The sequence below is a fragment of the Acartia tonsa genome, chromosome 13 (assembly GCF_053477335.1).
Source record: "Acartia tonsa isolate MP-2025a chromosome 13, ASM5347733v1, whole genome shotgun sequence".
Classification (NCBI taxonomy): Eukaryota; Metazoa; Arthropoda; class Copepoda; order Calanoida; family Acartiidae; genus Acartia; species Acartia tonsa.
The window spans coordinates 2015677-2087765 of record NC_137272.1 but is presented as its reverse complement, the minus strand read 5'-3'; the positions used below and the strand labels follow the sequence as shown (position 1 = coordinate 2087765).

The 72089-nt window shown below is 34.2% G+C and overlaps 3 protein-coding genes and 1 long non-coding RNA gene across 16 annotated transcripts; 1 reads left to right on the top strand and 3 right to left on the bottom strand.

Annotated features, from left to right (window-relative positions):
• Window positions 1-1930: 1930 nt before the first annotated feature.
• Window positions 1931-9893, top strand: LOC145304383 (uncharacterized). The gene is made up of 9 exons (XM_080146260.1): window positions 1931-1994; window positions 4781-4839; window positions 6223-6295; window positions 6483-6544; window positions 6692-6750; window positions 7025-7075; window positions 7824-8009; window positions 8295-8368; window positions 9228-9893. Exons 8-9 carry the CDS (start codon window positions 8297-8299, stop codon window positions 9891-9893), a joined length of 738 nt encoding a protein of 245 aa, XP_080002386.1. The 5' UTR covers window positions 1931-1994; window positions 4781-4839; window positions 6223-6295; window positions 6483-6544; window positions 6692-6750; window positions 7025-7075; window positions 7824-8009; window positions 8295-8296.
• An 11966-nt stretch (window positions 9894-21859) lies between these two features.
• LOC145304519 (cell growth regulator with RING finger domain protein 1-like) lies at window positions 21860-35351 on the bottom strand. Of its 6 annotated transcripts, none has more exons than XM_080146405.1 (16): window positions 35287-35351; window positions 34344-34392; window positions 33763-33829; window positions 33266-33323; window positions 32648-32713; window positions 32287-32368; window positions 32027-32089; window positions 31549-31645; window positions 30654-30763; window positions 29529-29616; window positions 28859-28900; window positions 28240-28363; window positions 25206-25281; window positions 24581-24661; window positions 23851-23949; window positions 21860-23465 (listed from the first exon to the last, which is right to left on the bottom strand). In XM_080146405.1, the coding sequence occupies exons 2-15, from the start codon at window positions 34371-34373 to the stop codon at window positions 23881-23883; spliced, it is 1053 nt and encodes a 350-aa protein (XP_080002531.1). In that variant the 5' UTR covers window positions 34374-34392; window positions 35287-35351; the 3' UTR covers window positions 21860-23465; window positions 23851-23880. The 6 variants fall into 6 exon arrangements, with proteins under 6 accessions (XP_080002531.1, XP_080002532.1, XP_080002533.1 ...); XM_080146406.1 differs by adding an exon at window positions 27748-27778 and having other exon boundaries at window positions 21860-23949; window positions 28271-28363; XM_080146407.1 differs by adding an exon at window positions 27912-27949 and having other exon boundaries at window positions 21860-23949; window positions 28278-28363.
• On the bottom strand, window positions 35346-52688 carry PRL-1 (protein-tyrosine phosphatase 4A family member PRL-1). 8 transcript variants are annotated; one of them, XM_080146411.1, is made up of 14 exons: window positions 52614-52688; window positions 51871-52042; window positions 51323-51417; window positions 49980-50038; window positions 47787-47825; window positions 47267-47348; window positions 46484-46528; window positions 45749-45809; window positions 44710-44811; window positions 43504-43604; window positions 42821-42919; window positions 37060-42238; window positions 36326-36505; window positions 35346-35485 (listed from the first exon to the last, which is right to left on the bottom strand). In XM_080146411.1, the coding sequence occupies exons 6-12, from the start codon at window positions 47345-47347 to the stop codon at window positions 42212-42214; spliced, it is 516 nt and encodes a 171-aa protein (XP_080002537.1). In that variant the 5' UTR covers window position 47348; window positions 47787-47825; window positions 49980-50038; window positions 51323-51417; window positions 51871-52042; window positions 52614-52688; the 3' UTR covers window positions 35346-35485; window positions 36326-36505; window positions 37060-42211. The 8 variants fall into 8 exon arrangements, with proteins under 8 accessions (XP_080002537.1, XP_080002538.1, XP_080002539.1 ...); XM_080146412.1 differs by having other exon boundaries at window positions 35346-36505; window positions 37060-37412; window positions 41706-42238; XM_080146413.1 differs by having other exon boundaries at window positions 35346-36505; window positions 37060-37412; window positions 41710-42238.
• Window positions 52689-53231: 543 nt separating this feature from the next.
• LOC145304522 (uncharacterized) lies at window positions 53232-69860 on the bottom strand. The gene is made up of 3 exons (XR_013874105.1): window positions 69779-69860; window positions 54348-54385; window positions 53232-53332 (listed from the first exon to the last, which is right to left on the bottom strand). It is a non-coding gene; the product is annotated as an uncharacterized LOC145304522 (long non-coding RNA).
• Between the last annotated feature and the right edge of the window lie 2229 nt (window positions 69861-72089).

Sequence of the window (72089 nt, the reverse complement as noted above, 5' to 3'; positions counted from 1 at the left end):
TCTAGGGGCATGTAAAATATTTTCTTTTCAATCTGTGTTAAGATAAGATGTTTACCAAAAATATTTTTCGCCGCTAGAAAGGGTTAGTTAATTTTAGTAGCGAAGCTACTATATAATTTGAAATGTCTCCTTTTCAAGCTAGACGTCTTAAATTTTCAGGGATTATATAAGCTTCCATTCTTCATATTTTCCATCCTAGATTTTTAAGTGTTCATGATTTCTTCAACTGCTATTCAATATAGAATAAAATTTTCAGGGATTAAACAAGTTCAAATTATAATACTTCTATAAAGTTTCAATGAGATTTGCTTATTGATTGGGGTGCTAGATCGATTCCTAGTTTTTTTTTAAGTGTTCAAGGTTTTATTCAACTGGTAGTCCAGATAGACGACTGAAATTTTTAGGGATTAAATAAATTCACATTTTACATATTTACACAAAGTTTCTTTAAGATTTACCTATTTGTTGTGGTGCTAGTTCGATTCCTAGATTTTCACATTATAAATTATAAAAGGTTTCGTGATCTATTTTGATTGATTTATTTTTAATGTTTAATTTGTATTACACTGCTTTATAGTTCATTTTTTTCCGTATGTCCATCCATAATTTTTAAGCCTCGCAACTTATGGATGTTGTCATCCTTGTTTTGTTTATTTTGCAATTTCTCTTGGGAGGGTGGTGGTACCCTCCCTCAAAATAGATATAAACCTTCTTACCAAGACCTATGAGAAACTATACAGTAAAGGAGAACAATATCGGTTCGGCGGTTGACAAGAGCCTTTGGTATTGACAGACAGACAAACATCCTGTTTCTTTATTAAAAGAATTATTTACTTCTCTCAAAATTTACATTGGACTTTTTAATTTTGAAATTTAAATACAAAAACAAAAAAAATAACAAGAATGACAACATCCATAAGTAGCGAAGCTCAAAAATTATGGATGGATATTCGAAAAAAATGAACTATATAGAGCAGTTTCATAAAAAAACATTAATCTAAAAAATCACGAAACCTTGTAAGATTTATAATGTAAAAATCTAGGAATCCATCTAGCACCCCAACCAATAAACAAATCTTAATGAAAGTTTGTGGGGATATTTTAATTATGAACTTATTTAATACTTAAAAATATCAGCTGTCTATCTTGAATAGGAGTAAAGAAAATCATTAAATCTTAAAAATCTAGGAATCGATCTGGCACCCCAATCAATTGACGAATCTTAATGAACTTGGTGAGTATAGAAAGAATGTTAACATATTTAATCATTGAATACCTTCTATCTTTTATAGGAGCCGAAAAAAATCACATTTCCCCCTTTCTGTCTCTGACGGTCAGATGGACGTACGGACATTTCGAATTATAGATTAGCTTTGCTACTAAAAACAGAAGAAGTTATGATGAAATTTAAAGATTTTATTAATTTTTACTTTTTCTTTATAGAGATGCTTTGCTAATAAGTAGAACTTGACCTTATCATTTATTATTTGTTGTGCTTAGATAATTGTTAATATTATATATTTTCATAAGTAGCGCAGCTACTCGTTAACCAGGTTATGTTTGTACTTTCCTCTTAATTCATCACTCCCTCCCCCCCAAAAAAAAAGGTTTGTTGGCATCCTGTGCCCGCCAGGATGGAGATAGTAAAAAAAATCTAACTCTCAGTTATTTGTCATACCCATTTTTAAAAACTCACGCAGTTTGGGCTCTTTATCTTTCACACACAGAAAATGAGATAGAAAAAACCGGAGGGGGGGGGGGGGCGTTCAACGCTTCCCCCCCCCCCCCCCGACCGTTAAGGGTTAATTTCTAAAACTGACAATAAATAATATTGAAGAAGTCATAAGTCATAACCAAAGCTCATACAAAAAACAAACAAATAAGATTAGGTACTTAAGATGTAATTATTGATAGACGTATCTTTTGTTTAGTTATAGAGAAGCCTTGCTCCTTAGAACAACTCTGGCCTAGGTGTTATCTTCTGAGTTGTTAAGGTAAGAATAGTTATTTCTTTCATCGTATTATAAACGGCTTTCCGCGGATATAGAATGTACAATTATAAGATTAAAACCAGTTTTTTAGCCCCGAGGTGCCAAAGGCACGGGCTAAAAAAAGGTTTTAATCTTATGATTGTACATTTTTATATTCGTTTATATTACGATGCTAGACATAGTTTTTTCGTATGGATGAGAACCGGTTCCTATCCACCGGATTCGAATGAATACGAGAAATAAAATTATATAGCTCAGCTACTCTATAAGTCATGTACGTCATGGATTATAACCGGTTTTTAGCCATACTGAAAAATCATATATACCATCGTCTAACAAACAAACCAGGCCTTTGGTCGTTCATGGCCAACAAAACTGGTTTTCATCTTTCATTTTAATATCCGGGGAAAGCTGTTTATAATACGATGGGGTAAATCACTAATATTTAAAATATTTTAAAAGTATATGGGTGCTTTCATATAAAATGCAATTTTAGCACATATAACCCCCCACCTCCATTGTTTAAATAAATTAAAAATGAAAAGCCCCACCCATGTGAGGCTGAAAAGTACTCAATATAACCCAACCTAACCTAAGCTGACCTAAAGTAATTAACAAACAAATACAGCTTATACCAGCAACAAAATTAATTTGAAAAAAAACTTGAAGCCTATGCGTTAACACTTAGTATAGCCAGAATATTTATTAATAACTTGGCCTTGGTCTTATCTTCTGCAAGGTGAATGTAAGTTTTAATAATTCATAATCATTAGTGGCGCAGCTACTCTGGGGTGCTGCCACTTTTACCACTAGCAAAAGTACAGCCACTGTGTTTTTGACAAATATTGGGTGTGTTTTTGTCAATTTCGTTTTTAGCTGTATTTTTGGCAATATTTTTTTATCCACTGTCAAAATTACACCTTTCCGCTGTTATAAACACAGTTTTACTGTCAAGTTCACACCCATGAAATTCAAGTATGCTGTCAAATTCACAGTTTTTATGACAAAAATACACCTACTTTTAAATTAATATTAATTATAAATATTTTGACCAAGTTGTTAAAACTTATAACTATTAATAATAGTTAAATCAATCTACTAATTGTTTAGAACAAAGCCATGTTTAAATGAAAGATTAAATAGGTGAACAACAGGATCTATAATACTTGGCATAATTTCTTTTAAAAGTTTAGTAGAAATATTGTCAGGTCCACAACTTAGTTTAGGTTTTAGTTTATTGAGAGTAGAAAAAATTATTTGAGGGGTGATTTTTTGAAAGACAAAATTTCATTGACTGGAACCCCAAGGTAGTCATTAAAATCATTTTCACAAAATGGAATTTCATCTGCTAGACTGGGACCAACATTAATAAAAAATTGTTAAAACTTTCACAAATATCTTGAAAGTTTTCATAAGATCTGTTATCATCAGTAAAAAGATTTGGGATAAAATGCGTTTTTTTATTCTTGTTTGATTAATTGTAGACCAAGTTTTTTTCATGTTAGACGAAAATTCATTGAATTTAGAAAAATAGTACTCTTTTATGGCTTTCCTAACTGCAGATTTATAAATATGATTTGCAATGACAAATTTTCTAAAGCTATCAACGGTTTTATCTTTAAATTTTTGTCTAAATAACATTTCTTTTTTCTTTCTTAGGTTTAGTAAAGCTGGTGACATCCAGGGATTTTGGGGGATAACTCTTTTGTTGGGTTTTAAAGTTTTAAAAGGGAAAATTTTTCAAAGTTTTCATTGATAACATTAGAAAAGTTTTCAAACGCACTCTCTGGATTACTTGAAATTAATTCTATATCATCATCAAAGACCTATAATAACAGATAAGTTTAAATTAATTGTATAAGTTATACTACTTAACCCCAAAATAATAAACTTGTTTTAATCTTTAAATTTAGTTTTAGGCAGTTAGCTTTCGATATCACTTATGGTGTAAGTAAACGAATTTTCACTTTTAGGATAATAATGTATCTATATGTAATAGATGTATTAATATTATGGATAAATAAGTAGGTATAAATTTAATAGATGTATATTTGTCAATGTGTAGGTGTATAATTGACAAATTATAAATTTAATAGATGTATTTTTGTCAATATGTAGGTGTATAATTGACAGCAAAACTGTGAATATGCCAGTGCAATAACTGTATTTTTGTCATACCCCCTAAAAATGCAGGTGTGAATTTGACAGTAAAACTGTGTTTATGACAGCAAATCACTGTGTTTATGACAGTAATATCACTGTATTTTTGCTAGTGGTAAATCTGCCATGTACCCGCTACTCTATATCTAATATATATCTGTCAATTACATTTTCTATATTCTCTTTAAAGGCGAACTTTAAAGGCGAACCTTTTCTATAATTAGGGCACGTCCATCCATAGGTCAGTCCATAAGGGTTAGCTCTTTTTGTTCATTTAGGCATGTTATAATTCTAAACTTTGCATGATGATTCATTTAAGGGTTAGGTACGATTTAGGAATCGTTACCAGAAAGTCAGTACATTCATTTAAAAAATGTTACATTTAAACCTTTTTCACAACAATTTTTATACTTATCCTATTCATCTAATTTTTCGAATAACTTTTGCAAAAAAATAAATACTATTTTGTTTTACTCATTTATATATACTGTTTATTCAACAAGTGTTTATGTTTATTAGACCTAATGTTCCTGAGATTCACTTTTATGGATGTTATCATCCTTGTTCTAGTATCCTCTATATAAATTTGAGAATATTAGAGATATTACTGGACATATTTATTATTTTAGTTATAGAGAAGCTTTGCTCCCAAGGAATAACTTGGCCTTAGTATTATCTCTGTGTTTAGGTAAGTGTTAAAATTAATCATTTTTATAAGTAGCGCAGCTACTCTAATCTAACTATGTAATGTCTGACCGTTCCTCTAAGTAACCTTTTCTCTCTTTTCTGCAGATACTAAACCCAGAACCACTTCATTATGCAATCTACATTTTCCTGGATATTTTGTCTACGGTAGTCCATAAGTGTACAGCTTTACAGTACATTGTTTCTGTTTGTTAAAGCAACACGTGTGATACAAGAAAAAGATTCTGTTTAAAGTAAAATGCTTATATTTCAATCAAAATCTATATTTTTGTATTTTTTACCGATCCACTTCATTATGCAAATCAAAAGAAAATCAATGGGAAAACGTTTGTTTTGCCCTTTTCTCCACTTTTGAAAATTAATTCTGATAAAATAACAATTTTTAAAGGGATTTATGCATTAATTATAATGAAAAACAGTTTAAGGTAGATTTTAATGATTTTTCTAAATAAGAAATAGTTGAAAAAAAGAAATTCTATCCCTATCACTTTACAGGACAGCTGCCGACCCCCAGTCTTATGGATGAAGCAAAATACATGTTAAAATAAAAATTAGCCTGAAAAGTATACAAAAATGATTTTTGATGTGTTAAAAAAAATCCATTTTAAAATCTTGATTTTGAGGATGGTGGCCTTTACGATGTTCTTACTGGTGGTGATGGTGAGCTAAATGTTATCAAAGTGCATACCCATGATGAAAACTTATAAATTGTACTATGGTCCAATTTTTGTAGTAATAGCAGCCTCCAGCCAAGCAATATTAAAAAAGAAAAAAAATGCAATTTTAATTACTAAAATTCATAAAGTAAATAATGTAGTTTTTAGATAATGGTTAATTTCATGTCGAGAGGCTCCACTGGAGGCTGCTATGACTACAAAAAATGGTACATAGGTTAATAGACAAGTTCTTGTAATGGTTATGTACTTAGATAACATTTAGCTCACCTTCACCACCAGTAAGAGCATCTAATAATGTTTTATCAGAATCATTTTTAAAAGTGCAAAACAAATGTTTTCCAAAGGATTTTCTTTTGATTTGCATAATGAAGTGGATCGGTAAAATATACAAAAATATAGATTTTGATTGAAATATAAGCATTTTACTTAAAAAGAATCTTTTTCTTTTATCATACGTGTTGCTTTAACAAATAGAAACAATGTACTGTCAAGCTGTACACTTATGGACTACCGTAGACATAATATCCAGGAAAATGTTGATTACATAATGAAGTGGTTCTGGGTTTAATATACATTGACAACTTGCTGATTTTAAAACTTAAATTGAAATTAAAATCAACATAAATGATATATTGTTTAATTCTACACATATACAAGGTAGAAATTTTAATGTACATATTTTATTTTAGTTATTTTTATGTAGTAAGAGAAACTTTGCTCCTAAAGAAAAACTCTGGCCTTGGTGTTATTTTTAGTGCTTAGGTAATGATTCAAATTATATGTATCTTTACTCTTTAACTAGGGTATATTAAATAAATATTTTTTCCTACTTTTCTTAGAATGTTAGCATACCTACTATATATACATATAATTAGTAGCTAAGAGACTCTAAACTTTTAATTTTATCTATATAAATAAATTGCAGATAATTATTAAAGGTTATATTTAGAAAATTAAGAATAGCTTTGCTCCTAAGAATAACTTGGCCTTGGTCTTATCTTTTGTGCTTAGGTAAGCAGTGAAATTTCATATTTAGCGCAGCTACTATTTAAATAGGCTATCTTTAAAGTATATTTTTCACAGCTTTTCCTATATAATATTTTTTTCTGATTTTCAAACTTAAATTGTTTTTTTACTTAATTTACATTTTTATTTTAGTTATAGAGAAGCTTTGCTCCTCAGAATAAATTGGCCTTGGTGTTATCTTCTGTTGTTAGGTAAGTTGTAAAAGTATACATTTTTGTAATAGTGCAGCTTCTTAAATAATATCCCTTCCTATCCCATTTCATTTGCTTACTACCATTAGAAAATTATTATATGCAAATAAAAATTATTTTTCTAAGTAAAAATTTAAGTATATTTGAGCAAGGCTACCTAGTACCCAATATACCCTAACCCAACCTGACTTGAAGTAAAAAACAAACATACAAGAAACAACTATACAGCGTTTAGAGCTAGATATATTTTTTGATAGAAATATTTATTGTTTAGGTTCAGAGAGGCTTTGCTTGTTGGTCTTGGAGTTATCTGTATAAGTAAGAGGTAAAATAAAATTATTAGTAGCCCAACTATTCTATAAATGATATATATCTGTTTCCTTTCTCTATGAACTTGAAGCAATGCCCCAAGAGGCCTCTAGGGACACTTGAGGGAAGTTTATCCTCCTCTTACAATTTTAGTACTAAATTTTTGGGGCAATTTGTTTCTATGCTCAATTTAAATTGGAAAGGTTAACTGAGGTACCCAAACTAGATTTAAACTTTCCCTGGACCTATAAGAAGCGTAGATGTAAGGAAGACCCATATTTCTTCAGCGGGTAGCAAGATCCTTTGCAATAGACAGACAGACACACAGATATCCTTCTACTTTTAAAACAGAAGGGGTAGTTTTGTGTATCATCATTGATGATGTACATCAATTTTTTTATCATTGCCTTTTCTTGTTAGATCCCCTCTGTAAATTTTTATCTTGAAGTTAATGAGTAGCTTTGCTCCTAACAATTACTTTATCCTTTGTGTATCATTATATTTTCTAATTTGTTTTATCATGAAGTATAAACCCTGATCATAATATAAAACACAAATACTTTTCATAGACATCAAGACAAGAACAACTACTTTCCATAATTGGATGAAATATTGTAGTACTTGAAATAAATATTAATAAAGTGTAGCTTCACTATCAGTATTTAGCATGAAACAGGGGTAGTACTCAACTTAAGAATTTCTAATAGGAAATATCACTGAACTTTATTTTGATTTAGATTTTACTAAACTTCTCTTAATTTTAGGGAGTTCTATTGACAAGAGAGTGGTGTTGAAAAGAAACTGGTTACAGAACAACAAATATAAATAAAAACTGGCAGATCTTATATCCTCTTGACTCAGTGGCTGCTACAACGAAAGCTGGGAGCGCTGTTGCTGCTCCTGCAAAGAATAAACTTCTTTTCAATGAGATAGCTGAATATTTAGTTGAGGTAAGTCTTGCTCAAGTGTTAAAATTATATACACTTGGTGAAATTATCAAATTCTCTCTGTAGAAAAAGATCTTAATAATAGCTGCAATTTTATTTCTACTTTACAGTAAAGCTTCAAATGACTGAAACAATTATTAAAAATGTAAATTAAAAATTATTTTTGACGTTATTGTGTTAATTAAAATTGATATTTGATAACAATAAAAATTGCTTATTTCTACTGGATAGAAGAGCTCCGAAATTACTTGTGCATTTAGTTACATAATCTTAAATTTTATTATTTAGAAATGGAGGAATTAGGCAGTGGAACTGAAATGAATGAAAACACAGGTTGTGCAGGTCCTGGTAGTGATATGAAGGTATGTAATCTGTGTTTGATCATGAACTTATTAAAAAGATATATTATGACTTCAAAAAAAACATTAAAAATTCATAGGCCACTATAATATTCCAAATTGTTACGGATATAATGAAGTATAAGTATCTATCAATTAACAACCCCATTAAGAAACATTTAAATTTAGTGAAAATCTTTTGCCATTTTCTGCTGCTTTCTGGCAAAAGCCTAAAACCTCTTTATTAACATCTACATAGAAAATAATGAACTAAATTTTACCTCAATATCTTTTAACCCAGTTTTTAAAAATGAGTTAGTTATTGGTTTTTTTTGAAAAAAAAAAGAACTAAAATTAAAGAATGCTAAATAAAGGGATTAAGTGTACATGTATCTATTAAAGCCAGAAACTCTTGAAATTCTCTCCACTTCCCCTCCCCTTGAGAAATTAAGATTTGGAAAGGTACCTTAATGTTAAGGGAAGCCTGCAAGAAATACCACGCTTTTAACTGCTGAAAGACTGCCACAAGTAGACCCAATACCCCAAATTTGAAGCCTTCAGCTTCAATAACAAAAGACTTCTAGGCATTTCAAAATAGCATTTTATGTACAATGAAATTTTTGAAAGATTTCCAATGCTTATAAAAGAAAAAACAATATTAAATTACGTCGCATAGACAGAAAATTATAACCTTATCTTTGTCAGAAACTTAGATTGCAGGTAGCTGATTACATTTTTACAATAAAAACACCACATTTCATAGTCAAAATCTATGAAAAAAATTCGAATTAAATTACATTTGTAAACGAAAATCATAGCGGAAACAAAGGGGGAAACTAATACAAGCAGGCATCCTTTAATTGTTGATGCAGAATATATTTAGAATGAAGTTGAGATGGAGTCTACAATACCTTCTACCAAGTGTACTTGTGGGTTTCAATTTGGAGTTTTCCCTTTATCATCACAACATCCTCAATCTTTAACATCAGAAGATTCTCAGTTATCAAATTTAGCTGAAGAAATCAGTAAAATGAGTATAAACTTTCATGGCGCTGCAGGGGAAGAACAAAGAATTAAAGTTAAAGATAAGATTGAAGAGATAAAACAGAAAGTAGCTGATTATTATTATGATCCAGAGTGTAAGTTAATAGCTATTCCAAATCATTTTGTAACACCCAAGAAACCAACTGTGTTAGGAAAAGTAGGCAAGGAAAAGCAAGATGCTCAGATTTTGGATAAATATCTTGAAGAATGTTTACATCATGAGCTTGTCAATGCAGCAAGAAAATCAAATATGGAAGCATTAATAATCAACAGCTTTCAATCAGGCGATTGTATCCAACAATTGGCTAATAAAGGGAAAGATACCAGAGGCAAGGATAATTATGCAGATTTTAATCAGTATGAAAACCAATTGAAGAATATACTTGGCATTGAAGATGTTGAAGAGGAGAAACTAAATTCTTGTATTGAGGAACATAAGAAGTGGAGGAAATATCCAATGGAATTTCAAGGCCCTGATAACTGGTTGTTTAAAAAGGAATGTTAATATTTCATATGATAAACTTTATATTTTTCCTTTAAACTTTATATTCTTTTAATATTTTAAGGCACAATCATTTATATTTTGATTAATTAAATAAGCTTAATTTGAGATATCTATAACATACTTTTTGTAAAACTTACAAAAAAATCTTTTTTGACTTTCCATCATTGTTCTTTTTTATACAATCATAATGGGTATTAGTTATTATTTCAACAAATTAAAATTTTAAAAAATATGAAATATTAGCTACATTTATGTTAGGTGTTAAAAAGTCAGGTAGACAGAAAACGTTTCAATCATGAATCAAAGCAACAAGAAATAGTTGTTGAGAACAATCAATCTGATTTCCAGAATATTATCACTGACAGCTCTATCCAAGATCATTGTTCTTCTAATCCAAGTCCTAAAAGAAAAAAGTTGTCGACTAAAATTGAAAATACATTCCTATACAAGATCCCTGATGATAAGTTAAGAAACTTTTACAAATATCAGTTTTACAATTTTAGCCTGCAAGAAAAAAAGACTGAATGGGACACCATCATGATAATTCCTAAGCATAATGCTATTATCAATATAGAGGTTAAACTTGGACCTAAAGATCAAGGAGATAAACTCAAACTGCTTAAAGAGGCTTCAGATCAAACAAAACAGCACTTTTCTTTTATGCAGAAATTAATTGGTGAAATGCTTTCCAAAGATTGGGTGTTTGTCAAGGCCGCATGTGTTCCACATTTGACTGTAAATGAAGAAACTACAAATCCCTGTGTCAACTGTCAGCAATTTATTCTACAAGATGTTGGTGATGTAACAACTTGGTTGAAGCAGATATCTGAACACAAACTTGTTATATCTGATAATCATGATCAGACAGAATATGAAAATCTTGTTGCTGAACTCATATATCACATTTCAATAAAGAATAAATTTGATATATCAGATCCATTGACAAAGAGCAGAGAAACTGAGAAAGCATTAACAGAAAAGAATGATGGAATATCACTAGATAATAATGTTCCTGTTTACATGCTCAACAATGAACAACTGCAAGCAGTACACTCAACAGCTAAGTTCCTTATCATAGATGGTAACTTTGGTACAGGAAAGACATATGTTTTAAAAGAAAGAGCAAAAAAGTGTGCTTCTGATAATCTCAAAGATCAAATATTTTACATTGATTTAACAACAATAACAACTGACCATCTGGGACACTGTATTACATCCCAAACATCTGTTATGGATGAAATGGCCAAGGTAGAGTTCAAATCTTATCCTAATGTAAGAGTTATTACAATTAAAGATCTAAATGATAAATTTAGATATTCCCTTCCTTTTAAAACGCGTGAAGAATTTATGAATTCAATAAATCATTTCCTTAGAAACAATCTTTGTGATCATCTATTCATTGATGAAATAATTATTGAAAGTTGTGAATTTCCTGACTCTGTGAAAACAATTTGCATGACAATAAAAGTAAATGATGAATGCTCTGTAAAAGAGAAGAAAGAATGGTTAGAAAATATGAAAAAGAATCACAATGCTCTACATTTTAATCTTACCAAGAACATGCGAAACAGTTACTTATTATATAGGTTTTCTGAAGCTTTCAATTCACAAATGTCTACTAAACCTCCTGACAATAATATCATTGGTGGACATAATTATTACTATCTTAATATTCATGATATTTCATTTGGTTTGTTAGCCATTGCTGCAGTAAAAAAATATTTCTCTCATGAACCTCAAGAAGGTGTAGTTGTTTTAATCACCACCAATCCCGCCAATCTATTAGACAGTTCTATATTTAGTATGCTAAACAAAGAATTTTCCTCAACTAGATCAGTTGTGTCAGACTTCAAAGCATATATGAACAAACCTGAAGGAATATTAGTAACAAATTTATGGTCATTCCAGGGTGCTCAAGCTAGAAACATTATCATAATTAATGATGGAATAATTAATGATTGCAGCTTCCACATAAGAAATATGATACTTAGAGCAATGTCATTTGCAATTGTTATTTCAAGAGAGAACATTCCTACAGGAAACAAATTTGGAGTAATTAAAGATGACACTTTACATGAATATATAAATCCTGATAGAATAGCTATAGATTGTCATCAGTATCACAACAAAGATAAACATGATATTAGTGCCATTACTATGGCAATATTAGACAAGTACAATATATTGGATGAGGGCATTGTGATTGTAACTTACAAAAGAATTTCTAAGAATATTATGAAAGATGCAAATACAAAGGAGTTTTTTAGTTTAACTAGAGAAGAAAGAGAGAAACAAGTTGGGGAGAAAATTGAAAACAAAGAGCTTTATGAAGAATTGAAGAGAAATATTTCTAGAAAATATGATGAAATATCTTGGAGCTACTATGATAAGTATGAAATTAAAGATCTAGTAAACAAGCCAAGACATATCAATTTTATCAATATCAATGAGATATCAGAATTTCATTTCAATCAAGCAACAAATATTATTATATTTGCTGATGAAAATGTTGATCATAAACATGAATTTGCAGCGTGGGGAAATAAGTGTGCTTTATTTACAAGCATAGATGTTAATTATAGTAAAGAAAACAGAAATAGATGTGAAGCACATAGCAGAGATGTAATCTGGAAAATACAACCAAAGTTTGCAATAGTTGTTCATGATGGTAAAATAGATACATTTAGTCAACCTAAAGAAGCTCTCAATCTAATAAGGGATGATAACCTACATGAATTCATACCTGTAGAGTACACAAGCCTTTTGACTGAGAAAGAACCTAAAACCCTTGATGTGGAAAAAACTTTGGAAGATCGAGTAAAGGAGAATAACTCCCTCCTGTCAGATTTAAGGGCTGATTTTGAAAAACTGTCTGAAACTGTGAGCAAAGAGATAAGTGCTCAGTCAAAGTTAAGAGCTGACACTGAAAGCTCCCTGAAATTACTGACTGAAAGGGTACAATTGCTGGAGACTGATGCTGCTGAAAATGTCATCATCCTTAATCAGCAGAAAAACAAGATTTCTGAACTAGAGGATAAAGTAGACTATTTTGAGCAAACTAAAGAAGTAGAACAAGTCAACAACCCTCCAAATTTAAGAAAACGCAAAAACTGAATTATTCTTTAATACCAACTATATATATTATATATATTCCAGAAAAATTTGTATACACTGCACTGTAATTTTTTAATGTATTATATAATATGTAAATTAGAGAAAAATAAGAGTTTTAAAAATATTTTTTCTTCATCTATATTTATGACTTCCACTACTCTATAATTTATTTTGTTTGTAAGATTTAGGGTATTATAGTTCTATTAATTGTTTTCATTTAATGGCTTTTAATTCTACACTTTATAACATTAATTTCATATTTGGTGGGTTAGAAGTTGTGTGATTTAAATTAAAGGTTGAGCGTATTTTTTACATGCATATTCACAAAAAATATTTTTACCGCCGACAGATGGTGTTAGTTATGTTTTTAGCCAATTGCAAAAAATGTCCGGACTCCGCTGGTGGGGGGGTTTTTCTTATTTTTGTCGATTTCTCTGGGGAGAGTGGTGGTACCCTCCCCCAAAAATAGTTATAAATCTTCCCGGGACCTAGGAGAAGCTACCATGTAAAGGAGAACCCGATTGGTTAAGCGTTAGTGAGATCTTTTGGTACAAACAAACAGACAGACAGACAGACATCATTCTAATTTGTATTATAGAAGTTAAAAAAAAACAATTTTTTTATTAGGTAATTAGTAGGAATTAGGTTACATAATAGTTAAAAACAAGTTTTATATAAGCAGAATTTAAATCTACGTTCGGCGGGAAAATGGCGGTAAATACTAAAAAGGTCATGTCTAAAGACGTGTAGTATTGTGAGGTGCGTCTCAGTAACGGACGAAATCGCTATCTGCTGGTTTTGTAGGGAAGCTTCGCTTAGACCAATAACAACTTAGTGGTTTATTTAATCAAGATAAAATCTACAGTTGCAGTATAAATGTATGTACAGACAACTGCCTCCCTTTCTTTTTCAATGACCTTTTTCGTCTGCTTCTAAATTATTTTCTGCTACTTGGCTGTGTTAATATAAGCTACACCATTGGTTGATTTTCATTGACCCAATAAAAAGGTTGCAGAAGGTTGATGCGATGGGGATATACAGTTATTTTGTGGTATTCGGCAACCGTGAGCCATGTCTATGGCACCCCTGATCTGGGGTTCGGTGGAGGGTCAATGGCCCTCCCCCGAGTCCTGGGGAAGGGGTCTAGTGACCCCCTCCCTACGCTTAGAATTAATGATTGAATCTGTCATGTTTATTATGGTTAACTGTACTCTTAATTCTCCCCCACCCTTTCCAGGGATGGGGGAATCATTATTGCCCAAACTGACCATTGTATATGTATTATTTATGCTTTTATGTTATGATTATTTATTCCTATCCATGTAATTATTGTTTGTTGTATATAACTTCAGTATCTCTTAACCCTTCAATAAAGTGACAACTGAAAATAGATGTTGATCATTATCTAGTGAAAGCTAGAGAAGCGTAGCTTCTCTATAGTAAGGTGTCCACGTCTGTCACACTGCCGTAATCTAATTGAACTCCGGTGTCTGCCATTTATCCTCGGCGGATACCACAACTTTGGTGACAGCTGTGTGAGATTACGGCGAACCACAAGTGTAGAGCAGACGCGCATCTGAGGCTAAGGTACTCCCAGCAGTGAATCTGGCAAAACTGACGCAAGCAACCTGAATTACCCACCCTGGACAGCAAAGTTTAACTCTGCATCCGGCAGTTGTGGACGCGAGACAGCGAAATCTGACGAATAACCGCGAGCAGCGCTGATATCTAACGGAGAATTGAGCGCCAAAAGGGCTGAAACAGGCCTGCGGACCGGCTGAAACAAGCCAAATAAGTGTAAACGGCTGGAAATAGGCCAACTTTACTGCAAGAAATAGCAGGATCCGAACCAGTGGCGCTAGCAGGACGGGACATTCCCTGCCGCCATCAGCCGGATTTGGATCAGCGGCGCTAGCAGGACGGGACATTCCCTGCCGCCGATAGGCTGAAACATGCCACATAGCTGCAAGCTGCGAGCTAACATACGAGTTTAGTGCACCAGAACAGAGAAAAACTACGTCAACCCCGAGTATCCTGAGAAGCTACAACGCAGCCACCCATCTAGAAAACAGATATTATATCACATTTGCAGGGATTACCACCCTAGTGTGATGGCCAAACAATAGATTTATGAGCAAAGCTTGGCAAACAAATTGTTGTGTTGTGATAAATCTAAGAATAGAACAGGCTTGGATTACTGTGTATTGTGATAACAGCTAAAAATAGAACAGAGTTGGTAAACAAATCTGTTATGCAATTGTGATAAGGACAAAAATAGAAGCTAGATGTAATATAATCAAAACAATCTCAAGCCCACAGCACAACAACAATACACCCCTTATTCCAAGGGAAAGGGAGGGGCCCCTCTCCATTGAAGGCAAATACAATCAGGGTGATATAATAGATAAGCCTAAGATTAAGAAGAAAAGGCCCTATTACACCAGCACACAGTTACCCCCCTCCCTCACAGGGGGAACGGACGGAGTTACCCCCGTCCCCTCACGCGCTTCCCCCTTCCTACCCACACTAGACTAAGTCCGTCTGTAGTGTGGAGCTAGCGATCGGATACACAGAGCGCCATTCACGGGTAGCGCAACAGAGTGCGGAAAATATCATAAATCCAACGGACGAAGCGGACCAATGAGAGAGCGAGTTGAGGGGTGAGAGCGCGTTTTCCCCGTGTGCGTGGATTTGACGGCGCGAACACGCGTTACAAGGACAGGAGATTCCACGCACACACACACACACACACACACACACACTCACACCAGAGCGGAGCTACTCCATAGCATTTAACAGGGGTATTTTTAGCAAATAAAGAATTGCAAGTTTCTTTCCTTCTAGCTCTAGTGTGATAAGGGAAAACCCAATCAGTTCCTGACAGCAGTTCAGACCCTCAACATCTATCTACCTCTACCAGCCTACCCTACAACCTCAACACCTAACTAGTGATAAGTACAGCTAAGTTATATCTTTGTAACTAAACGCCCAACCTAGTGATACAAACAGTGTTGGCTGTTAGGCTAGGAAGCCTCAAGTGACAAACCATTCAATTTTAGTACTGTATAACTTTGTGCCCGCCGTTTCACCGTTGACCCAATGGACCAGCATCAAGCCCCAGGAGGTGACCAAGCCCCAGGATGGCTCCAGGATGACCCTCAGCCGGCCCCAGCCGAGTACCGCAAGCTGATGCTGAGCAATCTGCCGGAGTTTAGAGGGCCGCCCAAGCAATCCTGGTCGGCACATATCCGCAGACTTGAGATGTCATGGGCGGCTTACCGCGTACCACCTCATGATTCCCTCAACCGCCGCAACGCCCTACTACTGGTAGGGCAAGCGGCGGAAATGGCGTCCCATCTGTTTGGCGAGGCAGGCCAAGCCTTGACCTACGAACAGGTCAAGACCGAGTGTGAGTTGCTATTTCGCCCTGCTTTTGAATCCCAAACGCTTAAACAAGCGTTTAGGGATTACAAGCAACACTCGACAGAACCTATACAAGCGTACATATCAACTAAGTGCGCCTTGTATAGGGACGCCTACAACCATGAGGATCTTGAGTTGTTGGTGGACGAATTAAATCGTGGAATTCGTAACGCCAACGTAAAATGCCTCATGATGAACCATGAAATTACGAGTGTACCTGAGTACACTCGTAAGGCCATGTTCACCGTGACCATGGTTACTAAGCAGCTGAAGGAAGGTGTGTGCTTAGTGGACTCGACCGACGGGCTGACTGGATCTGCCTGCATCCAGTTGCCCCAATATGACGAGTCGGAGCCAATGGAGATTGGCTCCTTGGCTCCGGGTCTCCACCAGATGGGGAAGGTCGCTCCAGATGACAAGGTTCCAGGCCGCTGCTACCGCTGCCAGGGGAGAGGCCACCGAGCTCGAGACTGCCCAACGCCTGTGGAAGTTAGCCTAGAGGAGAGACGCACCCAGCCACGCCGTGACCGTTCTGCCAAGTGTGAGCGTTGCCACTATGACGGTCACACGGCGGCCGATTGTAGAGCCGACTGGGCCCAGGTAGCCAGCCGCAGGCGCACCGCCGACAAGGGTGCCCCTCCAGGGAAGCCCAGCAGAGTGGCCCATATGGAAGGGAGCGCGCCCCCAGCACCACCACAGCAAGCAGCCGCCCCCAGAGCTGCGGACCGAGCCGATGGGATGCCGCAGTTTGGGACTGTCCCAGCTAGGATCAACGTACTGGGCGGCGCGGCTGAACCCAACCGGGTCGGCCTAGGCTTCAGTCTTAACCATCTGGGGCCAGAGCTGATACAGCCCAACAACATAGCCGAGCCAGAGGTGCTGAGGCCCCAGCCTTTTAGCCTCAACATGATGGAACCTGCCCGACTGAGCCTACCCAGCAAGAGTGGAGGGGCGCTGCCCAGCGTCCCTGAGACGGTGTATGGGGAGGCCCTGGCAGCCGCTGAACGAGAGAGGCAGGAGGTGCTAGCCAGCACCTCTGCATCGATGTATGGGACGCCACCCGGCGTCGCCACCTGGGATGATGGGGGGGTGCTATCCAGCGCCTCCCACCTGGTGCCTGGGGCGACAACCGTCGCCGCCACCGAGATACCTGGATCCTGGAACGAGCCAGCCTCCAACCTGATGTCTGGGGCGACAACCGTCGCCGCCACCGAGAGACCTGAGTCCTGGAACGAGCCAGCGGTCCCAGAGGAAGGGGTGACACCCGTCACCCCCAGTCAGCCAGCGCCACCAGCCTGCAGGGAGAGTCCAGCTACATGCCATCCAGAGCCCCCTGCCAGCCAAGGGAACCCAGCTGCTCAACATCAGGATAAGTTGAATTTGCTAAATGTGTTGTATCCAAAATATTGTAAACACCCAGCCTTGCCTGTGCCCCCTGCACCTGAGGCTGGGGAGATTGAAATTTGGGAAAATAAGGACTTGCCTGTGCCACATGCACCTGAGTTCCTAGGGCAGGGGAGGGCAGTGAGTAAGGGCGAGCCTGTGCCACATGCACTTCAGCCCCATGCCACTGGGCATGCCTTGGACAAGGGAAGGGAGCACTTAGGGCTAGGGGAGCCGACACCCAGGCAAGTGCCAGTCGCTTGCCAGTCTGTCATTGGGGAGGGTATCGGGGTGCCTCGGCCGCATACAGATAACGCTCAATGGAAATTTGTATCTAGCCAGGAGCAGCCCAGCCGTGTCCAGCCCCAAGAAGCAGCCGTGACCAGAGCTGAAGATCCCCAGCCGCGTGTACGAGGAAGATGGTTACCTGGAAGCCTCTCCCATTGGTGGATGGTCCTGTGGGGCCTCCTGCTGGCAGCCGTGTGGCCTACAACCAGCTACGTCCTGGTGGGGTGGGACTGTGCCAACCCCACCCATGTCACGTCTTACAATAAAGAAAAGATGTGTGACACGGAGCCCCTACACCAGGAGGTGCCCCTGGGCCATGAAGTACACATCCTGCAGCAAGTCAAGGTGAGGGAAACCACGGGGTTCAGCTGTCAGCTCACCGTGTCCCAGTGGACATTCAGGTGTGGGGTATGGGGTCACCTCAAGGTGACCTCGGTCCCCACCCTCATGAGGCCAACCAAGATAGACCCAGAAGCGTGCCGAGACCTGGCCAGGAACCGAGTATACACGTTGCCAGGCAAGACCCAGCCACTGACGTTCCAGCTGAACCACCCCCTGTTCTTCACCATCGACATGGTGGGCGCCCTCGTCAACAGCCCCGAGGGGGTGGGTTGCGAGGGGGAGGACGTCCACTTTGAGGGCCAGCTATACCGCAACGAATTAGTGCTCCAGGAGCGGCGGCTGCTGGTCAAGGAGGAGACCTATGTGGTGGAGGATGGACGGGTGGAGTCCCAGTCTGACCACCTGACCCTAGAGTGTCCCCATTCTGAGCTGTCCTGCATCACTGGGGAAGCAACCTACGTGTGGGACCACCTGGGAAGAGATTGCCCCTTGAGGCTGATCCGCAGCCTCCAGCCCAGCCTGGTGATGGATGCATATCTGGTTGACCATCAGGCCCAGTTTTTCATCAACATGACCAACCCCACCTCGATTGTGAACTGCGACTTCGAGGCCCATGCCACCAACCATCCAGCGTTGTTCGTGGCAGCTGACCCAGCCGCGGCTGCGCTGCCCAGAGTGTCGGCCAGGGATGTTGACGTTCCCCTTCAAGCACAGATCCATGCAGGTTATATTGGGTTTACCCTGGAAACGCGCATGAAAAGCACTGCAGCAGAAGAAGTAGCGGCCAACTGCTGGAAGCTCCAGCAACTAGATCCGGCCCACCCGGTGCGTGTCCAGGGGAGCACGTTCTCGGTACTGAGGGGAGACATCCTGCTGCAGCTGACCTGCCAAAGGCACAAGTACGTTGTCCGCGAACACAAGGAGTGTTGGGACAAAGTGCCAGTAGAGCCCACAGGTTTTGTAGACGCTGTGACACGGGTATACAGTGAGCACGCCACCAAGATTCCCTGCTCCTCCACCTACCCCCTGACTGTGCACGCGGAGGAAGGCTGGATAGAGTTAACCCCTGCTCCCAAGAAGAGGCCACCCCCGCTGGATACGCCTAAGCAGTTGTTGACAGAACCCTTAGATGACTTCAGTTCAGGTGGTTTGTATTCGCAGGCTGAGTTGAACGACTGGCAACAACTGCTGGCGTTCCCAGCATACAAGAGTGCCATGCTGACCGGCCTATCCTATGGCTCCTGCGTTCAGCAAGGCAGCTGTTCGGCCACAGGAGACCATGGGATAGTGTCCTACAACATTGACCGACTGGCGGAGGAAGGAGAGGCAGCCCTGGATGTCTGGGCAGGATTTAGACAAGCCATCCACGAGTGGGGAGATGGCGCAGCCATACTGTGCTTGCTGTTGTTGATCCTCAAACTGCTGGGGGACCTAACCATCATTTCTCTGGCAGCAGCACAGGGAGGAGTCCGGGCAGCCCTGAATGCGATATCACAAGTGTTCCTGTACCATCCAGCTTTATATAGGAAAGCGCTGGCTAGAGCCAGGCTCAACCATGCCAAGTCCCGGGACTTTTCAGTGGACTGGGATGCCATTCCCATCGGCAGGGAAGCAGCCGAGGAAATGGTGTCTATGAAATCAACTGACAGCGGGCATGACCGCCCAGGTAGGCCAGGACCGCCCTCTGGCAGACCCCGCGGCCCCTCAGGAGGACAGGCCGCTGCTCAGACACTCAACCTGGCCGCCAGTGCCCCAGCCGCTGCCAACAACAACCAGCAGGCCCCACTGCTGACCGTTCCAGCAACAACTGTGCCACCAGCAAACCTGATACCTGCCGGCGCTGACCAACGTATCCAACCCAAGTCAGCCTCTGCCTTCTATCCCACATTGGGAGCCCATCAACCCTAAGAAGATACTCACCACTAGGATTCCATTGAATCATTATCGTTTGTATATATTTTAGCCCTAAGGAGCGGGCCGAAGGCCTCAACCACTGTCGGAAGTCTGGTAGGGAAACCACCTCCCAGCCTTCCGAGGGGAGAGTTGTGGTATTCGGCAACCGTGAGCCATGTCTATGGCACCCCTGATCTGGGGTTCGGTGGAGGGTCAATGGCCCTCCCCCGAGTCCTGGGGAAGGGGTCTAGTGACCCCCTCCCTACACTTAGAATTAATGATTGAATCTGTCATGTTTATTATGGTTAACTGTACTCTTAATTCTCCCCCACCCTTTCCAGGGATGGGGGAATCATTATTGCCCAAACTGACCATTGTATATGTATTATTTATGCTTTTATGTTATGATTATTTATTCCTATCCATGTAATTATTGTTTGTTGTATATAACTTCAGTATCTCTTAACCCTTCAATAAAGTGACAACTGAAAATAGATGTTGATCATTATCTAGTGAAAGCTAGAGAAGCGTAGCTTCTCTATAGTAAGGTGTCCACGTCTGTCACACTGCCGTAATCTAATTGAACTCCGGTGTCTGCCATTTATCCTCGGCGGATACCACAATTTAACCCATTCTCCCTCTAGTGTTTTACTATAATTAATCAAGTATAACAATACTGAAAATGTACAAACATTGCAAGTGTTAGGTTAGGTTAAAAAGGGGTTAAATTATATAAAGTAATAAGCTTTTTTTTGTCTGTAGCGAAGGATCTCATTAACCACCCAAACGATATGGTTGTCCTTTACAGTGAAAACCTTATAGGTCCTGGGATGAGTTTAGGCTAAAAATCTGAGTATGGTTTAAGCTATTTTTCTGCCCTGACACATAACTTCGAATATAGAGCCCCTAGATGCCAAGGTCATAACTGCTAGTAACTTTTTGTCTTTAACTTAGCCTGAAGAATTTTTTGCTTAAACAAGGGTGACAACACCCATAAAAGCGAAACTCTAAAATCAGAATGACAAACGAACAATAACTCTTGTAGAGTGTCAGAATTTAATAAGAACATTAATGTCTAAGTTTAAACGAAATTGTATATAAATTGTTGCAAAATTGCGTAAATAAAGGCTACAGTAAAAGGACATACTTTCATTTTTAGGATTTGATGATAGAGTTGCGTCGCTTATATTGCTTTACGTTGTTGTCCTAAGAATCATTATTTTATAATCAAATGAATAGTATAGTCATATCATACAAAATGTTTTTAAAAATCAGCATGTTTTAGATATAGGTGTAACTTTCTGATAACGATTAATATAGAGTTCCTAAATTTTCTAGATTTTACCTAACTGACAAAAAGGAAATACCCGTTACGGACGGATGGAGGAACAGACAGATCGACATTATAGAAAAGCAACGGTTTTAATTATTGAAACAATTATCAATTCTATAGTATAACCTACAGACAATCACAAACTGTATATAGAGTAGCTCCATAATGCCTAACAAATAAATTCATTAAAGAGATAAATTTATTAATATGAATTATGTAAATTTATGGTACATAGTAATTTTTTTAAAGAGGAGGAGAGATGTGATAATTTTTTCTAAATAAGACTCAAAAAAAATAGGGTATTTAAACCGGGTATAAGGTATAACCAACAAGCGATAATATTTAGGGGGCAAATGGAGACGTCGTCAATTTTACGATGTGTTGCCCCCAAACGACAGCTGAAAAACACGTATAGGTTTCGTGATTTTTTCCTGAATTAATTTCGTTATTGGTATAAGCTGTAAAATTAAAATAAAATTCAGCAATTTCGCTGATATTTTTCAAAGTTCCATATAGTGATGTATTTTGGATTAAAAAATCCATTAAGAACGACTCTTTAAGAGCAGGGAGGGAGAAGACATTGGGCTGATTATTACACTTAGTTCTCCTATTTGTTGGCTTAACAACTTTAGGGACTTTATTAAAATTTGATTGGTTGGTCCATTAAGTTGAGTGTCTAACCATTAATTGTAATCTACAGAAGAAATAATTTTGTGTATCATTATTGGGGAAGTACATAAATTTATCGGCCATTGTCTTATCCCTTTAGATCCCTGCTTTTTGGATAAAAGTTTTTTATTTTAGGCTTATTAAATGTACATATACCACTCTCCCTCTCACTCCTTTAAAAATATATAATTTCACAATAATTTCTAGCTGACAAGATTTAAGACAAAATTCACAATTTACAATTTAGTTCACAAACTATAAATTAAAATCATTTATGATTTTTTTTATAATTAGTTTTGAGAATTTGAAGAAGAAAAAAGACATTCGAAACCGATTAATATCCATTGGTTCAAAAACCGGTTCTTAGCCATACTGAAAAATTATGTCTAGTATTGTATTACATCCAGTTTTCTACAAATATAAAAAAGTACAATCATAAGATTAAAACCAGTTTTTTAATCTTAAAATTGTACATTTTATATCCGCGGAAAGCTGTTTATAATACGATGCGAGAAATAACTATTATCAAATTGTATTATACACAGCTTTCCGCGGATATGAAAATGAAAAATTATAATATTAAAACCAGTTTTAACTGGTATTAATATTATGAGTTTTGTTTTTAAAATTCGTGGAAAAAAGGATATATACAATACAAGATTTTTCAGTTTAGCTTAGAACCGGATATTAAACGGTTTCGCAGCCATAAGGGAAAAGTGATGTTTTTACATAAAAATGCTTATAAAAACAAAGCAACAAAATATAAAGACAAAAAAGAGAAAAATATTTCAAACAATCATTGAAAGGGAAAAATTTACTAGAAGCTTATATTTAAACTTCTAAAATCTTTAATTGGGCAAAAACGATAAATTAAGAATTTTAATAACATTCTAATGACGACAAGTTTAAGAATAACTTTGCTAAAACCAGAAAAATATACTAATTAAGGAATACATTAACAAGGGGGGGGGGGTGTAAAGGGGACACCCTTCAAATTTTTAATATGGTCTTTTTAGATTAGATTAGATTAAGTAGAGCCCCGCAGGGTTAGAAATACTAAAATAGACTAAAACCATGTTTTCGAAAATGATGACTCTAAGGGTATACTAGAGACATAAGTGATTCCACTATCGATTAGGAATAATTGCATTGTAGAAATGAATATAGAATACGTGGATATTGTGACAGGGGTATTTTGTCGTTAATTAGGTTGCTTATATAGTCCTCAAATATTGATCAATACGTTCCTCCATAGTAGGGAGGGGAGAGGTGACGGAGTAAAAAAAAATAAGGGATGGGGGAGGGAGAAGGGGTATCGTTATATTATCCAGCTAGGAGAAACATTTCAACAGGGTTTTCAATACTCAATAGGGTTGGTCAGGATAACGGATATCTGGCTGATTTATAATGCCGGATATCCGGTATCTGGATAGCTTCAATATCCGATCGGATTTGAAAATATCCGGATATCCGGCCCAACCCTAGTTTTCAAGAATCTGTCACAATTTCCACGTATTCTAAATCCATGATTGTAGAATGTTATCAGAAATTATTCTGCAGAACCGGAGCTCTGATCCTAGCCGCCAGATTTGACAGCCGTGCACGCCACACCTGAAAAGTAAAGAGCTGATTATTGGCGGTTTCCCCCTTTAGGTGCCTGGTCAAGCACGGACCCCCCCCCCCCCTAACCAATTTTAAAAGAAATTAAAAATTTAGGGAGGGTGAGGTAGTCATAGACGTTTAGGGGGGGAGGGGGTAAATGGGTCATTACCCCCCCCCCCCCAAATGAATTTGGGGGTGCCAAAATTTTAGATTTACAATGGGAGGGGGGGGGGGGGCAAATAAAAAAGCTTGCCTCTATGATATTAAAAGATTACCACCCAAAATTTTTATTTTCAAATTTTTACCCCCCCCCCCCCCAAAATGAAAAAGCTTGGACGCCCCTGGAGGTAGTTAACGTGTTATTTTTAGACTATGTTCTATAGGTTAAAGCATGGCAGGTATTTTAATTATAGACCTTCCCTTCTTATTTTCAGTTTATTTAAAAATAAGACAATGGCCGACAAATTAATGTACATCCCCAATGTTAACACCAAATTACCCCTTTGAAACATATGGACACGCAATTGATAAACAAACCAATCAAAAAAAGTTAAGCCAATGAATAAGAAAAAGGTTATTATAAAACTTTGGGGACTTGTGTAATAAACAGCCAATTGTCCCCTCTCTCTCTGGTTATTACCTGTAAGATACTAGCTGCTGGTTGGTGTAAATTTTCTTGGTTTCTACTCTGCGTAATCTCTTCAGTACTTTTACTATTCTGTTTTATTCAGAAGTAAAGCTATTGATTTATATGAAAAGGTTTAGTTCCATAGCATATCATTACAGTTTGTCTAATGTAAACAGTTTGATTGGCGGAAAAGGGGCGGTTTTCCAAGAAATGAAGAGTCAAGGCCAAAACAACCCACCTCATTTTGATTTTAGAAATTGGAAATATGGAGGGGGGGGGGCGGGGGGTTGCTTTTCATTATTTGCTCTTTTTATTTAGGTTCGGTTAGGTTATTTGGATACTAAGAAGTCCCACAGGGTAAGAGCACTACAAGCTTGGATCCCGCAGGGTTATGACATTTAAGAATTTGAGGTTGAGAATAAAAAAAACGAACAACAAACCCTCCCCAATAATTTCATTTTATTTTAAAATCAAAAGGGTATTCTTAGTGCTCGAAAGGAATTCGAGGGAAAACACCAAGAAGATACTATTGAATTTTAAATAAAATGGGTTAGTATACTATTTCAATGAAAAGTCCCCTTTATGAAGACATTTTTGGTACATGTGTTTCATAATAAAATATTGCTTTACTTTCCTGAATGTTAACTTGAGGTTCCTTCGCTATAAGGAAGTATGACTGTATGAATCCTCTACACATAGGACAGTGTTCCAATCTAAGAAACAAGGATGACAACATCCATAAAAGCGAAGCACTGAAATGGGAGGACAAACGGACATTAACACTTGTATAGTGTTAGAACTTAATTATCATAATATAAATTTATAAGAGTCAAAGCAAAATTGTAAGTAAATTTGTTGTAAAACTGCTTGATACAGGATAATTTTTATGGACATACTTACATTTTTAGGGCTTGATTATAGAGTTGCTTCGCTTATTACATTATACTTTGTTGTCCCAGGAATCAATATACCAAAAATCAGATCAATCCGATGATTTAATCACATAAAAATTTGTTGTTAAAAAAGTGAAAAAATCAACATGTTTAAAATGGACGTACGGACATTTTGGTAATGATTATAGAGTTGCTACGCTTTCTAAATCGTACCTAACTACTAAAGAAATCACCATGCAAAATTTGAAATCAATAGGGCAATTCTAACATGCCTAAATTAACGGAAAAAGCTATCCGTTACGGACGTACGGACGGACGTACGTACGGACCGACCCTAATTATAGAAAAGCTTCGCTTTTAAAAACAGGGATGACAACATCCATAAAAGCGAAGCTCTGAAACGGTGGGACAGACGAACATTGACTCTTGTAGAGTGTCAACTTTAGGACTTGATTATAGAGATACTTCGCTAATAATATTGTACTTTATTGTAATTGGAATTAGTAATTCAAAAATCAGATCAATCGGATGATTTTATCACATAGAAAATTGATGTTAAAAAGGAAAAAAGCAACATGTTTAAAATGGACGTAAGGACATTCTGGTAACGATTATAGAGTTGCTACGCTTTCTAAATCTTAACTAACTACTACTGAAACCATCATGCAAAGTTTGAAATCGATAGGACAATTCTAAAAGGCCTAAATTAATGAAAAAAGCTATCCGTTACGGACGAACTGGCCGACTCTTATTATAGAAAAGCTTAGCTTTAAATTTTTAAAGGGTGTTTAAAAAAACAATCGCTTCATTATTTTCAATACAAACATCCTGTTACTTTATTATAAGTAAGGATAAACCCTAACTAAAACTAACAAAAAAATTACCCAATTTATGCTCAAGCAATGACAATAAGAAAACAGAATAAAATTTTGAATCTAAAGTTTGAATTTTTTTAAATTAGATGCAGCACTATAAAACTAGGCGGAAATAGTCCCTTTCGTAACATCGCCTTATAAGGGGCGATTCGTCGTATTTTTAAAATGGCTTTTTGTAGGTTATTTTAGGTTAGGGTTAGAGCCCCTCGCAGGGGCTAGAAATAGGAGAAAAGCTACTGTGAATAATACGAAGAATCGCCCCATAAGATGTGATGTTACGAAAGGGACTATACCCAACTAGGCTTATGTACCAAGATTCAAGAATCTAACTCAATATTTAGACCACTGTTTAAGTTTAGATGTCATAACACAGCCCCCCCCTCCCTTAATACCAGTTTTATTGGCCCTTGTTTCGGGGCAAAAAAAAATTAATTTTTTTACTATCCGCGGAAAGCTGTCTAGAGGGCAAAATAACCCTGGATATTTTCTCCTATATATAATTTATTTACCTACTAAGCATGTATGACAAGAGGCTGCATGTATACAGGGTAAAATTACCCTGGATATTTTCTCCTATATATAATATATTTACCTACTAAGCATGTATGACAAGAGGCTGCATGTCTAGAGGGCAAAATAACCCTGGATATTTTCTCCTATATATAATAATATATTTACCTACTAAATCATGTATGACAAGAGGCTGCATGTATACAGGACAAAATAACCCTGGATATTTTCTCCTATATATAATAATATATTTTCCTACTAAAGCATGTATAACTAGAGGCTGCATGTATACAGGACAAAATAACCCTGGATATTTTCTCCTATATAATATATTTACCTACTAAAGCATGTATGACAAGAGGCTCCATGTCTACATGACAAAATTACCCTGGATATTTTCTCCTATATATTATATTTACCTACTAAAGCATGTATAACATGAGGCTGCATGTCTACATGACAAAATTACCCTGGATATTTTCTCCTATATAATATATTTACCTATTAAAGCATGTATGAGAAGAGGTTGCATGTATATAGAACAAAATAATCCTTGATATTTTCTCCTATATAATATATTTACCTATCAAAGCATGTATGACATAAGGCTCCATGTCTACAGGACAAAATTACCCTGGATATTTTCTCCTATATAATATATTTACCTATTAAAGCATGTATAACATGTCTACATGACAAAATAACCCTAGATATTTTCTCCTATATAATATATTTACCTATTAAAGCATGTATAACATGAAGCAACATGTCTACATGACAAAATAACCCTGGATATTTTCTCCTATATAATATATTTACCTATTAAATCATGTATAACATGAAGCTGCATTTCTGCAGGGCAAAATAACCCTGGATATTTTCTCCTAGATAATATATTTACCTATTAAAGCATGTATAACATGAAGCTGCATTACTGCAGGGCAAAATAACCCTGGATATTTTTTCCTATATAATATATTTACCTATTAAAGCATGTATGACAAGAGGCTGCATGTCTATAGGACAAAATAACCCTGGATATTTTCTCCCATATAATATATTTACCTATTAAAGCATGTATGACATGAGGCTGCATGTCTACATGGCAAAATTACCCTGGATATTTTCTCCTATATAATATATTTACCTATTAAAGCATGTATGACAAGAGGCTGCATGTCTATAGGACAAAATAACCCTGGATATTTTCTCCTATATAATATATTTACCTACTAAAGCATGTATGACAAGAGGCTGCATGTCTATAGGACAAAATAACCCTGGATATTTTCTCCTATATAATATATTTACCTACTAAAGCATGTATGACAAGAAGCGGCATGTCTACAGGGCAAAATAACCCTGGATATTTTCTCCTATATAATATATTTACCTACTAAAGCATGTAAGACATGAAGCGGCATGTCTACAGGGCAAAATAACCCTGGATATTTTCTCCTCCTGACAAACAACACATCTGGCTACCCGTCTCTTCTTTCTTTCCTCAGATCCAAATACTACAAAAAAAATCAAGATAAGATTTAGAGAAAACGTAGACCTTTTAAAATAAAAATAAAATTACTGTCCTTAAAAACCATCTTTATAGTAACAGGGACTAAAAAGTGTTAAACAAAAACAAACACAAAGAAGTGTTTTTGGAGACTATTATTTTAGAGGTCACTAGAGACACACAAATAGGAAAGCATTAAACTTTTTAATTTGATGATCTTTATATGCCATTATAAAAAGAAATGCAAATGCAAATAAAAATAAAAATAAATTAGAATTGTTTAAGTCAACAAAACAACAAAAACAATTTTTTTTTAACAGTCAAACTTTAAACAACTAAGGGGACTTTTGTGAATTTTGATTGGTTGGTTCAATTAGTTGAGAGTCCAATCCTTGCAACCACCAATTGTAATCTACAGATGGGATAATTTTGTGTATTATAATTTGGAATGAACATCAATTTATCGGCCATTGTCTTATCCCTTTAGATTCCTGCATATTACCTGAATATTCTTCTGTTTCGCTGTCCTCTTGGCTTTCCGTGTCTGCAAAATTGACAGGTATAATACAAAGTAGAACATTGTCCGTCTGTCCATCTGTCTCACAAACTGCTCAACCATTTGTATTCTACTTTTGAGGGAAAAATTAGGAAAGGAAAGAACATTACACTGGTTCCCAGAGTTTTATGATCATGCTTCCTTTGGATAATTTTCTTACATCCTGATTGTTTTTTAAAGAATAGGGATAATTTTGCTTATGATTATCAATTTATATACATATAAATATTCATTCATATATCCCTTAAGATCTCTATATTAAATGGCAGTCAAAAGAAATGAAAATCTATAAAAAATGAAACAGCTTTTAAAAGCTATTTAATTTACAACTGCAAGACAAAGTAAAATGCAAAATAGATGTTATAATATCTAGTTATCCTCCGCATCGTATTATAGACAGATTTACGTGAATAGCAAAACAATATATCTTAGGGTTAATTCCAGCTTTGTTAGCCCACACAGGGGCCGACGTGGTATTCATTTTATGATTTTTATTTTACTATTAGTAGAAAACTGGATATACCTTCTATACAATATAATACATGATTTTTCAGACAACCGGTTCTAATCCAGCGGATATTAATCGGTTTCGTAACTATAATGGAAAAAGCCATACCTGAATTTTCTCCAATATCCGAGTTAGAAATAAATATTTGGTGCAGTAAAGTTGCAGTTTCTCCACACTTGTAATACTCAGCCAGTATCTGTACAAAAAATGTACAATTATTTTCTTTCTTGAAATAGTATGATACTAGCGGCTAAGCCCCTAGAGGGCTCTAGGGGCACTTAAGGTGATTGGGACTTGAATTTGACCTCCCTATATTTTAAATTTTAGTTTCTAGAAGAAGAAAAAAATTATCAGTGGGGGGGGGGGGTTACCCCCTCCAAAAATAGCTATAAATCTTCCCAGGACATGAGAATCTACAATCTAAAGGAAAACCTCGGTTAATCGTTTAGCGAGATCTTTTGCTACAGACTAAAACATATTACTATTTTATCATAGTGACTTCGCCCCTAGCATCTTGGGCATTTCTTTTTGAAGGTTAGAAAAATAGCCTAAACCACCCTAAAACTTATATCTAAAATTAATTTAGCCTAAAACCATCCTGTCACCTATGTCTTTCTATCCTCTAGATATCTTATTCTCTACCTGGCTAGGTACCATACACTTGGAATCCTTAATATGTATGGCAGATAGCAAGGCTTGTCCCTCAGTGACTATCTATCCTCTAGATATCTTATTATCTACCTGGCTAGGTACCATACACTTGGTATCCTTAAAATGAATGACAGATAGCAAGGCTTGTCTCTCAGTGACTATCTATCCTCTAGATATCTTATTATCTACCTGGCTAGGTACCATACACTTGGTATCCGCAATATGAATAGCAGATAGCTAGGCTAGTCTCTCAGTGACTATTTATCCTCTAGATATCCATTATCTACCTGGCTGGGTACCATACACTTGGTATCCTTAATATGAATGGCAGATAGCAGGGCTTGTCCCTCAGTGACTATCTATCCTCTAGATATCTCATTATCTACCTGGCTAGGTACCATACACTTGGTATCCTTAGTATGTATGGCAGATAGCAAGGCTTGTCTCTCAGTGACTATCTATCCTCTAGATATCCACTATCTACCTGGCTAGGTACCATACACTTGGTATCCTTAATATAAATGGCAGATAGCTAGGCTTGTCTCTCAGTGACTATTTATCCTCTAGATATCCACTATCTACCTGGCTAGGTACCATACACTTGGTATCCTTAATATGTATGGCAGACAGCAAGGCTTGTCCCTCAGTGACTAGTACCACAACACAAGGGTAAACATCGCGAGGTGCACTACCTAAAATAATATCTCTAATACATTCTAAGTCTAAAAATAACAGAAAGAGAGGGGTCAATATGCTGTGTATTACAAAAGTCCCCCAAGAATAATAATAATGTTTTCTTATTCAATGGCTTGTCAACCTTGCACAGCTCATTACTAAAAAAAGGGGGGAGGCGGATGTGCCACTTTTTGAAACCAGAAGTAAAACGTGCATGATCTCAGCCCATATAGAGTTTTAACTCTAAAATTCTGCACAGCAGTTGCTTTTGTGGAAAACAATATGAAACTGTGAAGAAACGGCGGCGGAATCGCCGCTCCCGCCAAAACCGCCGAATTTTTTTTTGCCTTTTTTCGCCAAATTAGACAGTTCTCAATCATCTGAGTAAAACTTTTTTACTCATAAAAATTTCCCTTATATTTTCACGTGACACTTGTAATATTTCAAACATGTCAATATTAAAAAAAATTGCAAATGTGTAAAATCTTACAAGTGTCAAGTGCAAATATAAGCGAAATTTTTATTAAAATTTTTTTTTATCTCAGATGATTGAAAATTGATTATAATGGCGGAAACGGCGGAAAATCAGCCTTAAATAAATCATATATAGAGTGGTTTTGGGAAAGACTTGATAAAAGCAAAGTTGTAAAGAATTGAAAAAAAATGAATATTTGTTTTTCTCATCATGGGATGAAATATGAACTTGAAATTTTTTAACAAAAAAGGGACAAGATATCATTAAAAAAATTCAATCGATTGAATAAGTAGGAACTGTATTCCTTTATAAACAAAAGTACTTTACCTAAATGCAAAGGTCTATCACTAGGTTTCTCAATTGGAAGAAATCCCTGACTAGTTTGTTGTACTCTTTGTATCTCTCCCATCTCAATACATTTACCCTTAATATTAGTTTATATTAGTACTAACAGCTAAGCCCCTAGAGGCCTCTTGGGGCACTTGAGGAGGGGGTAGTTAAATTTGAAAATCCCATTTTTAATTTTAGTTCAACAAAAAATTTGGGGGAAGTAATTTTTTCTAGGGTCAATTTCTTTTGGAAGGGTGGTGGTACCCTCCCCTCAAAAAGATATAAACCTTCCCGGGACCTATGAGAAGCTACCCTGATAAGGAGAACCCGATTGGTTCAGCGGTTAGCGAGATCATTCGGTACAAACAAACAGACAGGCAAATAGACAAACACACGTCCTGTTACTTTATTTGTATCTTACCCACGACAAGACATTTACATACTCTTTGGATGATTAAACTAAACAAAATATTACCTGTCCAAAGAGATTACCACGGAAAAATGCTTGGGTAAACCAATCTTCAGGGGCTCTAACCACCTAATTCAAAGTCAGTTAAAATAGATAAATAGCTACCTATTACAAAATGATACTACCTAGGTACAAATTGTAAAAATATTTTTTTTTCAGCTTATTCAAAAGCAATTTTTGAGGTAAATCAAATGTAAGTAGTTTAGGCAACTTAACATAAAATACAAAATAAATTAATTAACATTAGAAAAAAAATATAATAATACCTGGTGAAATGCATTGATATCAACTCCCCAATACACCCTCATACTCCCATTATTACATACAGATGTTAATTCCAGGTTTATTCTAAAATAATAATATTGATATCAACTCCTCAATACACCCTTATACTCCCATTAAATACAACTGTTAATTCCAGGTTTATTCTAAATATACGTTTATTTAGTAGTTGGCTTAACAACTTTGAGGACTTTTACTGAATTTGGATTGGTTAGTTTATTAAGTTGAGCTTTTACATTTTTTCACCACTTATTGTAATCTTGAAAAGGGGTAATTTTGTGTATTGGGTATTGTACATCAATTTATCGGTTATTTATCTTATCCCTTTTGATCCCTGTATATTACCTGTATGGTTCCTTTATGCCAAGTAGTTTAATTCTGAATGGTAGCAATATCTTGGCGAAATCAACTCTAAATTAATTTGAGAGTTACGTAGGTAGGTAGGTAATGAAAATATATATTTTGACTAAATACATACCTAACTAATTTTTTTAACTGGTTAATTTGTATTAGATAAAACATCTTTTCTTCAATAAATCATTCAAAAGTTTGAGAGACGGCTAGAAGTGTTCATCAAACCTGGTTTACACCAAAGAAAAATTATTACTTAGGTAGCTAAACTTTTCTTATTATCAGAGGCAAATTCGGCAAATTAATTCCATTTGAAAAAGCTGAAAATTTGGATATATAATTTGTGTTACGCCACTTGGCGTAAAACTTGTTTTGTGATGTAACTAAAGGGACGCGGGTTAGAAAAGGAGAAAGAAAAAGTTGGCCGTGGGGAAATTTTCACCAAGAATTGTATGTCAGAATCACTAACCCTTGTCCAACATTAAGCCAGTAAAACAAAATTCTTTCATAAAATTATTAAGCTATTGTTCTACCTAGTCATTACAGAAATCTTACTGGACATGGACAAATTACTATTACTAGTTAAGTAAGGAGGATTAATAAAATAATTACCTAGGAGGAACATGTTTAAATTTTTGTACAGCAGAATCACCGAGAAAAAAATCTTCTCCTGAAATATAAAAGTTGGATTTAGAGGATTTTTTTCGTTAAGTAGGTACCTAGAAAAAAAACTAATTTTTTATTAGGTATTTCTTATTTTTCGGAGTACGCATAACATTCTATCTTGAAGTTTATTATAGGTATAAAATCCTTTAAATAAAACAATAGGAACAATCCGACTAAATTACTGGTTAGATTGTGTACACATTTTGGTACAAAATGGCTGTTTTTTAATTTCATCCATATAATAAGTTATCTAGGAATGATAAAGAATAATCTAGACTAAAATTTCGTCGCTCGTATTATAGGATTAAGTCCTAGGAGATTACTAAATATTACTGAAAAATAATTTTTAAGTTGGACGTATTATTGTGTCTGATTAACCATCAAGAGTAAGAAATCTACCAAAAAATGAACTAAATTACTACGTATTTATTGACACTCACTACCTGCAAATCTGAAGAGAAAGAGCGCTAAAGCAAAGATAACTCCAATACAAGTGACAAGGTTGGTTACCTACAAAAAAAAACTGTTCAAAAATTTTAGCTGTGTGTGTGTGTAGCCATGGTTTCTTAGTGTATGTACCTAAGTAGTCATGGGGTAGGACGAGACACTTTTGTATGCTAGCACCAGAGCCAGCTCAAGGTCCACGCTCAAGTACAAGTACTTGACCCGCTTTCTCAAGGGACCTACTCTTTATTACCTCACCCTCGCCGAGTATGGCAGGTGTCCCAAATTAAGTCACCGTAATGAATGACGCACTCCACAGAGGAGCTTGGGTAAGGGTTGCACTAATATTATGTACTTGACTATTGAGTATCCAAACTACCCTTCTTACACAACCAAGGGGAAGTTGCGTGAATGAACTGCGAGAAATTCGAGTCGCCACATGGGTACTTGAACTTAAACTCTCACCACCGTAACTCAGTGCGTTACCACTGAGCTACGACGCTGGGAGAAACATTTAATCAGGGTAGGTGAGAATCTGTCTCAATATCAAAGTATTTAATAACATCCATGCCATTATTACCTCCGCTATAGATACCAATGATTCCATCATAATGGAGTTACCAGTCAACCTAAAAAAATTAAAGTTAATAAATAAAAACTTAAAACTACCTACTTGACAAGTTTTTTTTTATTTCAAATTCTAATGAGCAACTTACACGAATACATGAGCAAAATTAAGCACTTTTAAGTACCTAGTTAAGTTAATAATAATTTTTTTTATTGTAGGTTACCTAGTATTATTTTTATTAGTCTTTTTTTATTTAAATTATCGAATAAAATAAAAAACATGAAATTAAAGGGGGTTATCTTGTGCGCAAATTTTTTTTAATGCTCCCACAGATATTTATCTTTGCAAAATTAGACAATTTGAAATTTTTAAAAATTCTCCTAGAAGTATATCTGCCTCACTGTAAAAACATTAGGTAAACTCAATTTATACATCTCCAATGATATAAACAAAATTACCCATTATAAAGATTAAAATTATTAGTTAAAAGGGCTGGAAATCATTTACAAATTTGGAACCAACCAATCACAATTGATCAATAAAAGTTCAATTGTTTAAGATCCAACGAATAAGATAACGTGATTATAAAACTTTGGGTACCAGTGTAATTTACATACCCTCCCTCCGTGGAGCTGTATTCTTGATCGACTAACGTACGTTTTCGTAAACGCATCCCTTTTTTATTGGGCATCTGCGATACCATTCAAGGAGAGAGGGGATATTGATCTGTTTATTACACTAGTCCCAAAAGTTTTAGTTTTCTTATTCGCTGGCTTAACAACTTTGGGGACTTTATTGAATTTGAATCGGTTGCTTCATTAAGCTAAGTGTTTAAACGTTTCTACCACTGATTTTAATCTACAGAAGGGGTAATTTTGTGTATCATCATTGGGGATTTATATCAATTTATCGGCCATTGTCTTATCCCTTTAGATCCCTGCATATTATACCATACCTGTAATCTATCTACCTATAATTTCATCTAATGACCATTTCTAATCCATTTTGTGCGACTCTGAAACAAATATCCACTTGACATGTACATACACAAAGATTAATTCATGCGTAGGTAGTTATATCATCAGTTTGCGTCAAATATTATTAAGCTAGCAATATTATGTTACAGGGACAGAAGGAAAGATACCCACTATTAACTGGTAGATTTCTAACTACTAAATTGTTTTATGGGTCAAAATGAAAGTCAGAAAGAAAATTGATGTACATTAAGAGATATAAGTTTTCCGGAATTTTAATGTAGGGAGTAGATTTGAAATCTGCATCAAATTTTAAGGATTTTTTTATAAAATTCGTTTTTTGTAAAATTCTTTATCTAAAAGCGGAAATACAAATTAAGTTAATTAATTTTGGCATCTGTGATTGGTGGATTTAAAAAATCTGCGCTCTGATTGGATGTCGTACATCATTCAACCAATTAGAGCGCAGGTAGTTTAAAATCCACCTATCCTATTGGTCAAAATTAATTAACTTAAAATGTATTTTCGCTTTTAGATAAAGAATTTTACAAAAAACGAATTTTATAAAAAATCCTTAAAATTTGATGCAGATTTCAAATCTACTCCCTACATTAAAATTCCGGAAAACTTATATCTCTTAATGTACATCCCCAATGATGATAAACAAAGAGGGGGTCCTGTAGATTTTTCGTTGTAAATTTATGACAACGCTAGTTTAAAAAAATACATATCAAAATTCGATGAAAGTACCCAAAGTTTTGGACAGCAAATAAGATAACATGGTTAAATAACTTTGGATACCAGAGCTGGATCTTTATATCATTTTAGTGGTGAGCCAGATCAGGGTGAGCCAACTTTCCACCAATGAGAGCACAGCATTTTATGAAATGCCGCGCCGTGATTGGCTGAAATTCAGCTTACCCCGATCTGGCTCACTACTAAAATGATTTAAAGATCCAGCTCAGTGTAATTTACAGTCCAATCTAAGAGTAGTCAATAAAATAATAAGTAAAATTCTACCAATTAATATCTATCTATCTTTCCTTCTGCCCCTATTAAATGTAGATTATATATATCATATTCATGTTATAAAAATGATTACTAAATATTGTGGACTTTATAAAAAAGCCAAAGTTGACTTTTTCATTAGTTTTTTTTTATACATATATAATATAAATGATTTCGTGCAAAAGCAGTTTCCTAATAAATTGATATTTTAAATTTTTAATGTATATTTTGTCAAAATGCTTCCCCACCTAACCCATATAAAAGCGATAAAAAACCGGGTTTTTATTGTATTTTTATTAAACCTTTTTTTTTATCCTTTTATAATGTAAAAAGCTCATACTACAGTAAATATATTTCTAGCTGTTATTATTTTACTTTATTTTTTTTACAGTATATACTTTGCTGCCTAATCAAAAAAGGAACTTTCCTTGAAAAGGTTTAAAGAATTGTTAAAGTAGAAAAATAAGTGGATGACTATCAAACGCTTTGATTTAGTCTAGAACACAAAAATGTCAAAAAAATATATGCTTTAATTTTTTTTAACCTTATTGATAACGATTGCATAATTAAACATATAAATTAGTACTAAAAACCACATCTCATGATCATTTACGTTTTAACAATCAACTATTCGTTAGACCTATTTCATGGAAAATTCCCTTTAATTGTAAAAAGTTAAGATATTACCCGCTTACTAATTGAAAACAAGAACAAAATAAACTCAAAGAAATAAACATAATAAAAACCTGATTGTAACTGAATATATTTACAGAAAGTTTCATAAGAAATAGACAGTTAACTAATTCTTAATAATCCACATAGAAATAATAAATGAAATTAATAAAAATTTCAGACCTAAAAAACAGAGATTTTTTTATCAAGAAACAGATTAATTTTTTTCAGCATATTTTATGAATTTAGCCACAGAGTTATAGGAAAACGATTCATTTCAATTTGTTAAAATTAACTAATGAAAATTATTTACGTTTTTTTGTTTTGTTTTGTTATGAAATTCTCATTGGTACATCATACACATATATAATATATTTCATATTCTTTATGCACATTTAAGTTTTTTATCCTAAAATCATTACATTTTCTAGGGTGTCCAAAAAATATCATTTTCAATTTTGAAAATTCTCAAAAAAATGATATAAATTTTGGACCATAATACGATTTTTTTCTCGAATTACTCAGAATGAGAAAAAAAGAAAGATAAAAAGTAAACTTTATTGTCTTTAAAATCTATATAAATTTTTATATTTTTTATCAATTTTATAATCTGCAAAAGTTTTCTTTTAATCAATCTTTTCATATAAAACATTTACTATGTAACGACAATTTTTGTATCATAATTCATACAAATTAAATTCTTCCCAACAAAGAAGATACTTTGCTAAGACGTTATTATTATTACTATGAAAATACGACAGTAAACAGTAATTATTACAGAGCATGCGGCGCTGAATAAAAAAGAATTTGTGCCAAATGGTAAAAAAAGGTCGAAAATTTGGAAAAGTTTTCTATATTAAGTTGGCTTTCCTCAATTTTGGCTTGAAAATTTGATAATACTTAAGCTGAGGGCAAATAATAGATTTTTTGTCATGGAAACATATTATTAACATAATTTTCATAAAGCCATTGGCCGTTTTTGATCACTGAAGAAATCTTCAACTTGGCATTTTCAATACAACTTTGTGTCTTAAAAACCTAATAAGGAAATGATAAAAAAACAGCTTTTGCAACAATTTAAGTGTGTTTTATTAATGCTTTTATTTATATTTAAACATAATGCCTTGTAATTTTTACTCAAATATTGCTTAAAAATTGTTTTCAAAGCTGTTAAAAATTGAACTGGGATAATCACGAACAAAGATGTACAAAACAGACACCAATTGGTTAATTTGTCGTAACACATATTATGCAGAATTGCATAGACATGAAATATATGTATGTATATTATTGGATCAACTGCTGTTCACGGTAAAATGTTCCTGGTTACGATTGTCCCCAAAAAATTATTAACTGTAAAGGCTGCAAACGGCCAAACGATGAAACGCATAGATTTTGCTTGCACAAAATTTTAACCGACAAGAAAGGCCTTCAAATAATATGGAATACCTAGTCATTGATAAATACTCGCAGTGCACATAAATGCGCAAAAAAAGACTTATTTTATACTTTATTCTTCAGAGAAGCTTTCCCTTTGCTATTCCAGATTATTTGTAGGCCTTTTTTGCCACCTGAAACATTGTGCGGGTATGATATGTACGTTCAGCCATTTGACAGCAAGCATCCTTTAAATTAATAGATTTTTGGAAATATTCGTCACTTGGAACATTTAACCGTGAACAGCACTAAATCCATATTATTTATAATAATACTATGCAGCCACTACTGAATATGTTCCATATCTAACCATCAGATACATGTAGCCATAACAAAAATATTTAGGGAAAATAGCATTTTTATACAAAAAGACCTTCTTTGAATATGAATTATTCTTGAAGAGCTTTATATAAAATCTTTATTTTCCCCAAATAATTTTGAAATGGTTATTGTTTGAAGTAAAAAAACAATAACAAGAAATCAAAAAAAAATATTAGATACAGAAAATTTTTTTTTTTTTGCAAATATTAAAAATCCTTGAATTTCTTATTATTACTTAATTGCTTACACAGTTCATTACTATAAAAATTTAGTTTGAAATTCCCAATCTTACCCAGATCAATGCCATCACATATAGGTACAAGATGTGTAGATTTCATATTTTGCGATCAGAAAATCTAAAGAAATCTAAGTTTTCAAAAAGTTTAGTTTATAATTTTCAAGTTTCACTTGGAGCTTACACATAAATATCATATTTTTAGATCTTATCATGGTTTTATAAGAACTCCTAGGGGATGAAAATTGAACATGAATTTTTCATACTAGACTTACTAAAAATTTAGATTTCTACTTGCCAGAAATAAAATCTATGCATCTTGTTTAGCTAGATGTAATTGGTTGGCAATTATAATCTAAATATTTACAGTTATGAACTGTGCCTAATTAATCGTTATTATATCACCATATACAGCACAAGACAAGAGTAGATAGAGGAAGTGTAAAATGGGACAATAAAATTATGAAGTGATGGGATGGGGGAGGGGAAGGATAATTTGGGCAAATGGAAACATCAACACATAATTTAATTCTAACAGAGGCATATTTTCAGAATTGGCAAATATTGATATACAGTATGGCTTCGAAACCGATTAATATCCGCTGGAGTAGAACCGGCTATCAGGCATAATGAATAATCATGTATAGCATCAAATTAAAGTCAATTTTCCACGAATAGTAAAATAAAATCTTAAATAATACCTGTTTTGTTAGCCGAACCTTCGGCCCCATGTGTCTAACAAAACTGGTTTTAATCTTTTAATTTTCAATTTTTTATATCCGCAGAAAGCTGTCTATAATACGATGCGATAAATAACTATTCAGAATCTAAATTGCTGCCCCCATTGACCAATACATGATTTTTGACAATATATAATTATTCGAGATTTTCATATTGGCATCAAATATAGAAAATGGACAGATCCTAATGTTTTAAAATAAGTCTGACAGCCGACAATAAACCACCAAACAACCGCATTTATGTTATATGCATTACAAAAACCATATATGTAGGCAAAGTTATCCCCTTAGTATTAGTATTCAGGGATCTAAAAGGATAAGACAATGGATGATAAATTCATGTACATCCCCAATGATGATATACAAAGTTATCCCTTCTGTAGCATAAAATTAGTGGTTGAAACGTGTGGTTACTCAACTTAAAGAAGCAACCAATAAAAATTCAAAAAATGTCCCCAAAGTATTGAAGCCAACGAATAAGAAAACGTTATTATAAAACTAGTGTAATTAATAGCCCATTGTCCCCTCTCTCTCTGCTTAGTATTTATTTTACAGCAGCTAATTAACAGCAATTTAGCGGCTTATTGGCGGCTGCCCGTGCCCTTATCTTATTTACTACAAAAATCCTGAGTTCTATCTTAATGTGTGTATAATACAAAGAAAGTTTACATCTTATAAAAACTGTGTAAGTGACAATAAAAAGCTTTAAATATAGAAAAAATCTCCTTAACGACGAGTAGCAAAATTTAAAAAGTGCGAAATTACAAAATAACCAATTTTTTGGCATCTTGAAAACTATTGGGCCACAAAAATTAATTTTGAAGTGATATTTTCATTGTTTAGTAAAAATTGAAAAGAGACGTAACTTTTTTATATGCAGTAGCCCAAGAGTTTTTAAGATGGCGCAAATTTTAACAAACAATCTTATATAAATATACTAGAAGATACCTTATATAAAAAAAACTTGGTAAGTTAAGTAGATCCCAAATCATAAAACTGATTAGACACAACTTAAAAGTAGAAAAAAATAAAATCATGTAAATGTGAACTCGATGACATATTTGCAGGGATCTAAAGGGATAAGACAATGGCCGATAAATTGAAGTACATCCCCAATTATTATACACAGAATTACCCCTTCTGTGGATAAGCATAAGTGGTTGAAAAGTTTGGACACTCAACTAAATGAACCAACCATTCAGAATTCAAAAAAGTCCCCAAAGTTGTTGATCCAACGAATAAGATAACTTTATTAAAAAAAATTTAGGACTAGTGTAATAAACAGCCATTGTCCTCTCCACCCCTGGATATTTGTAAGTTTTCGTTCTTTTTAAATTGAGGAATCAAAGCCATCAATTTATTCACATCTACTTAATTATCTTTCAAATAAAAAACCCTCTCTCTCTCACTTTTAAGGATTTCAAAAACTAAAATTTGTAAAAGAAATTTCACCCCTTTTTAGAAAGGACAAAATATTTTAATGACAAAATTTATGTGCTTTATAAAATTAAAGAATTTTGATTATTTTCTCGCTAAAATCCACCCTTCAATGACCATAAAAGTTTTTAGATTTAGGACTTTTTGATTTCAATAAACGTTTTCAAAGCATGATCTATTTAATTATATTTAAGAAAATGTTTTATTTCCCGCAATCTATTTCCTCTTAAAATTAATGAAACAATACACCCAAAGTCTTTTTTTAAAACAATGTTTGCAAATAAAAGCCTGCAGCAAAATTTCAGATCTTTGAGTTTAGTTACTTTTTTCAAGGGCTTACAGCTGCGAGCCAGACGCCAAATAGCTGCCGTGATTCGACATTCTATGCGATTTAAATCAAGCTGTTTAATGTATATTTAATAATGTAATTTAGGTATAGCATCTTGTAGTCGTACCTTTTAGCATTGAATTGGCGGCTTTTAAGCGGCTGGATGTCAGCTGTTAGGCCCTAAAATTTTGACAGAAATAATCTAGGAACTACAATACCTACCTACTAAACTTGGAAGTTAAGGATTCACAATAGATGAAATATTAAGCAATAAGTAATACAATCATATAAACCTTGGTATTATTTTTCAGTAATACCATAAACATATATAAAATCATTGAAAATAGACATTCATTAATTATAATATTGTCCTAAGATTTTTAACCTACAAGGAATAAGGAACAAGGAGTGATAGAATTGTAGTGATGCATTAAAACCTTAAAAGTATTTATCAGGTTTTAATCTTTAAAGAAGGCTGTTTATAACTAAACATTTAATTTGTTATCTAGATATTATTTTCTTCTGAAGGTTTTTGTTTAATTTTGCTTTGTTTCACATGTTGGAAGGTTATTTCTTGCTGAGATTTGTTTTGTTGGAGGGAAATAATGCTCCCTGCCCCTCCCCACCCCCTGGAGTACACATCATGTCCCCAGGGAGGAAGGGAGAACAGGTTTAAATGCCGGGAGATATTATAATTATCTTCTAAATGAGATTATTTTGGAAGACAATTACTGGATCTGACACTTCCCCTTTCCCTGAAACAAGAAATTTGAATTTATGAAATCGCAAAAATATTTTTAAAATCTTTCTGTCCGTACGTCCGTCCGGGACAGTTAGATATCTTCGTTAATTTGAACAGGATAGAAATGTCCATTGATTTCAAACTTTGCATGATGACCTTTATAACACTGATTTAAATAGTATCCTGTATTTAAGAAGTTTTGCAACAACTTTACTTACATTTTTGTGTAGACTTATGCATTAATATTCTGCTTATACAGTTCTGACACTTTACAAGTATGTTCGTTTGTACTGCCGTTTCCGAGCTATGCTTTTATGAGTGTTGTCATCCTTGTTTTTTTAATGATACTAATATATTTATCTAAAGCTACTTCGATTCTATAATGGTGGGAGGATTCTCATTATGTCACCTTTTTTTCCCAGAAAATAAAGCCTAAAACCATTCCTAAAAATAGTTCTGTGTGGACATAAAAATAGAATAAATCCTTTCACTTACGCATATAGAATGCTACAATTTCCAAATATTGAGATGAGCGTAGCAACTCTATCAATAAAGAATGTACGTCTGTCACTCCGTCATAAAAAGTTATTTTTACCTTTACAAAGAACTTCTTCCTCTTGTATTTAGCAAGGAACTCCAATTGTTTCGAGTTAATGGCCCCACGACGTTTCTTTCGGATCAGTTCGATTGCGTCCTAAATATCATTTATGTAATTTAGCCTGTATATGATGATATGGTATGATAGAGCAGAGGGGGTTTAAATGAATGTTCAGAAGAATAAAGAATGACATTTAGGGTTGGTCTAAATTTGTTTTCAGTAGAGAAAGGAGAGGTTGTAGAATGATTTAGGGTGGTAAACAACGCCCCCCACCACCCCCATCCACTATCCGTTTTTGCATAAAACAGGGTGAAAACCCCCCCTAAAAAACATAATATAATCTACAATCAAAATTAATTCCTCCAATTATTACCAATTTTTTCCAATAAGTCCCTTTCGCTCTATTAAAAATTGCTCATTTATTTAAATGATAACGTCTTTAAGTATTCTTCCGAGAATATGACAAAAAGGGTCATTTTTTTCGCGTATTTTACCTAAAGTTATGTGTAACAATTTAATGAAATGCTCTTATTAAGTCAAACTGTTCTTTTTTATGACCAAATGTACGTATATAAAATTTTCATAAGTAGGAACAGTTTGACTTAATAAGAGCTTTTGACTAGCACAGCTACACACGAAAAAAAATTACTCCCTTTAGAAAAAAAAATACAAATGTGTACCTCGTATTTCATGCCCAGTTCAATGAGTGCCACAGCCACTAGCACCGGCGCTCTACCCAGTCCTGTTACACAGTGTACTCCAATACAGGTAGACGGATCATCTGAAATTAGTGGTTGATAATTTTATACAGTCCTGTTACACACAGTGTACTCCAATACAGGTAGACGGATCATCTGAAATTAGTGGTTGAAAAGTTTAGACAGTCCTGTAACACAGTGTATTACAATACAGGTAGACAGATCATCTGAAATTATTGGTTGATAAGTTTAGACATTCATGTTACACAGTGTACTCTAATACAGGTAGACGGATCATCTGAAATTATTGGTTGATAAGTTTATACAGTCCTGTTACACACAGTGTACTCCAATACAGGTAGACGGATCATCTGAAATTAGTGGTTGATAAGTTTAGACAGTCCTGTTATACACAGTTCACTCAAATACAGGTAGACAGATCATCTGAATATATTAATGGTTGAAAAGTTTAGACAGTCCTGTTACACAGTGCACTCTAATACAGGTAGACGGATCATCTGAAATTAGTGGTTGATAAGTTTATACAGTCCTGTTACACACAGTGTACTCAAATACAGGTGGACAGATCATCTGAATATATTAATGGTTGAAAAGTTTAGACAGTCCTGTAACACACAGTACTCCAATACAGGTAGACGGATCATCTAAAATTATTGGTTGATAAGTTTAGACAGTCCAGTTACACACAGTGTACTCTAATACAGGTAGACGGATCATCTGAAATTAGTGGTTGATAAGTTTATACAGTCCTGTTACACACAGTGTACTACATTACAGGTTGACGGATCATCTGAAATTATTGGTTGATAAGTTTAGACAGTCCTGTTACACACAGTGTACTACAATACAGGTAGACGGATCATCTGAAATTAGTGGTTGATAAGTTTAGACAATCCTGTTACACAGTGTACTTCAATACAGGTAGACGGATCATCGTTGATAAGTTTAGACAGTCAGGTTACACAATGTACTTCATTGATGGAAACGTTTAGACAATACTAGTTGAAACCAATGAAAATTCAACTAAAGTACTTTAGATTTTTGGGCTAACGAATAAGATAGCGTGGTTAAAAAACTTTTGGTACCAGTGTAAATTACAGTCTAATGTCCCCATCCACCCTGATAATTAGCGAAGCTACTCTACAATTAGTTTAATGACAAACTAACCTGTACCTTGAAACTCTTTGAGAACAAGAGCGAGCCAGCTCTCGACAATGTCTTGAGTTGGGGCGGATCCGTCGGGGAAGGGTAGCTGGCTTACAGATATACCTACAAACAATAACTGTTTAGAAGATGCGCTTACAAAAACAAATTAAGTACTATTATAAGACGTCCTTTTGTTTACTTATTGTGTATCATACGTTAATAATGGGACCTTCTCAGGGATCTAAAGGGATAAGACAATAGCCGATAAATAGATGTAAATCCCAAATGATGATGCAAAAAAATACCCCTTTTGTAGATTTAAAAAAATAGCGGTTGAAATGTTTGAACACCCAACTATATGAATTAACTAATTAAAACTAACGAAAATGAAAACTTTGGGGTCTAGTGTAATACACAGTTCATTGTCCTCTCTCTCTCTGGACCTACTTCTATTGTGTCTGGTAAATGACATCAAAGATTAAAGTCGGGAAACGCCTTTGCCTATAAACAGGCTAGTTCATCACTATGCTATAGCTATGCAATAAAAAGTTGGTTTTCTTGTTAGATGTTGATTTTTCTTAATTCCCTAAATGCAGCGTTGCGGAGCCGGAGCCAGGAGCCGTGGAGCCAGGAGCCGTGGAGCCAGAGCCGTAATTTTTGTTAAAAAACGAGTCCGGCTTCGGACTAGATAAATAAAGAGATTTGTTGTAAATTAAAATTTGTTGACTCTGTTTTGTCATATGCAAATGCCCCTATTAAGTTTTTCAAGTCCATATTTATCAAAAATTGAACTTTTAAAACCTTCAAAAGTCAAAAATAGACGTGGGGAAAAAATATGTCGAGTTTTTTCTTGATTTTATGTCGGAGCTGGAGCCGCATCAAAATTAAACGGCTCCGCCACGCTGCCTAGATGTATTGATTGCTCTACAAGATGACCCTACAGTTATGAAGGCGATAATTCAACAAAGCATGAACAATGTCATAACCATTGTGGGGTATTTTCAGGGATTCCTTGGAATATATACATAAATACACCTAGAAGCTATAAAACTTTGAGTACCTGACTTGAGAAGTTCATCAGTTTTATAAGTAGGATCTGTAGCACAAACCAGGTGAGTCACCTACAAACAAGGATGATAACATTCAGGGGTGTATACTCTGCACAAGATTCATCTTTCCCCCGGCTACAAAATATTTCATTTATTCCGACTGACTAAGAAATTCTGTTATGGATGCTCGTTTGTTCAGAGCTGGATCTTTAAATCATTTTAGTGGTGAGCCAGATCGGGGTGAGCCGAATTTCAGCCAATCACAGCGCGGCATTTCATAAAATGCTGTGCTCTCATTGGTGGAAAGTTTGCTCACCCCGATCTGGCTCACCACTAAAATGATTTAAAGATCCAGCTCAGGTAATAACTACCAAAAATTTGAACTGTCGTCTATCATAAATAGAACCGAGAAAATTGCATCATTCTTATTGCGTAAAGGACCGGACGGATGGACAAAATAAAGTATAGAGAAATTCAACCTTTGGTAGCCTTTTGAGGGAGTGCAAATGTAAAATAATAACCCCTTTCGACCTAATTAGGGGGGGAGGGGGGAATAAAATTTATGTGGGAAGGGGGTAAATGAAAAAATAAAGCACTGAAATTTTTTTTTTCATTTTCTTCCCCTCCTTGTGGGAAAATTGAATCTTGTGCAGAATATACACCCATGAAATTATTTTATAGAAAAAAAATAATTCTTATAGTTGTCTGATTATTTGGTAGATGCAAAAGTTAGAAATAAAAGTTACCTTATGCTCTGTTAATATTTTGATATAGTTATCCATGTTCAAATCCTAAAAAAATTTAAGTTGTAAATTAATTCTTCATTTAAGTCAAGTGGTATTTTATCCTTATACAATAGTAACAGGATATCTGTCTGTCTGTCCGTCCTAGAAAGGTTAACGACTTCTTGGGGGAAGGGTACCACCACCCTCCCAAGAGAAATCGCCCCTGGATGCCCCCTACCCCCCGGAGAACTCAGACTAGATTGAGGTTTCTAAAGGGATAAGGCAATGGTCGATAAATTTATGTAAATTCCCAATGATAATAAACTAAATTCACCCTTCTGTAGATTATATAATATTTGTGGTTGAAACGTTTGGTTAATGAACCAACCATTTGAAATTCAATAAGTCCCCAAAGTTGTTATGGGAACAAATTAGAAAATGTTCATATAAAACTTTTAAGACTAGTGTAATAAAGAGCTCAATGTCCCCTCCCTCCCTGGGGATAGTGACCAGAGGTTGTTAATGTTCAGTGATTAGAAAACTCATATACTTGAATTCAATCTCCGCTGGAGCGGGTCGTTGTTATCAAACTTTGGGTACTAGTGTTACAAACAGGCTATTGTCCCCTCCCTCCCTCTCTGGGGGTTACTTAAGTTGAGTGTACAAACGTTTCAACCACTGACCTGAGGTTGTTCCGTGATGAGGAACCTCATATTCTTGAATTTAATCTCCACTGAGCGGCTCCCCCCCCCCTCCCTCCCTGGGGATACTTAAGTTGAGTGTACAAACGTTTCAACCACTGACCTGAGGTTGTTCCGTGATGAGGAACCTCATATTCTTGAATTCAATCTCCGCTGGAGCGGGTCGTATCATCTTTCCCGTCATCCTAGAAAAAAATTACCTAGTTAATTTTAGAAAATTAATAACAATGTAATGTACCTACCTAATCTTAATTAAAGTAAAAGAATTGAAATGAGCTATACCATATGTTAGTAACTCCCACCCAATGGAAGAGACCCTGTCCCGATTATGTATGGAGTCTTTGAAATCAGCTAGTGGCGTCTGAAATTTAAAAAAAAACAGAGTTCATACAAAAGAACAGAAAGCAATTTGATAGCAGACAAAAAGGGTCTCTACTTCCTACTTGAGGTCGGTATTTGTATGAATTATACATCTGTGCCCATTGCTTATACATTCATTGTATCTTTAAAATAAATATATAGTACCAACGGGTACGACCCCTATAGGCCTCCTGGGGCACGTAAATTGTTTTTCTTTATTAATCTTAACAGTAGAGTAGCTGCGCTACTAAAAAATATCATACCTGACTTCTTGGGAGCTTGTTACTAACGGTTTAATAAATCTAACATTTTATTCATTTAATTCATTATTCAACAACTAGTTGCTTCGCCCATAGCCTCTTGTGGAGGTTGTTGTCTTGAAAGTAGCCTAATCCCACTCCGATACATCTATAAAATTTTCCTGGAAAGTGCAACCCATTCGGACAAGCAATTTTCGAGATTTTTAGATTCAGACAAAAAGCCTTACCATTTTATATAATAGGATTATTTACTGGAGTTTCAGGCGTTTTCCCACAAAAAACCTTATTGAGCACATAAAACACCCCTTACCCCGCCCCGAACTCCCTATCTTTTGAAAAAAAAACTTTAAAACTGGGGGATTATAGGTAGTTTATTTGTTTATTTATTAATTTAGGAAAGGTTAGGTTGGGTACTTGGTAGCCCCACAGGGTTTAGATGGACTTTCAGTTGATGAAAAGTGAAAACCTGTTACACTTTCATTGGGGGAGTTGGAAATTACTGCATGTGAAATTATTCTACAGCCCTCTTTGATTTATTTGGTAATACCTATCTAAAATAAAAATCACAACTTGCCATATTTTACCCCTATTTCCATTGTTCTTTTTTAATCAAAGTTATATATAGAGCTAATTATGAACTTAAACTAAGTCTTAATTGTAAAAAGAATCGTATTTAAATGATTTGATAAAAAAATCATATTCATTATTGATAAAAATAGAATCCAATAAACTTTATAGGTAATCCCTCAAATTGACGTGTGGACTAATGTAAACCCCCCCCCCCCCCACTCTTATTTTCATTTTCAGGGTGAAAGGGGACAATGGGCTGTTTATGTCCCCAAAGTTTAATAATATCGTTGGCTTAACAACTTTGGGGACTTTTAATGAATTTTGATTTGATTTGATTAAATGAGTGTCCATACGTTTCAACCACTAATTGTAATCTACATAAGGGGTAATTTTGTGTATTAACATAGGGGATGTACATCAATAAGTCGCCCATTGTCTTATCCCTTTTGATCCCTGCATTACCTAGCATTTATCCAATATAGGTCCACTATCAATTTTAGGGAAATTGCCAAATAAACTCTTCTTAATAAAATCCTATTTAAAAATTTCGCCTGAATAAATCTGATTTCTCAATCAAACACTCATGCAAGCAAGATTTCTTTGATAGGTTAATGAAAAATTCTTTCCAGTATGGCTTCGAAACCGCTAGATTAAAACCCGTACTCAGCCATACTTAAAAACCAGTATCGTTTCGTATGGTTTTATATCCAGTTTTCTACGAATATAAAAATATACAATCCTAATATTAAAGTCAGCATTATTAGCCTTCGGAATTTCTGGGCTAACAAAACTAGTTAATATCTTAAAATTGTACAATTTTACATCCGCGAAAACCTTTTTAAAAGCGAAGCTTTTCTATAATTAGGGTCGGTCCGTCCGTCCGTCACGGATAGCTTTTTTCGTTAATTTAGACATGTTAGAATTGTCCTATCGATTACAAATTTTGCATGGTGATTCCTTTAGTAGTTAGGTACGATTTAGAAAGCGTAGCAACTCTATAATCATTACTAAAATGTCCGTACGTCCATTTTAAACATGTTGATTTTTTTACTTTTTTAAATAGCTTTTTTCGTTTATTTAGGCATGTTAGAAATGTCCTATCGATTTCAAATTTTGCATGGTGATTCCTGTAATAGTTAGGTACGAGTTAAAAAGCGTAGCAACTCTATAATCATTACCAGAATGTGCGTACGTCCATTTTAAACATGTAAATTTTTTTTACATTTTTAACAACAAATTTGTATGTGACCTAATTATCCGATTGGTCTGATTTTTGGTATACTGATTCCTGGGACAACAAAGTACAATATTATAAGCGAAGCAACTCTATAATCAAGTCCTAAAAATGTAAGTATGTCCATAATCATTATCCTGTATCAAGCAGTTTTTACTTACAATTTTGCTTTGACTCTTATACGTTCGCATTCTGATTATTCAGTTCTGACATTATACAAGTGTTAATGTCCGTTTGTCCTACCGTTTCAGAGCTTCGCTTTTATGGATGTTGTCATCCTTGTTATATTACGATGTGATAAAATAAATTTTTTTTGTGAATTTTTAAATAGATGCAATGATAGAATCGTTCTACATATTTACGATTATAACAAAAATGAATTAAAAGAATGCCTGGTTTATTTGTATAAGTTTCTATATGTGACTAACTGGACTAGCCACAATAACACAGCCTGAAATTAAAATAAACATTATATAAAAGTAGTAACAGGATGTCTAGGTGTTCGTGTATAGCGAAGGATCTCGCTAAATGCTGGAGTGATATGGTTTTCAATTTTTTTGAAGTGGTTCATAGGTCCAAAAATATTTAAGTATATTTGAAATGAGAAAGCATCCCCCTTATCCCCTATCCTTTGCATAAAAGTAACATGTCTGTGTGTGTGTCTGAGTGTCAAAAGTATTTCACTAAACGCTGAACCGATGTGTTTCGGCATTACAGGAATAGGGATGGTTTATAACTATTTTGGGAGAGGTCACCGCAAACAAATCCTCCCAAGAACAATGAATTTATCCCCAAAAAATGTTTTTTTTTTTAAATTCAAAGGGGGGGGGGCGAAAGTGACACTTTTTGAAACCAAAACTAAAAGTCAACAAAGGAACTCAACTAAAAAAAGAGTTACAGGTCTGAGATTTTGCATGGCAGTTGCTTTATAGGGGTAAAATATGGAACTGTGAAGAAACGGCGGCGCAACCGCCGAAAACCGCCGTTTCCCGCCGAAATTTTTTTGCCTTTTCTCGGCGGTTTTCGGCGGTTGCGACGCCGTTTCTTCACAGTTCCATATTGTACCCCTATAAAGCAACTGCCATGCAAAATGTCAGACCTGTAACTCTTTTTTTTTTAGTTGAGTTCCTTTGACTTTTAGTTTTGGTTTCAAAAAGTGTCACTTTCGCCCCCCCCCCCTTTTAATTTAAATCACTAATTTTAATCTACAGATGGGATAATTGTGTGTATCATCATTGGGGATGTATATCAATTTATAGGATATTGTCTTATCCCTTTAGATCCTTGTATTTAAATTGTACTTAACCTTGTAAATATGTATATTTGTCGAAGGAAACTAAAACCTGAAGCTACAGACATCAGTATCCTAACCCTGCGGGGCAACCATTAACATTTACCTAACTTAATCTAAAATAACCTATCAAAAGCTACTATGAAAGAAAGACGAAACCCCGCTAATTTGCTTTCGTTGTATGATCCTTGGGGTTACAGGTTTAAACCCAGTGGGTATTTAAATTTTAATTACCTTGTAAATATGTATATTTGGCGAAGGAAACTAAAACCTGAAGCTACAGACATCAGTATCCTAACCCTGCGGGGCAATCAATAACATTTACCTAACTTAACCTATCAAAAGCTACTATGAAAATAAGACGAAACCCCGCTAATTCGTTTTTGTTGTATAATCCTTGGGGTTACAGGTTTAAACCCAGCAGGTATTTGAATTGTACTTTACCTTGTAAATATGTATATTTGGCGAAGGGAACTAAACACTGAAGCTACAGACACCAGTAACACCGAGAGAACTCAAAACAAACACAGATAGTTTATCTAAATTTTAATCAACATTAACATGACTATTTCCCAAACTTACTTCTTAATGCTTAATAAACTTACAGCTTTATGATAAAAAAACTAAAACTCTTGAATTATATATTAAAGTAGTTATCTCAAAGTGCACCTAGCATAATTTAAATTTCCCTCTCCCGTTATTTTGAAATGAAGTGGGGGTGTAAATTCTGCATGAGAAAAGGAAAAAAAATATGTGGGAGGGGAAAAAATGAAAATTAAAGAGTAGGTACCTACTGAGAACATTTTTTTCCCGCTTGGGTAAAAAATATGTAGTAAAAATGAGTAAAATAAAGCCTAGGGTACTGAAACTATGCAGATTACAAACCCCTGAAAAATACGTTTGTATCGAAATGATTCAGAATTGTCTAATTTGGCAAAAAAGGTTAGAAAAAAATTATAACCTTAACCTTACATGGCCAAAAAAATACAAACCTGGAATATCTTGAGCCTGGTGGATAAATAATCACTTTTGATAGCAAAGGATTTTCTTCCTTTGCTAACTGTAATATTTAGTTGTGAGAATGTTTTATACACTTGTAACTGTACAATTTCTTTTACTTGGCAGCAGCGACCTCCTACACGTTCGCTTGTATTGCAGTAAGCCCTGGAAAATAGAATAGGTATATTTGATAAAAAATTTAATTTTGGCAGATTTATAAATTCATGGTGAAACTTAATTTTTTTTTCGATATAACGATAATAAACATAACCCTAGTATATTCACCAAAAAACATTTACAATCACTGCTGGAAGGTGCTTAGAATCACTTGCTCGTGTTCGTGCATTGTCCCCATTGATGCTGTTTTATTGAGTTTCTTTGACTTTTAGTTTGGGTTTCAAAAAGTGTCACACCTGCTTTCCCCCCCCCCCCCCTTAAATTATTTTGTTTAATTTTTAATATACCCAAGAATTTCTCTTTACCTTAAGGAATTTAACAAAAAGACTTATTTTTTAAAGACTACTCTCCTTATGTTAGCTCTAATATCAGCTAACCTTACCTGGATATTTGACCATACAGGACTCTACTTGTGTTAGCTTTACTCTAATATAACCTTACCTGGATATTTGACTATACAGGACTTTACTTATGTTAGCTCTACTATAATATAACCTTACCTGGATATTTGACTATACAGGACTTTACTTATGTTAGCTCTACTATAATATAACCTTACCTGGATATTTGACTATACAGGACTCTACTTATGTTAGCTCTACTGCCAGCTAACCGGGCTCCTTAAGCTCCTCTGAGAATTCATTAGCAAATAAATATTTAATATTTTTGATATAATTTTGAAAAATCTTATTACAGTCATCGATACAAAAATAGCCGGTTGTGAAGTAAAATAGAAATTAGTTTTATTATTTATCTTATATTAGAACTTTAAACTTCCAACAAACAAAGGGGGTGGTAGGTTGTGTTAAAATTCCGTAGAGGTGTGAGTTTTAAGGCTTATAAACAGTACCTAGTAGTATTCACTAAATACTTTTCACTAATATTTGTGTCTTTAGTTCTTTTCAAAAAGTGAATATTTAGTGAATTTTATTGTTCTACTACTGTTTTTAACCCTTAAAACTCACACCTTTACGGAATTTTAGCACAACCTACCTACCCCTTTCTTAATTTCCTATGGTTGTATGTATATAAAAATAAACTCTAGGAAATCTATAATATAAAGTATTTTTGTCTTAAGCTGATGATCTTCAAAATTGCAGGTCCTTATTAGTTGTAACTTTACGGTAAGTTTAAATAAATATCTTGGGTAGGTTTTAAACTATTTATTTGTTGTTTTCCTGGGGAGACGGTTGCAAGGGTGAATGGTGATGCGGCCACGTAGCACCGAGAGTTTGTAGCAAGCAACACAGACACAGGTATACCCATCAGTTATAGTATCTAGAATTAGAGTTACAATAATAATATTAAGTTTGTAGCAAGCAACACAGACACAGGTATACCCATCAGTTATAGTATCTAGAATTAGAGGTATAATAATAATATTAAGTTTGTAGCAAGCAACACAGACACAGGTATACCCATCAGTTATAGTATCTATAATACAGGTATAATAATAATATTAAGTTTGTAGCAAGCAACACAGACACAGGTATACCCATCAGTTATAGTATCTATAATACAGGTACAATAATAATATTAAGTTTGTAGCAAGCAACACAGACACAGGTATACCCATCAGTTATAGTATCTATAATACAGGTATAATAATAATATTAAGTTTGTAGCAAGCAACACAGACACAGGTATACCCATCAGTTATAGTATCTATAATACAGGTATAATAATAATATTAAGTTTGTAGCAAGCAACACAGACACAGGTATACCCATCAGTTATAGTATCTAGAATTAGAGGTACAATAAAATTAAGAGAAAAGTTTTTGATGAATTCGAGTATAGTTTTTTATCGCATCGTACTATAATAAAATAGCTTTTCGCGGTTATAAAAATGAAAAAAAAACATTACATAATATGACATGATACATGATTTTTCAGTGTAGCTGAGAACCGGTTCTAATCCAGCGAATATTAATCTGTTTCGAAGTCATACCAAATCAAAGACAAAGACTACGGAGTGCCATGACTATAGGTATGAAGTAGCTGCGCTTCTTCAAGAAGCTGTCCCAATGCTAAGATAGAGGGGACAATGAGCTGTTTATTACACTAGTCCCCAAAGTTTTATAATAACGTTTTTTTTATTCTTTGGCTCAATAACTTTGGGGACTTTTTAAAGAATTTTGATTGGTTGGTTAATTAAGTTAAGTTTCCAAAAGTTTCAACCACTTAGAGTAATCTACAAAAGGGGTAAATTTGTGTATCATAATTGGGAATGTACATCAATTTATCGGCCATTGTCTTATCCCATTAGATCCCTGGCTGCTACAATATCTTACCTGAAGTATCCAACTCTGAACGTTTGCACGTTCCAAATCTGAAACAAGAAAAAAATATTAATTCTATGAATTAAATCAGCAGGATGTGTGTGTGTGTGAACAGAGAGGGAGGGGACATAGGGCTATTTATTACGCAAGTCCCCAAAGTTTTATAACAATGTTATTGTATTCTACAGAAAGGATGATTTGTTTATCATCATTGGTGATGTATATCAATTTATCGGCTATTGTCTTATCCCTTTACCTTTACCTAAGTTTTAAAAAATCCATTTGTGTACCTAAGTTTCTTTATTGTGTTTTAAAATTCATGATATTCTACAAAAACAATTTGAAAGGATCAATAATATAAGTACCCTAGGTCATTAAATCCAATTAATGGAACTATCCCTTTTCGTATATTTATCGCACCAACATATTTGTTTTTATCAAAATAAATGTGTGTTGCCATGCAAGTATTTGTTTTATTTTGAAGCTACCTTATAAATAGGATAAAACTTTGAAGAATACAAATATTATTTATCTTTTAGATTTACTATCGGCTATGCCCCTAGAGGCCTCTAGGGGAACTTGAGATGAATTCAATCCCCTATTTTTTTTTATTTAGTTAATAAAAGAAAAAATAGTGATTGCAAGATCTTTGACTGGAAGTCCAAAGTGTGCATGGTAATGAGTTGCACCTGGTGCCAAGGCATTCCCCCTATTCTAAATATTTATTTCGCACACCTAACATAGCAGCAGTAGGAACCTTTTCTAACGTCTTTAGTCGGGATTCAAACCTATCACATTCTGACAACTAGCGTTGGCACTACGTGTTACGCCACATTCAATGTTTTTCTTCTTGTTTAGGATTCTATTGACCCCAACACACAATAAATAAATATTCGACAATAAAATTCAATTTTGTTCAGCAAACACACAAGAATTTAAAATCACAACACTTTTACAATAACACAACATTAACTTCACCTTCAACTTGAAAATATTTTCCATTGTAGACACATTGAATTAATATCAAATAACTATTTATAACAAGTTGTCGCAAATATAGGTATTAAATAAGATGAATAATCTCAATGTTTTGGTCGTTTAGTCGCAATCAAGTAAACTGTGCATTATATATAATTCGGAGGAGTTGCATATTAAGAATTGAATAGAGAAGGTTTTATTTGTTTAGAGGTTAGGAGATAAGGGTCAAATAGGCAGGGAGAGGTAGGGGGGAGGGGGGCTTAGGAGGTGGATAAGTTTTTGAGACATCCTGGAAAATTGCCAACAATAAGTCTTGTTTAGAAATGAGAAAAATAAACAAGGGTAAGTAGACCCATAAGAAGTGCAGAGCTAAATCTTTAAATCATTTTAGTGGTGAGCTAGATCGGGGTGAGCCTAATTTCAGCCAATCACAGCGCGGCATTTTATAAAATGCTGTGCTCTCATTAGTGGAAAGTTGGCTCACCCCAATCTGGCTCACCACTAAAATGATTTAAAGATCCAGCTCTGCTATTCAGGGATCTAAAGGGATAAGACAATGGCCGATAAATTACTGTACATCCCCCAGTGATTGTAAACCAGATAACCACTTCCGTATATTACAATTAATGGTTGAAACGTTTGGACACTCAACTCAATGAACGAACCAATCAAACTTGATCAAAGTCCACAAAGTTGTTAAGAAGCAACGAAAAATAAAACATCATTAATTTTGGGGACCAGTGTAATAAACAGCCCATTGTCTCCTATCTCACAAAATAATCAATTCAAGTAAATCCCCTAAAACCAAAAATGTACAACTGGACAGCCCCCCCCCCCCCCCCCCCTTCAACTCTATAACGAGCTCTAACCTTGTGGGACTGTCCTAACCCTAACTTAACCTAAATTTTAAAAAAAAGTTTTTTTTTCAGAAGCAAAAGGGATTTTGTAAAATTTTAATTGTCACTTTTGAAATCCAATAACCAAGAGATTTAGATATGTGCTTTCAAGTAATTAAAAAACTGAAAGACGTGTAGACAGAACCTAAACTTAGAATAGCTGCGCTATTTAAAAAAAGTTTAAGTGAATCACATCACATGATGGATGTGTGTGTGTTTGTGTGTAAAACAAGGATGACAACATCCATAAAACCGAAGCATTGAAACGGTAGGACAAACGGACATAAACACTTATATAGTGTCAGAACTGAATAATCAAAATATAAATGTATAAGAGTCGAAGCAAAATTGTAAGTAAATTTGTTGAAAACTGCTTTATACAGGATAATGTTTATGGACATACTTACATATTTAGGACTTGATTATAGAGTTGCTTCGCTTACAACATTAAACTTTGTTGTCCCAGGAATCAATATACCAAAAATCAGATCAATCGGATGATTAGATCACATAAAAATTTGTTGTTAAAAAAGTAAAAAAATCAACATGTTTAAAATGGACGTACGGACATTTTGGTAATGATTATAGAGTTGCTGCGCTTTCAAAATCGTACCTAACTACTATAGGAATCACCATGCAAAATTTGAAATCGATAGGACAATTCTAACATGCCTAAATTAACGAAAAAAGCTATCCGTTACGGACGGACGGACGGACGTACGGACGGACCGACCTTAATTATAGAAAAGCTTCGCTTTTAAAAAGTCTGTGGTGCTATAGTCTGTGTTATTGTGTCTGTGTCAAAAGGTATATGTTATTGTGTCTGTGTATGTGTGTGTGTGTGTGCTGTGTGCGTGTGTGTGTATGTGTGCTGTGTGTGTTTGTGAGTAAAATAAGTCTGTGTTAAAGATATCTATTATTGTGTGGGTGTATGTTTGTCTGCAGGGATCTAAATAAGGGATAAGACAATTGCCGATAAATTGATGTACATCCCCGATAATAATACACAAAAATACCACTTCTGTAGATTACAATTTGTGGTTGAAACGATTGGAAACTTAATGAAGCAACCAATCAAACTTAGTGTCTCCAAAGTTGATATACGTTATTATAAAACTTTTGGGACTAGTGTAATAAACAACCCATTGTCCTCTCCCTCCCTGGTCTGTGTGTGTGTATGTGTGTGCGTGTGTGTGTGTCTGTGTGTGTCTATGTGTATGTGTGTGTATGTGTGTGTGTATGTGTATGTGTATGTGTATGTGTATGTGTATGTGTATGTGTATGTGTGTGTATGTGTGTGTATGTGTATGTGTATGTGTGTGTATGTGTGTGTATGTGTATGTGTGTGTATGTGTGTGTATGTGTGTGTGTGTGTGTGTGGCTGTCTGTGTACCTTTTTTCTCAACTGTACACAATTACCATGTTAATCAGGTCTAAATCAGCTAAAACTTAATTTGTATAATTGGGAAAAATGACTTGCCAATATCCAATACTTAAATTCTACACAGGGATCTAAAGGGATAAGACAAGAGCCGATTTGATGTAAATCCCAGATAATGAAACACAAATGAACCCCTTCTGTAGATTAAAGTTAGTGGTTGAAACGTTTGAACACTCGACCTAATGAACTAACCAATGAAAATTCACTTAAGTCCTCAAAGTTGTTAAATCAACGAATAAGAAAACGTTATTATAAAACTTTGGAGACTAGTGTAATAAACAGCCTATTGTCCCCTCTCTCTCAGACTAAAGTTGTGTGTATGGTTATCAAATTGTTCTTTAAGATCAAAGAAACTGCTGATCGATTATCAGTCAATAATTTTCAGGGAAGCTTTAATACCTAATATGGTATAAATTCAAAATAATCTAAAAATGCCATTTCTAAAATTTTCATGTCGTAAAGCTACTCTATCACTAAGGTATGTCAATACTTCCTTCCCAAAATCCGTCAATTAAAGGTCGTAATCTTATATTACTGTAAGTTTTTTGGCATAGGCGTATTAAGAACCTTAATAGTCCAAAATCAATTGAGCTTTACAAAGAATACATAAACTGAATTTTATAATTTCAAAACTTGTTTAACCATTGCTGAACTTCAAATAAAACTTGTAAGCGTATCTGTAGGTCAATAATGACATGTAGACATCAATTTACTTTGTTAAAAAGCTTGTCATTGCTCCGCTACTTATGGACATAATTGTTCTTATTTCTTAGACTGACCGAAAAAATCTCCAGCCAATATAATATAAATGCGCCGCAAATATTTGAATATAGCACATCTAAAGGGATAAGACAATAGCTGATATATTTATGTACATCCCCCATGATGACACACAAAATTACACTTCTGTAGATTAAAATTAGTGGTAGAAACGTTTGAACACTTTAATTAATGAATCAACCAATCAAAATTCACTAAAGTCTCCAAAGTTTTTAGGCCAACGAATAAGAAAACGTTATTATAAAATTTTGGGGACTAGTGTAATAAACAGCCCACTGTCTCTCTCTCTCTCTCTCTGGTTCCTTCTCCCTTAGCTTAACTCTATTCAATCCCTAATATTTTTTTGGCTTATGCAGGGAGGAAGGGGACATAGGACTGTAAATTACACTGGTACCCAAAGTTTTATAGCAAAATTTTCCTATCAATTGGCTCAAAAACTTTGGATACTTTGATTGAATTTTGATTGGTGGTTATCAAACTTTAGTGTTCCAAATATTTCAACAAATATGTCAATCTACAGAAGGGGAATTATTGTATATTATCAATGGAGATGTATATTAATTTATTGTCTAGTGTCTTATCCCCTGGATTATGAAACGTTATTCGGAGGTAATTGCACACTACCTAAATAAATTCTTTCTTTTTATAATGTTAACATTGCTTAGTAACAACGTATTCTCAAGAACGTATTTGTCCATCGATGCGTGGATTAGCAAAATCAGGGATCTTAAGGGATAAGACAATCGGCGATAAATTGATATACATCCCTTAATGATGATTATCAAAATTACCAAATCTGTAGTTTGAAATTATTGGTTGAAAAGTTTTGACACTTATAAGTTTAGAACCAACTAATCAAAATTTATGAAATACCCAACGTTTTCAAGCTTTTATAAAACTTTGGGCACCAGTGTAATTTATAGCCCAATGTCCCCTCCCTCCCTGTGAAAAATAGGCCAAGATTTGCCTAAATAAGTTGTAAATTTTCTTTAAAATTAAAACTTCAAAGTAAGAGGAATGAAAGGGCTGTAGATTAATTTTACCGTCAAAGTACTCTTTATTCTTAGTTTATGAGATCTTACTGTACTAACATACGTTCATCTATCTACTTCACTAAAATAGGATAGTTTTGTAAAAAAAATAACCATACTATTTATCATTTGAAACTAGGTATAGAAACCAGAGAGAGGGGGACAATGGGCTGTTTATAAACTAGTTCCCAAAGTTTTATAATAACGTTTTGACTTTACAACTTTGGGAACTTCATTGAATTTTGATCCATTGTTTCATTAAGTTAAGTATTCAAACGTTTCAACCACTACTTTTAATCTACAGAAGGGTCAATTTTGGGGATTTACATCAATTTATCGGCCATTGTCTTATCCCTTTAGATCCCTATATAGAAACACTCCATATTTACATTGTTTACTTAAAAATTCATTTTACTTAAAACAACATGGATGACAACATCCCGAGCATTAAGGATAAAAAAAAATATGTGGGTAATAAACATTGAGAAAATACTAGGTACATTAAATCTATTTATACCAACATATCTTGATTCAACAGTTTTTTAAACTTAATTCTTTGATGGTTCAATCACTTAACTTATGTTAAAGTACAAGGACTATTATTTTTTTTTGTAAAAAGTTGCAAGGTATATTAAATAAAAGTCAATTGTCGCATCTCAGTGTCCTTAAGTAGCGTTTAAAATCGATAGGGCGATTTCATCATAGATCTTAACATCTTTATTGTGAAGCCAAAAAAGCTAAAAAACAAAGTATACCTATAAAGTGTGTTGCTTGTGTTTTAAAGTATGTAATTTTCTGTCTATCAAAAATTTAGAAAATTGGGGTATAGTCCCTTTCGTGACAACTCCTCTTAAGGGGCATTTCTTCGTATTTTCACAGTAGCTTCTTTTCCTATTTCTAGCTATTGTGGGGGGCTCTAACCCTGCGGGGCAATCACCTAACCTAACCTGAAATTCGTACACACAACCTTCCTTACCCCCCCCCCCCCCCACCCCCAAAAAAACATTGGACGTCAATGCTTAACTACTGAAATAAGATATTTAAATTAACACTACTTTTATAGCATAAAACCTGCACGCTCCTAGAGACAAATTATAAAAATAAATAAAATAAGCTAAATAAGTTTGTAATTAATTGTTAAAAGTGATGTTTATTACGCAACAAACGCAAATAGTTTACATACTATCATTACATTTAGTTTGCTTCAGCGAAGCTTAGCTATACTTGGGGTTGTGTATGTACGTCTACTTAACAAATTGTAAAAATAATCAAAACATTTTCAGGAAAGGAGGAGACATTGGACTGTAAATTACACTGGTACTTGTCGTATATAACTTTATCTTTTTGTTAACGTTTTAATGGATGTTGTTATCCTTGTTTAAATTGATGCAATGTTCTAAGAATTCCAAGGGAAACTTATGGTTTTTCATCAATTATTTTCATATAAAACTTAAATTTTCGTCTGATTATAATAAAAATAATAGGATGTTTATCTATTTGTCTCTAGATTTAGATCTCGCTAACCGCCTAACTGACAATTTCTAGGGACGTAGCCGCTAGTTCACTACATCCGAAGTTATCAGCTACTGTTTTCAAGAATTTGTCCTTGAAGTCCTAGGTAACTGTCAAGGACCTAAAGGGATAAGACAGTGACCGATAAATTGATGTACATTCCCAATGACATGATTACACAAAATTATTCATTCTGTAGACTAAAATTACTGGTTAAAACGTTTGAACACTCAACTTAATCAACCAACCAATCATAATTCAGTAAAGGTCCTTAAAGTTGTTGAACTAACGAATAAGAAAACAATATTATAAAACTTTGGGACTAGTGTAATAAACAGCCCATTGTCCCCTCTCTCTCTCTCTCTGCTTAACTACACATAAAAATAATTATAGAGATGCTTCGCTTATTACATTATACTTTGTTGTCCCAGGAATTAATATACCAAAAATCAGATCAATCAGACGATTAGTTAACATAAAAATTTGTTGTTAAAAAAGTAAAAAATCAACATGTTTGAAATGGACATACGGACATTCTGGTTATGATTAGAGAGTTTCTACGCTTTCTAAATCGTACCTAACTACTAAAGGAATCACCATGCAAAATTTGAAATCGATAGGACAATTCTAACATGACTAAATTATTGAAAAAAGCTATCCGTTACGGACAGACGGACAGACGGACGGACCGACCCTAATTATAGAAAAGCTTCGCTTTTAATAAGTAGCCTCAAAAATCAATACGAAGGGGAAAGAGAAACAAAAATTATTATACTATTATTTCTATAAAAGTGCATAAATATATCTTCAATCCAAAAAAAAATCTATTTAAGACTTATTTATGCTAAAAAATAAAGGAAATTACGTGAATAGATTTAAAAGAAATGTAAAAAGTATAAATTCAATGGTGTTTCCTCAATTATGTGTATGTACAATATAAAAAAATAATCAGAACAGCAAAGAAAATTTTTTAGGGGGGCGGGGTTTCTTGAGGTAATTTTTTGGGGGAGTTATAAACCATAATATACCTTCTCTGGAACTATAAGAAGCTTCACTGAAAAGGAGAATCATATCGTTTTCCTATTCGTTGGCTTAACAACTTTGGCGATTTTCTATGAATTTTGATTGGTTGGTTCATTAAAATGAGTGTCCAATGTTTCAATCATAAATTGTAATCTACAGAAGGGGTACTTCTTTTGTGTATTAAAATTGGGGATGTACATTATTTTATTGACCATTGTCTTATCCCTTTAGATCCCTGAATAGGATTATGTGGAAGTGAATGTACACCAATGAAATTGAAGATTGAAAATGCAATTCTAATTTTGACTTAAAGTTCCGCATATCTTTAATTCTACGAAATTCACAAAGATAATGGATTTCGTATCATTGCATTGGTCTAAAGGGATAAGACAATGGCCGATAAATTGATGTACATCCCCTATGATGATAAACACAATTTAATTACCCCGTCTGTAGGTAGATCACAATTAGTGGTTGAAACGTTAGGACACTCAGATTAATGAACCAAGCATTCAAAATTTTTAAAAATACCCAAAAATGTTAAGGTAAAGAATAAGAAAACGTTATTATTAAACTTTGGGGGCTAGTGTAATAAACAGTCCAATGTCCCCTCCCTCCCTAGGAATTATCAGTGCTTAACCAGCACTTCATGTAATTGCACAAAAAAATATTTTCTATTCCTAAGAAAAGTCCGTATATTCCTGGTTAAGTACGCTGTAATTTTACATATATTTTTATTCACTTCTTGAAGGATTTTCCCTGTTAAGAGCAAGAAAAATCAAGAGAGTGAGAGAGGGGATAGATCATGGAAAGAAAGAAAGATAATTGAAATATTTGAAGTGACTACTACCTATTATTACCTATTTGGGTCGGGATTTTCCTTTGATTTCAAGTTATCATCTAGAGAACCCAAGGGCATCATTTGCTTGTAATGGGATGCAAAACTCTTACGCTCAATTGTGGATATAAGGTTAAGTAACATCCAACAGACAAACAGCCCTTTGATTGCACGACCTTTGTCTGAAAAGTCCTAACTGTGCATGGTAATAAGTTGCGCCTGTTTGTGGACCAAGACATTCTCTGTACTCTAACTATTTATGTCGTGCATCTGACATAGCAGCAGTGGGAATCATTTCTAACGTCTTTAGTTATGACGCGGTGTTATGCCAAGCTTCAAGTACATGAAAATACGCACACACAACTCAGAGAGAAAGGGGACAATGGGCTCTTTATTACACTAGTCCCCAAAGTTTTATAAAAACGTTTTCTTATTTGTTTGCTCAATTTTGATTGATTGGATTATTAAGTTGAGTGTTCAAACGTTTCAATCACTTATGTTAATCTACTGAAGGGGTAATTTTGTGTATCATCCCTGGGAATGTACATCAATTTATCCGCCATTGTCTTATCCCTTTAGATCCTAGAACACTACTTCTCTATTATACAAATTTTTTCTATAGAAATTATTCCAAATTTTGCTAAAGATTGAGAGAATTATCAAGTGCAAATTTTTCTTATCATTTTCATTTTTATGTGCAATTTTACACAATTTTATGTACGCAGATTTATTTAAAGCAAAGTATTTTTACATTTATAATAAATCCGTCAGTTAATTTTTAATGGTTTTAAACGTCATTTTTGTGATATTATATCATGTTATAATAAAATATGACAGTTCTTAAAGTAAAGCAGTCTTGTAATAATCGTCCGGGAGGGGGGGGGGGGGGGATAGCTGTTTATTACGCTAGTCCCCAAAATTATACATATAATAATTTTCTTATTGATTGGCTTAACAACTTCGGGGACTTGAATTAGATTGTTTGGTTTATTGAATTGGATGTCCAAAAGTTTCAAACACTGATTGTAATCTACAGGGGGTAGTTATGTGTATCAGCATTGGGGATGTACATCGGCCATTGTCTTATCCCCTTAGATCCCTAAAAAAATTCTAATATTTCAGTAATTTAACGTTAAGAATCTTGCATTAAAAGCAATTTTACAACAGATTTAAATTGTTTCTTCGATTTTTTAATGGCTGCTATATAAGTTATCTGATTTGGAAAGCTTTACTTTCATGGATGTTGTCATCCTTATATTTTAGTCAATAAAACCTGAAGAGGCCAATATTATTATTTTGCATGTTTTAATAATTGAAAAATACTGTTATGCACATAAAAATTGATTTTTAAAGTTTAAAAATAGTTGCTGAACTTAACCATTAACCTAAAGCATAAAGAAAAAAAGCCTAAAACCACCCAAGCTTTAATGAAAAGCACAAAACAGCCATTTAGATATATTTAGCTTTCGAAAAAAGATCATTTAGTACTTAAACTAATAATGGACCAATAACCCTTTAGGGAGAGAGAGAGGGGACAATGGGCTGTTTATTACACTAGTCCCCAACGTTTTATAATAACGTTTTCTTATTCATTGGTTTAACAACTTTGGGGACTTTAGTGAACTTTGATTGGTTTGATCATTAAGTTAAGTATTCAAAGGTTTCAACTAGGTACTATTTTTAATCTACAGAAGAGGTTAATTTGTGTAACATCAATAGGGATGTACAACAGTTTATCGGTCATTGTCTTATCCCTTTAGATCCCTGGACAACATACCTCATTCTCTTAATAGCTATTAAGATTGCCAATTAACATTATTTACCTCTTAAAGCAGCCATAAGGACAAACAGACAAAGTGAGTTATAAAATAGCTTCACTACTTAGATAAATCTTAATTTATGTAAAATGTGCACTAAATCTGACCCTATGTCTCGTAAGAAATGCTGCAGGTAGAATCCTCTAAATAGACTCGCAGAAACCCGCATAGATCCCCCTGCTTTCAAAAAAAAAGTGGGGTGGGGCATTTATTACTATCTTTGTTCGTTTTAAAAAAGCTATTTTAGCTAAGACACGAGGAAAATAACAATCCTTTGTTATTTATCAGGGGTCTAAAGGGATACGACAATGGCCGATAAATTATTGTACATCTCCAATGATGATGCACAAAATTTCCCCTCCTGTAAAATAAAAATATTGACTGAAACGTTTGAACAAAAAACAATGAATTAACCAATCAAAATTCACTGAAGTCCCCAAATTTGTTATCTAAACGAAAAAGAAAGCATTATTATAAAACTTTGGGGACTAGTGTAATAAACAGCCCATTGTGCCCGGGAACTCTCCCTTAACCCTTAAATTTTCATTTTTCACCTAAAATGGGAGTTATATTTATGTTCTTCACTAGCCACTGTAGAAATTCTTCTAAAATGCACGAAACTTGACCCAAAAAAAACTAAATTTCAACTTTGTGTATTACTTCATACAAGATTCTAGGTAAAAAAGTTATAAAAGGGGACTGATAATATTATTGAAGAGAAAAATAGAGCCAATAGATGCTTTACTTAATCTATATAAAAATCTTAACTTTATCTATATAAAAACTTCAATAAAATACATCTTTTATCAGTCAGTAAGAAAGTAGAATGGACTTAAAATGTGATGGTTGAACCTGTTAATTGACAAAGGCGTTCCTCCTACTCTAAAAATTATACCAAAATATCCTAAAGGCTTTAAATACCTATATTTTACAGGTATGAAAGAACATCCACACATCCTAAATCTATCTAAGCAAGTATTAACCCTGCAACATAATATATTATTAAGTCTGGCTAAAAGCATTCAAAATTTCTAAACAAGAGTTAATGTTCAACAGTCATAGGAAGGCAAATCTTAGTCTACTTTATTGTGCAAACTGTTTATCAGTTACTAAGCTATGTGGGAAATCTATTTTCTCGGCTTCTACTCAAGATAAAATGCTGTTTTATGTGTATTAACATTATCCAGTAAACAGCTTACTTGGTTCGTCTGTCTTGCTACAAGACATGAATAAATATATCAAAGGTTTTGTGATATGCTTTAATTAAAGGATCTTTCCCTCTTTAATTTAATGATTACAATAACATTTGCTTTATATCTAATATTGTCTTGTTCATTTGTCCATCCGAAAAATATGTTTCGCAAATAGACTTATGAATTTTGTCATTCTTGTTTGAAAATATAATTTTCAAGGCAAAAAAATGAAATGAGTAATCTTAAGGTGACCTCAAAGAATGTTCATATTGTGTTTCAATTTACCTCAGTATAACTGTATAAGTAACAGAATGTCTGTAGCTTAAGATCACGCTAACTGCTATAATGACTGATTTATAATAAAGTTTCGTTTAGATCATGTGAAGTTTTAAACCTATTATGAAGGAAGGTACCTCCACCCTTTAATTAAAGAATAAGCCCCCTGGAAAAAATAAAGAATACCACCCCCCCCCCCCCCGTCATCCTTCCACTGAATGGAAAACATCTTTAAAAAAAATTTCCATTACAAAATGACTAATATACATACTCTAAGCCATAAAAGTTAATTCCAATATAGTAAATTTCTTAATTTAAAAACCAAGAATGAGAACATTAATTGAAAGAAGGCTCCCAGACAAAAAAAAGGATTGATGGACAGACAGACTGACGTTGCAACAAAATGATTAAATGGCTGATACAAATATTTCTTTTGCAGTGAAAATCAGGAATCAACAGGGATATGACAATGGCCAATAAATTTATGTACATCCCCAATGATTATACACAAAATTACCCCATATGCAGATTACAATTATTGGTTGAAATGTTTGGATACTCGACATTAATAAACCAACCTTCAAAATTCACTAGTGTCCCCAAGGTTGGTAAGCCACGAATAAGAAAAAGTTATTATAAAACTTTGGGGACTAGTGCACAGCCCATTGCTCCCTCTCTCTCTGTAACACTGTAGAGTAGCTTCGCTACTAAAAAATTGCATTATTATGATTCCTAGAAAAAGTATGCATATAAAAAAAGATTACAATACTAGAGGGGGAAAATGCATTTTATTTTTAAGCTATCGATCGCACTTCAAATTAGGCTATTAGAAATAGAGGTTATCTGTTAGCCCGTCCGTAACACTATGTAAAAATTGCGGGGAAAATCAACAAAAAAATAGGATCAAACAATTTACAGGCTTATTTATAGGTTCTGTACAAAAAAAATAGGTTTTGTGGGTCAAAGAACTTATCAATCAACTGCTTAGACACTAGAATGAAAACTGTAAGTTCCTCTAAAAATCAATTTTTCATTAGAAGCATTGATTTATATTCCTTCCTAAGCCTTACTATATTACTAAATTCATCAGTGGCAAAAAAGAAGACACCTGCCATAAAAGGTTATATGGGTAGGAAAGGGAGTTAGATGAATAAAAAACCTCATACAAAACCAAATATACATTAAATACTTGTAATTATATTTCATCCAAATAATTGAGGCAGGGAGGAAACATTGGACTGTTTATTCCACTAGTCCCAAAAGTATTTTTAATAACATTTTCTCATTCTTGGCCCAACAACTTTGGGGACTTGCATTTAATTTTATTGGTTAGATTAATGAATTTTCATTGGTTAGTTCACTAATTTTGTGTATTATCATTGGGAAAATACATCAATTTATTCGGCATAGTCTTATCCCTTTAGATCCCTGGAAACCTACAGTCAAAACAGCACAACATTCTCTAATCTAATAAGTCTATTGGTGCTCATTGCAGAGTTAGATTGAAATAACATGATATCCGTACAAAAATCCTTCATACGTCTATTGGCCCGTCTTTAAAATAAAAAAGTGTAGACAGTTTTCCGCGGATATTAAAATGAAAATTTATAAGATTTAAACCAGTTTTTTAGCTCCGATAAACCGAAGGATTGAGCTAACAAAACTGGTATTAATCTTATGATTTTTTAATTCTAATATTAATGGAAAATTTTCTGTAATACGATTCTATATATGATTTTTCACATTGGCTGAGAATCGTTTCTAATTTAGCGGATATTAATCGGTTTTAAAGCCATACTGGAAAGCAGTTTCTGCTTAGTTACGGGAATCTTCACAACGAAACTCGAATATTTCTTATATAGCTGGGTGTCGGACAGATGGACAGACAGACGGACATTCTATCTTAGTGAGTAAAAATGTATTTTTTCAACATTTTTTAACATTAAACTCAAATAGGTACCTATGGACTGTAGTTAAGTGAAATGTTCAATAAGATGCGGATAAGCAAATGCAAAAAATCATTAAATCGTATTTGTTCCGAGAAATTGTTTGAAATAATTGACAGGGGGAAAACTTTATATTCTGCCTTTTCCTACCTATCTACCTACCCAGGGAGGAATGGGACAATGGGCTGTTTATTAAACTAGTCTCCAAAGTTTTAATAAAGTTTTCTTGTTCGTAGGCCTAATAACATTGGGGACTTATTTTGATTGATTGATTGGTTCATTTAGTTGAGTGTCCAAACTTTCAACCACTTATTGTAATCTATAGAAGCGATAATTTTGTGTATAAGCATTAGGGATTACATCTATTTATCGGCCATTGTCTTATCCCTTTAGATCCCTGCTACCTACCGATTTCTGACGTATCATTACTATGATAACTTTGGAAAGGAGGACAACAAAGTTGAGGAAAGAGAAAGTATAACAAACTGTGCTTTTGGATGGTAAAAAGTTTAAGGCTAATTCACTCTAAAAGATACCTTAAAATCTTACTTAATCATTTAGTAAAAAGTTATTTTTTCTAGCATGGCATTTTTATTTCTAGTTATTTTTCTCATCGACTTTACTATAAAAAATCTAGGTACCTATTAATTTCATTTTCAAGCTTTTCATCGCCGGCTTTGTTGATTCCATTTAAAAATCAATCTTTTCTAATTCATAGAAAAGCAATTTTTTTGGCAATTAATTCATACAAATATACCTACCCAAAAGCCTGATTTTACACTTACTTATATATTAAAACTACCTACGTAACCTATCTATTAACATGACAACCGTAAGATGACATTTTACTTTTATTTTCAACTTTTTATAAATATTATCACAGCGTGATGTAGAATGAAGAAGGAAAAAATAAGTTAAAGGTTGAATAATGATGATATGGCACAAATATTACCAATAATAAATATCAGGGATCTAAAGGGATAAGACATTGGCAGATAAAAGGATGTACATATCCCCAATAATGACACACTAAATTACCCTTTCGATAGGTTACAATTTAATTAGTGGTTGAAACGGGGACTCAACTTTATGAATCAAACAATCAAATTACAATAAAAGCCCCTATAGTTCCCAACGTTATAATAAAACTTTAGGGACTAGTGTAATAAACAGCCCAATGTCCCCTCCCTCCCTGAATAAATACTTTACTGTTTAATAAAACTTTTTTAAGGAAGTACAAATTGAAAATTGAATTCAGATTTTAATGCGTAAAACATATATTACTAGTTTCCTTGTATATTGAAGGATTTTAGAAACTTTGAAAGTTAAAATATTATATCTTGTACAAATTAAATATGCTAGGTATACTTCTATGGTTATCTATAAAACGCAAGCTTTAATAACAGGTGTCCTTTAAACACTTTCTTACCGAACCTTTTTTAAATACATTATAATAATGTAGCAATATAGTTTAGATGTTCCAAGGTTAAATTGGTGTGTGAAGGCAAACTTTTATTATATTCATTTTATGAAATACCTTTTTGCCTCCAACTTACCAGAAAATTAACTAAAGAGGAATTTTTTATGTAAATTTACAATTAAACACGCTAAACAAGAACATATTTAACCATCAAAATTTAATTTTTTTCATGGCTTAATTGTCTACTTTTTTTAGATGCAATATCCCTCAAAAATTTAAAAACTTTCATTACCTGAAAAATAACTAAAACGGTTTTGAGGATTTCTGGCTGAAAACTAAGCCTCGACCATATATTATCTATATCAAATAATCTGAAATAATAAAAAATATCAGTTTTGATTCTTATGATAATAGGGAGGATAACTGGTTCAAGTATATAAACAACACAAGTAATCTTACGAGATTATGGAAGTTAAATTGATGTTCATTCTCAATAATAATATACAGAATAGATTAAAGTACCTAGTTGATTTAGTTGCTTGTTTGAACCAGACAATAAAACATTAACAGAGTGACCACTCAGAATTTACAAATATATAGTACATTTATAGTACATAAAAATTTTCATATAGTACCATATAGTACACAAAATTTAAACTAATATAGTACCATATAGTACCAAAATTTTAACTAATTATGTAGTAATACCAGTACCAAATATTAAAAAATAGTACCTATATATCTTATTAAATAAAGTAGTAAGGGTTTTATGTCTGAAGCTTAACTACTGAACAATTGGGTTAGCAATTTTAGGTAAGCTTCACTGAGGTCGTATGTAGGTTTTGGGCTATTTAATTTTCAGAATTATGTCCTGGGATGTCCTAGAATCTAGGTACTTAGCTGCTAGTCTATAATACAAAGAAGCTTGATGTCTGTCCGTCTGAAGATTAAGATTTGGTAACTGCTGAACTGAATGTACACTACTCTCCAGGGAATATACATACTGGTCATATAGTGGTTTTAAGCAATTTTTGTGGGGTTGGTAAATCCTAACCCCCTCAAAAAAAAGAAAATGATATCCCCCACTAAATTTTTCTAGTAAGTAAAAAGTAATTGCTGAACCAATTCATTGGGCTCTACTCTTCAGAGAATATTTGTACTGTTCATGTGGTGGTTTTAAGCACAGTGTGGGGCGAAGCCGCAGAGAAAAAAAAATAAAGGGGATAGGAAATCCCCCTTAACAACCCCCCCCCCCAAAAAAAAAAAAAGAAATTTCACCCAAAAAATGGGATATTCCTAGTAATTTAAAACAAAAATAGTTTTCCTTAAAACTGAGGACTTTTTTTAATGAAATAATAAGGTTTTTGTGAAATGATGAGGGAGCATTAAACATTTTTTTTAATTGGTGGAAGAACCGAACACTAGAAGACTTTTTTTCAAATAAGTCCTAAAAATGGACATTTATTGCGTAATTAAAGGGACTGTGAACGAGAAAATTTTTCATCAGATTATCAAATTATGTCCAAGATTAGGGAAAGAATTCTGGACTATATAAATGTGCGGTTACTTGTCTTTTTTTTCCTTCTATAGCTAACACTAAACTTTTGACATAGTTCTCTATTTTTCACAACAGTTAAGCTGACTTTTAACACAATCCTTGCTTTAAACCAATGTATAGTTACTTAGAAATTGATAAAATGAGCAATATTTTTGATTGAATACCAAATACAATAACAAAGCTAGAAACAGGTTTTTTTATTAGTATCCAAGTAACTTTAGATGGCCCACCTTTAATTAAAAATTTGTAAATAATAAAGGTGCAATATTTATTTATAAACAGTCTGATAAAAGTGTAAACTAATTCTACAAAGTGGGATATTATTATTTTAAATAACCTCTGAGATTCAACCCTTTGTAGACAGTGAGTGTTAATAGGACGTTTTTGGTTGATCAGTGTAGTGAAATGTGCTTAGAAAATGTTAAGATTTGATAATCAGATGAGAAATTTTTATGTTCACACTCCCTTTAAAGATGTCGCACATAAAGGTATTATTTAAAATTTACAGTGAGGATCTAAACCTATACATTTCACCGACTCAGAATTACCAATTTTTTTTATAATTCAATGGGCGTGCTGCTCCAACCAGTTCCTTTCATGATATAATGACTATTAACACTCAAAAAAGTGTTCTGGTTGCTTTTGTTCAGCAATATGTCAGTTTTGATTTTCATAAAAAAGGGAAGGGTTCCCTCTGGAGGAGAAAATTTTTTCTTCTTTCAAAGTATGGCTTTATTTACCTTCCTGAAGAGTAGATTAAGAATCAAAAAATGGTTTATAAAAATATTGACCCTTGAAAAGTTATCCTTGGATAACTCAAAATCTGCTGATTTTAATAAAACATCCAAAATTGTCAGTCTTTTGAGGAATAGAAATAGGAGTACTTAGTACCTTTATTTTTTGAGGATAGCCCGCCCTTTCTATGATCAAAATCTTTAAAAATCGTTCTTTTAAATTCTTCAATATACTCTTCGGTAAAATATTGCTGGTAAGCAATATTTCCAAAAATCTATAAATTTTAAAGGCTGCTAGCTACCAAACGGCT

What these genes read in the sequence shown, in the direction of transcription:
- LOC145304383 (XM_080146260.1), top strand. Translation starts at nt 8,297, where the DNA reads ATGGAGGAATTAGGCAGTGGAACTGAAATGAATGAAAACACAGGTTGT. An exon ending in GTCCTGGTAGTGATATGAAG is followed by an intron (nt 8,369 to 9,227) that starts GTATGTAATCTG and finishes GAATATATTTAG; the next exon opens with AATGAAGTTGAGATGGAGTC.
- PRL-1 (XM_080146410.1), bottom strand. Translation starts at nt 47,347, where the DNA reads ATGACGGGAAAGATGATACGACCCGCTCCAGCGGAGATTGAATTCAAG. An exon ending in AAATATTAACAGAGCATAAG is followed by an intron (nt 45,810 to 46,483) that starts GTAACTTTTATT and finishes CCTTGTTTGTAG; the next exon opens with GTGACTCACCTGGTTTGTGC. An exon ending in TGATGAACTTCTCAAGTCAG is followed by an intron (nt 44,812 to 45,748) that starts GTACTCAAAGTT and finishes TATTGTTTGTAG; the next exon opens with GTATATCTGTAAGCCAGCTA.
- LOC145304519 (XM_080146404.1), bottom strand. Translation starts at nt 34,373, where the DNA reads ATGATGGAATCATTGGTATCTATAGCGGAG. An exon ending in ATATCAATGCATTTCACCAG is followed by an intron (nt 32,090 to 32,286) that starts GTATTATTATAT and finishes ACTTTGAATTAG; the next exon opens with GTGGTTAGAGCCCCTGAAGA. An exon ending in AGTGTATGGTACCTAGCCAG is followed by an intron (nt 29,617 to 30,653) that starts GTAGATAGTGGA and finishes TTTTTTGTACAG; the next exon opens with ATACTGGCTGAGTATTACAA.